Below are 61,143 nucleotides of genomic sequence, written 5' to 3' on the forward strand. Positions count from 1 at the left end.
ATAGTATCTCACCTCATCCCATATCATGTAATCATTCCATTTCTCTCCATTCTTTCCTCCCTCAAAAGAACCACCCATGGTTTCCTCATAACAATCCTGTGAGCCAAGTTAGGCTAGGAGACTGTGAATGACTCAAGGTCACCCCGCTGGCTTCATTTGAACTTGGGTCCCCCTTATCTTAGTCCAGAACTTGAACCATTGCACCATGCTGGCTTTTTACAACATTTCCTACTACCTGAGGCTGTAATCCTGTTCAAACTTACCTGGGAGGAAGTCCCGTTGAACTCAGCATGACTTACTTCTGAGTAGACATGCAGAAGGCTGTGCTCCCCATTCTTCTCCAACTCATTGGCACCTCCTGTCTCAAGAATTTCCCATGGCAACCACCACATATTCCTGTGGTCTGTATGTTGTTCCAGGCAACAATATACAGGGAGCATTTTCCCATGAGGAGAGCAAACTGGGGAATTGTGTTTTTTGCTTTTGAAATGTTAGCCAATTTTCAGGTTCGGCACATGAGGAGCAAGTAGGCACACAAGTGACTGTTGCTAATCCCAAAAACAACACAAGAGTGTTTGTCTCATTGGGTTAAAAAGAAAGGTGAAAGACTATTTTTAGCTTCTCTGATTTATATATATCCCCCCAAATGATCTTCCCCTATAAGATTCTGTATAATGTCATGCAAACGAATGGGAATCTTATCTGCCAATAACTGTGCCAACAGAACATTGGATTTATAATTAAGTGACATTTTATGTGATTGTGGGGGTTTTGATGCACCTCTTTAAAAGAGATATTTGTATTTCTGAGGTATAACTTAGTAGAATAAGTAATGTCAAACCTAAGCACAGAGAAGCAAATAGGCCAAATTCTTAATAATTAATCAAAAGGCCATTTCATCTCAGCAGAGGAGAGAAGATAAGTGAATAAAAGACATCCCTGGTTTCTTGCTCCAAAATGCATTACGCATCATTAGCAGGATAGCCATTTACTCTGTTTTTCTTGTGGTATCACTTAAAGAGATGTCGAAGGGTCAAAGTGTCCTTGTTTTGACTGCAGAAACTTTTGTCGCTCTACATTGATTTTAGATGGGATTGATAAAACCCCCATAGTAAAATCCTTGACTTTTTGCTAAGGACTAGAATTTTTTGTCAAATGGGTTTAACATAATTCTAGAGTGACTGGGTTGAGGTTATTGTGATGTTTTTTAAAAACTATAATCCTCTTGGTTTAAAAATGTGGTTTGAAATTATAGAACAAGATGCGAGAACAAGATGCAAAATCGGGATCTTTTCATGTTCTTGCATCTTGTTTTATAATTTCAAACCACATTTTTAAACCCTGCTTTGCATTAACCTCAACCCAGTCCCTCTAGAAGTTTGTTAAACCCATTTGACAAAAAATTCTTGTATAGTCAGGATTAAGATTGCTGAAGAACGTAAATGCAACTTTCAGGATCAGGTTCAACATTCTCTGCAAGAATACCAGCAATCAGCCAGACCACAAAAAGCTCTGTGGTCCATCAGTGAACCACAAGTTACCTTCCAGGTTCCCCACTCACTACCATCACTCACTACTGGAATAAAGAAAGAAAGGTATCTCCAGCTGGAAGTATGCAGAAGAAGTGAGAAGTACACCTGAAAGATCCCCAAAATTAAAATGATCTTAAGAGCACACACACATATATATGACTGGATATTTGAAACTTACCTAGGAGAAATATTATTTTAAAAAAACTGGGAAGGCAGAAATTCCATAGCCTCTCTACGCAATTTAAATTAGGACTAGAGTTTTCAGGACCAGGTTCATAACAGTAAGGACAGTGCCAAGGGGAAAGTGTGTGATATTCTTTCTTACAAGTTTTGAATATAATTTTGGATAGATGCTTAAGATAAAACTACCTTGTTTTAAAGTCAGAAGAGGGATGTTTGAATCCACTTTTGCCTCCTAGATTAAAGCTTCTTGTTTAAACCTATCCCTGTTGCTAAAGAACCATTCCCATCTTATTTTGTGAGGCTGTGTGATCCACTGGATGTGAAGCAAACTTGATATTTATTTAAAACAAACCATTTTGAAAAATGTCAACCCTTGTCCCAGTCATTGACCAAGGAAACTTTGTCATATTTTTTTTTTTGTTTAAACTGGAGGTTGGGTTGAGCTCAAAATGTTCCATATACTGCAATCCTGGAAAAGATGGCAGCTACATTCACTCCAGTGCAGAAATAGAAATTCAGAGCCAAATAAGATGTGGTCTTCATTTTGAGGAGGGGGCAGGGAGAAGAGCTCTGTGAACATCTGTTTCTCAAAGTTCAAACATTCTCTCAAGGGGCCTGGTTCTAAACTGAGATGGAGGTTTCTGTTATTTGCTTCTTCCTATATTTTTAGAACCATATTAAGAATACCTTGGGAAATGCTCAATTCATTCAAGCAGGCTACTAAACAAAATGTTATAAGAGCCCTTGGCCATTTTCAGAGGAATTTCCTACTAGGTTAAATCACCTATGTGGGAATAAACATACATAATTTGATTTTTATATCCTGAACTACACTTTTTTTGAACCATGTGTGTGTTTTTTTACAGTGAAATGGTGCATTTCTGGGTTTTCAACCTAAGATACCAAATATCATCATTCTATGAGATTATAAAATACTTCCTTCAAACAGATAAAGCCATCATAGAAAGCTTAGTGCTTTTGATAGCAGCTTTGCTAATATTTCAACCCTATATTACCCATAACAATAATTTGTGAGATGACTTTGATGAATACCCCATATTTCATGTCTGGGTAAGCCAATAAACTTCTTCCAGCTCCCAACATTTCGTAAGGATGGGGGGGGGACCAAACTATGGTGGCAGGACATTTGGATGAGTGGCAGAAGTGCCTTCAAGGATCCACATGTTTCGGTTTTTTTTCAACAGAGTCCACCAATAAGTAGCTCTTAAACATGAAGTGCTCATATAAACCCATGGAGTTCCTTGTATGGACTGGGGTTAGCATCACCTTTGGATCCCACATTATGAAATGTTGCTAAAGATGAGCAGCTACCTACTCGCTAAGAAAGCAGACAATGAACGATGTATTTTATGTCACTATGAGTGAGAGGGAAAGTTATGAATGCAGAACAGCGGAAATTCCACACAACGTTTTACAGCCACTGATACTTTTTTGTGGGACATGATTAATCTCATAGCACAGAGGTAAAAATATATATATATATATTATTGAAAACTGCATTACTCATCCATACAGGATGGAATAATTGAAAAGAGTTCTCGGCTATATGTAAAGATGCCCTTCACCTGAATGTGTTTTTTTCTTCCTTCCTCTTTTCAGTGTTGATTCATAGCTGGGTTTGTCATTCCACTCAGCTGTGAACTTGTGTCCTACAAGTGCGTTGGGACACAGGATTTGAGTGATTCAGTCCTGTAGATATACGGTATTTCTATCCTACTGAACAAAGTCATTCATTTTCATTTAGGGTTCACGGTTGATACTCCTGAAAGCCATAATGTCATCTCACCGGAATGTTCTTCTGGTATTGTCATCATAAGGCAGTGTTTTCCAGAATGAGGATCATTCATGAGAGGTTTTAGAAAACATTCTTGGGACTAAAGGGTATAGCAACACAGTTTTCTCTAAAGGGCTGGCGAGAATGCACCACGGCAATGCCCAAAGCAAGCAGATGCCGGACATGACCACGGCACTGAGCAATACACAGTGATTCATATCACCCTTATTACAACAAGGGAAAGTGCACTGTGGAAATCAAAGGGCTGACAGAACATCTGGTTTGCTCTATCCCAAGGTTTGATCTCTGGCATCTCAAGATAGGGCTGAGATGGATCCCTGTCTGTGTAGATAACATGGAGCAAAATCATGAGTAGTCTTTCAAATGTTATTGCACTGCAACTCCCATCAACTCCAGTCAGCATGGGCAATGGTCAGGGTTAAAGGGAGCTGTGGTCCAGCAACATCTGAAGGGCCACAGATTTCCCACCCCCGATCTAGATGACCCAATGGTCTGACTTGGTATAAAACAGCTTTCTTTGTCCCTATACTTCCTAAAGCGATTTCCCACTTCCAGTCAGTACATAGAAAAGGTTTCTACTATGTTTTTCCTGGACACTGGAAAGTTGGCAGGTGAACTGAAGGATGGAGGGACATATTTTGTGGGATAACCAGTCTCATATAACCAACATGCTTAAGTCTAATTAACACATGAAGGGGTTAAGACCATAGAGTAAGCTGTCCTACCAGGCTTAGCTAGGTCACTCCCCCCTCACCTTGAGAGGAAGGTAATCAAGCCTATTGTTCTCTCCTAGTCTACCTTAGAAGCTCAGTGTGCAAAGAAGTCTCAGCTGGTTGTTCCAGCCTCTCTTGAGTTCCTATCCCAAACATTTAGGAACTTTCACCACTGCAATTAAGCCAGGTTTTACTGCCTGTGTTTTCTGAATGATGTAGGAAAAGCACATGAACTTGACCTTTGAAGAGTTTGTAAGTAAACCAATTATTAACTTACTAAATGTGTGGTCTTCTATGCTAGTGGAAAAGGGGGACTTTGGAAGGAACTTAAAATGGCATATTTTAAAGGTCTAACAGTCTATATTTCCACACTTTGCTGCATATTTTGTGATTTTAAATCTCTCCTGGGATTATCTCACCAATCTGGATCTTTGCATCCAGGAAATTCCCCATTATAAAATTCCCATTCAAAAACATATTTTCCTGGGCTACCGGGCTGAATGGGATGTGATGGGTTTCATATACAGAAACACAAATTTTCCTAAATCCTCAGTGTTCTACAAAGCCTCATTTCAGTTTGTTTATTAAAGGCCTAAGGAAACTCAGTGGATGGTGGAGAGAAAAAATGTTTTCTTGTTCCTTTACATAATTGCTTTCTGAAAGCCACTAAGAGGATCATTTTACACCACAATGTCTTTCAAACCAACATCAGGAAGTCTGACAGGGAATGTTTCAAAGGTTTCAGAACTTTCAAAGTCTGAAAAAACATTTCCTTGAAATTTTATTTATCATTTTATCCATTCATTCTATGTCAGCATCAGTGGGAAGGTGAAAAGGTTAAGATAAGGTGCTTTCTGGAAAATAAATACATTTCAGTTCCAAGAAATCAGCCATCATGCCATCCATGGAAGCCGTTGTCTGGTCTTCTAATAATGCAGGGTCCATGTTCATGGCAGAAAGTGAAGTCTCAATTTGTTAAAGAGCAAGTTTAATGAAGACCCATTCATGTTGAATTACACCAAATACATTAATGCAAATGGATATATTTTAATGCAAACATGTTTCCATGCAGAGCATACTTTGGCATGTTTTGTTTAACTTACCATATTTTTATATATACATATTTTAATATATGCACAAATGTTTGTGTTGAAATGAAACTAAATTTAAATACAGTTGGTGCAGGTGTCAGAGCTCAACTGTAGGCACCTGTTATTCGGAAACCAGAAACCAGACCTAAGTTCAGACCCAGAGCCTATACAGTAAATACTCTATAACTGCCTAGATAAAGTTCCACCCTGAACAGGAATGGTATCCCTTACCAATGAGGAGAATGAATGGCCATTCTGAGCAAGTAAAGTCACTCCTGCCACCAGAAACCTTTACTACCTAGGGCAGGAGTGGGAAACTCATAGCCCTGCAAATGTTGTTGGACTCCAGTTCCCATCAGCCCCAGTTAGCATGGCCAATGGCCAGAGATAAGGGGAGTTCTAGTCAAGCAACATCTGAAGGGTTATAGGTTCCCCAACCATGGCTTAGGCCCTCACTTTTCCAACTAAGCTCAGTGGGCAACTCTAGACCAGACACCCTCCCCCACACTCCCGCTGGTCTGTAGCTCTTACCTGTAACCCTGGTGTCTTATCATACAGAACATCTGAATAGTCATATAGATTACTGGTTCTAGGTCTAGGAGCTCCAGGAATTAAGAGGACATCAAGCACCATTGATTTCAACAGGCAAGGCTTGGGGTATACATACCTTCCAGTGAAGCCAATAGACCTTAACATTATTTTTAGCTGGGCTGGATCATCTTGGCAGACAATGGCAAAATCCCTATTCTCAAGGAATAGGCACAGATGACATGTCAGATGGAGGTGGTTTTATTTTTCAAAGCACCTCTAGCCAGCCTAATTACCTGTGCATCAAGGAGCAAGACTAAACCAAAGAGAGCACCCATCAAACATTGCTCTATTAAAGAAAGTATGATCCTGCCTAGATCAACTGGACTGCACACTATCATCACATCTGATTTATGTGTGCTCCGATTCAGTTCTTTGCTTACCTTTGCTGCTCCTGTTTTTTAGTTCGAGCCCTTCCATCTCCTCCCCACCCCCAAAAAGATGCATATTTTGTGGAGATTTCTGCAGTAAGAGTAATGTAAGGTTACCAGATGTCCCCGTTTCCAGGGGACAGTCTCTGGATTTACAAATCAGTCCCCTGACAAAAATCCATTGAAGTTGAAAAGTGTCCCTAGATTCATTGGGAAAAAATCTGGTAACCTTATAGTAATGTGAAAGTCTGCAGTAGCTTTTTAACATGGGAAAATAGTCCATTGTATTATGTTCCCATGTAGCACCAATTGGTGGCGTTCATTCCCCTACACCAAGGTCCATAAAAATACCATGCATGAAGCAACTCTGAAAAGCTAGCTCAGGCAAGGTCCTCTAGCCCTTTTCAATAGCTTTCTACAAAATCATTTGTAACCAGCATTCTTACAAAGCACAGCCCACCAAGAAGTTGACTTGAACAAGCCTCATGGGAACAAACAGGAAATGTGTGAGGCAGTTGCATCTACTTTATCAAGGTTGTCTCCAGGGTTGAGGATGCCTAGGGTAAAATTATATCTACTGGGGCCCCACAGGGCTTAGCTGTGGCAGCAGAACTTTGAGTTCCCCTACAAGTAGCACCAGGTGACTGAGTCAAGACGCCATCTTAATTTCCCACAATGCTTCAGAGTGATCCTACCTTGAGATTTAATATGGCAACTGGACCTATGTAGCCATCCAGTGCTGCTTAAAGCACACGATCCCACTCATTTGCTTCAGTGGGCTTCTTCAATATACGTCTTCAACAGTTTGGGATTGTCTTGCAATTCCTCCTACCTTTGGATTTGGCTACAGTGTGTTGAAAAAATTGCTATAGGGTCTTCTTTGGGCATTTAGTACTTTGCATAGGAAGCAACCAATTTTTACTTGGATCTAGGAGGCTACTAGTCTGATGAATGAATGTGTTGCATGCATGGATAAATGAATGAATGGTCCCATCAGATCTTTCAGTTGTAACAGAATTAAAAACTTAGGTAACCTTTAACACAGAACATTTTCCCCAAGTACCAAAATTGTTATTCACCAAGCAATGGTGCCTTTTCCTTTTCTCTGCCCCCCCCTCACTAGACAGACTGTGAAAGTAATTTGTGGCCTTTTACATCTTTAATGCAAGACAGGGCTTAGTCATTTCACAAGGAGATAGATGAGTTCAGTGTGGGTCAGTACCTCCAGGGCAATTTGTTAATTAGGAATCCACACAGCTGTGTTCAGGTATAGCATTCTGGAAAATGCAGTGATGAATGGTGGATTCCAGCACAGAAGACTCTTGCTTTTGGATCCTAGTGTTGCAGCTGACATTCAAGAGTAGTGGTGTTGTGTAATACCCCAAACAGCTGCATTTCCCCTCTGCTCCCCACAATACGCTCAGACATCACTGAAAAGGTAGAAGGAAGATCGAAAATAAAAACATTTATCACTCTCCTCAACAAATTTGTTTAACTCTTGTCAAATATATAGGCTGACTTCAACATCCGAAGTTGCATCTACCTTGGAGATTAATCTTCCTGCCGTTTGAGTTTGCCTGTTGCAGTGATAGGAAGATACCAAGTAGCCTTTATTGAACTAGACAGAAGTACACAGAAAAGCATGCTATTTCCAGTTTTCATATCCAGTACATAATGAAGGCTCAGGGGAATCCTGATAGACGTAAAGGTCACAGTTTTACTTTCTGTGTTAAATAGTTGTGTTGGAATTTCAAGATGTTCTCCTGTCTCCTTCCCTGCAAGTGTCATTTGGTAACAACAATATCCAAAATGCCTGCCATGTTAATCTGTTGCAGGGAGAAAGGGAGTGGGGGATGACAAACAAATTTGCATAAAATGCCAGGTTTAATTGGCATTAATTCTCACATACATTACATCAGCGGACACTCTCTGCCCAGTTCTAGTAAAGTTGTCCATCTCAATGCAGATTTCCTGGAACTGGAGGAGAGAAAGTTGGAGGAGGTAGACTTGAGGTCTTTTAAGTTTAGCAAGATATCTCAGTCATGTTCAAGTTAGGGCAGATCTACACCAAACATTTAAAGCGCATCCAACTCACATTCAAAGCACATGACTTCCCCAAAGAATGCTGGGAAATATAGTTTGCTAAGGGTACTGTGAATTGTAGCCCTGTTAGTGGGAACTACAGTTCCCAGAAACTGTTGTAAAATAGAAATGGGTGCATTCAGTAATGTTTTAACCTTTGGAAAGCATTTTCATTTTATTTATCTGTAACCATATGGGTATAGCCTAGCCTTAGGTCAACCATTTAATGGGATTTTTTTTCTCCTCCTAGAAAGGTTGCTATAAAATTGCCCACCTAACTTTTCTTCATGCATATGGAAGAAAAGATACCTAAAGGTTTTATAACCCAGAAGTCATAAAAGACTCTGGAAGTTGAATCAACTTGGTAAAGCACTGATGAGCAATGCTGAATCCATCACAGTCCTAAATAAAGTCTTCAGGGAGATGTAAAGTTTCAATGTATTTAATACAGAACAGAAGTAGAATTTCTCAGATGAAAAAAGTGCTTTGTGCATTCATTCGCTTCCAGTTGTAAATCACTCTCTCCTTTTTCACAATATCTATTTGTCTTCCTTTTTTCACAGCAATAAAAAGTAGTAATTTTTTTTTGCCCAGTTTTAATCACCATTCAATGAACTCATTCCGAGCATGGGAAAAGAAAGCCACAAGATTGGATAGTATGTCCAAAGCTCAACTGTTATTTATAGAACAAAGAACGTATGGCAAATATTCCCCACATTTGCTTCTCAGTGATTATCGAGGCTCCAGGAAGGAAAATGGCACTTCTGGTAAGGTTTCTTTGTGATATACCTCTTCAGTTCTGTGATACAACAGTTCATAAGGAGAATATATGGACTTCCAAAGCAGTACATGCATAATAGTAAGAACTTTAGTTTATCTCTAGTTTAGTTTTACATACCATAACAAATAATGGTGGGAAGCTATTAGGTATGGGGGAGAATTTTGGTCCTAATTCATACTTCCAAAAACATTGCACAAACCTTTTGACAATTTGCACTTCTCCCAATTTTGCAATGCAGTTTGCCAACCCAAAACTTTGCTAAAAAGAAATAAATAAAATAAAAGCATTTTGTTGCACGCCACCCCAATCTCCGAGCAGAGATTCCAGAGGTTTCAGTTCCATCTTTCCTTTTGGGAATGAGGTCTAGTGGAGACTTTGGTGTCTTTATGATATATGGTTTGTTTATTTATACATATACACCACCTGAACCTACTATGGAAGGGTTCACTTCACAACAAGAAGGTCTTGTTTATCCCATAGCTGTATCCTTGGATTCAAGCAGAAAACAGCCATGGCTCTCTCTGTGTGTGTCTTTCAAGCCTGTAGCATTTTTCTCTAGGTCACATCACAGCCAACTCTGCCCTCAACACTCAGGCTTTGTACTTCTAACTATCTGAGTTAGAGGAGGGGCACCACCCATTTGCCATCAGGCATGATGGCTCCTCTCCTTTGCTCTCTTAATGGCCCAAAGCCTTTCCTTTGTTCTTTTTAATGGCTCATCACCTTTCATAAATGAAGTTAACAACAGCAACATAGATGAGGATCAACTGGCAGATCTCTTGGTGATTTGCAGTAGGTCGTTAATGATTTCTGACTCCCAATCATTTAACAATGGCAACAAAAAACAACTCTCCCCCAAATTAACCTGCTGAAATGAAGAAAGGTGGCAGATGAGGGAAAGGATAACCAAGGCTGACCTACTCAGAACAAAATCCTGAACTTGCTATTATTTAATTATATGTTTTTTGCACCTAGACTTTGTGTGGCGGATCTGAGGTTTTAGTAACAGAAATGGATTATACCCTGCAAGCCTGAAGTCTGTTCACCCCTGCTCTAAAAAAGACACGTCTGGTTTTTCAATGAGCAGCTTTTGTTCTGTTAGACAAATGCTGATATGCAGAGCAACTCCTAATATAAATTCTGTTTGCCTACTGCTCATAAACTTTAACAAGGATGAAAGCAAGGGTCAGCATCTCTCCTACCACTGAAGATTATTGGCTCAGTTACCTACAAGGCATTGAGAAGGAACTCCACTTTACATAAGAAGCAGTGGGTGGTTCAAGCAGTACAGGCATATAGCAGATGCATAATATTTCCAATTCCGTGTATGTGTGTGTGTGTGCACAATGGACTAAATGCAGAAGAGTGGTGGAAGGCACCAGCTGGGGAACTCCCTAGGTAACCCCCAGGAGAAGAAGACTCAGAGCCAGAGGATTGGTGGTGGGATGGCGTTGAGTGGTCAGAGGGAGAAGAGAGAGCAGACTGGGAGGAGGTGTTGCAAGCTGAAGACATACAGTAATAGGGTTTAGGTGAGCAGGAAGAGGCTGGGGCAGAGAGCAGTCCAGAATCAGAGGCAGAAGCAGAAGCTGGAGAGGAGGGGGGCCAAGAGGCAGAGATGAGGCAGGCTGCTGAAGAGGCCAGGGAGTCTTCCAATTCTGCTGTGACCAGCTCCCCTCCCTCCGGTCTCTCAGAACATGAAGAGGAACCAAGAGGGAGCACAGAGAGACAAGACAAAGGAGGTTCAGATTGCTGGGAAAGGGCCTGGGGGAGGAGTTTTAGAGAGTGGTGGGAAGGCAGGAAACATCATTCCTTACAACTGCCTCACTAGGGCAAGACCTACTGGGAAGAGTTGCTGTGCTCACTAGACCTGTGTGGTTTTGGTTTCTTTGAGTAAAGAGTTAAATTCACTGGGGTCTTGTGAGTTATTGCTGACCTGCCCCAGACTGCCACTCCTGACAATACATTGCCTGATTCACATATTGCTTCTTTTGTTTAGTCCTTGGTATATTGGCCAATTTACCAATATATAAACCCACCAAGTACCTTTTCGCCTAGATATTAGTAGGGATAATTCACTCACCTGTTCCTTTCAGACAACTCTGCAGTGCCTATTGATCCAGTAATTAGAATATTAAAGATTCATTAATATCACTTCTCTTCATCCAAGTGCATGAATCACACTGGCAGAGTTCTATGTCTAAAACTGCCAAACCGAAAATAACCTTTCCCATCAAAGATACATTTCATTGTTATTCCTTTCCAATTTAAGAATGACTCTGAGAAAAGGAAATGGGAAGTCAGACATCTTGTTTCCTGAAACTGAATAACTTTAGGCTAGGGTGTCTTTTTTTTCTTGTAAGAAGAATTGTGTGGGGGAAGGTATTATTCCCAGGGGTAGCATAATACCAGCTCATTCCCTACCTTCCACAAGCTGTCTATGCAAATCTTCATCTCATTTTAGGTAATGACATGTGGGTAGAAAAGAATAGATTTCCTATGGGAAGGTTCTATATCAGATGTGGTATTTAGTTTATGAAAACAGCAAATAGATCTGTAGGGGTCAAACCTATCGAAACCTTATTTGATCTTACTGGAAATTAGTCCCTCAGCAGCCACTGCTGAAGGTGAAATGCCACTATCCAAGTGACTTTTCAGTATGTGCATAATACAAGATTGCTCCCACTCCGTCGAGTTCAGGTTCTGACATTTCTTCTATTCCGCCCCCCCCCCAATATTTATAAGCAAGCAGTACTAATGATGATCCTAACGAGGAGCTTGTGAAGTTGCATTAAATCAGGAGCGGTGCATGCACAGTCTTTTGCACATACAAAAGTTAGTACTGTATGTTCTATTCTGCCTAATTGACAGTTTCCTTAATTCTGGGGTCCTTTCAATAGTGTGCTGACTTTGAGAAAGAGTAGCAGGAAGAAGAAAGGACTGACTGAAAATGGAGGTACTGTGTCAAGCATTTGCGGGAGTCCCAAAGTTGGTAAAGAAGCCACAGGCCCAACAGTGTCACCATTCCCATGGTGTACAGATTAGCTAAGAAGATGTATTCTTTTGCCTACCTTGACCCTTCCAGGTTTCCTCTAGATGTTGTTAGACTACAGTTCATATAGTCCCTAAACATTGGTCTTGTTGTCTGGGGTTGATGGGAGATGAAGTCCAACAACATGTGGGGACAGGCCCGGCTCTAGGTAGATCCCCGGTGGCGCAGGGCACCATGGCGCCGGCCCGCCAGAAAGGCGCCGCGAGCTGCGCCCGCCCGCTGGCCGGCCGATCCGCCGGTCCGCCGCGCAGCTGTGCCCACCCGCCCACCGGGCTGGGAAACGGGGCGGGAGGGCGCCAGAGAGATTGCGCTGTGCCTGCCCGCCCACCCGCCGCTGCGCCCACCCGCCCACCGCGCACCACAGCGGCAGGGGCGTTTAAGACAGCCCTGTGTGGGGAACCACTGGTTTCCCATCTTTGCCTTCAGCCATTGCAGCTGCCACCAATCATGTCTGCCACCACTACCCTGTTCATGAATGGGACAACTTGAGCAAGACTGCCACTACCCAATCAGACTTGCTACTAGTTACTACCCAACCCATGCCAGCAACCGCCACAGCAGCTGGGACTCAGGAGCACCAGTGCTAGTGATAAGGTGGGTTATGCTCAGCAGTCCAGGGGACATGCAAAAGCCAGCAAGGGATCCCTTCATTCCCACATGGTCCCCCTTTGGGTTAACCTTCTCAGGTGGGAACTTGGAAGAGAAGTCTTGGCCTGGTGAGGCTGAGCCCAGAACTTTCTTCTACATTCCTAGGATCTGGCACTGATTCTTGAGAGAGGCTGCTTCTGAAAGGAGACAACTCGGCTCTTTTGAAAGTTATGCACACGCCACTGCAAATGCGAACAAAACACACAAACCAGTTTCTCAACTGCTTCCCCTTACCCAGGATACATGTGGGCACTCAGAGGTGACACAAGAGGTTTGGCTGCCTGAGGCAAAGGACAAGACAGCATCTTCTCTCATTGCGGAGAGGATTTCCAACACTGGTGATGGGTCAGCGTCTTCCACTGAACCTGAGGTTAGCAAGCTAACTTAGCCAGCACTAACGAAGCTGTGTGGCTGTCTTCCAACATCCATCACAGTTCCTTGGCATCTGCTGCCTGAAGCATTTGCCTCACCCTGTCTAGTATTAGGGCCAGCCTTACCTGTGCAACACAAGGCTGTGCAAAATAAACTAATTTCCTAAATAATAAATAAACCATGAGGTGGGAGACAGAACTGGAGTCTAGGGGGAAAACGTGGCTTTTCCTTTTTTTGAACCCAGACTCAGACAGTCCAAGGAGTGGTCAGGTTAACCAAAAGCTCTGATAGATTGGCAATCTTTAACTCTACTTGCGGCAGGAGTTCATAGAGCTGATTCAGCATACAGGACTTAGTGCCCAGGTTCAAGTTGTGGTGCAAGAGAACAGAATGCTCTTTTGTTGTGGTGCCAGGAACTGACCCCAACAAAGGTACATGCACAAAAGTCACCACCATCCACACACTATTACACCTGCATTCTTTCCTTTTCCATGGAGAATACAGCTGCATAAGAAGATTCTTTCAAGGAAGAAAGGTTGGGTTTAGCAATTAGGCATTTATCGTCTCTAGAAGTGGAATCACTGATGAAACTATATGTGAAAGCATCTCTATAATAAAGGGACAACCCTTATGAGATAGCAATATAATGTCTGTACTCACTTACTTTTTATAAGCCACTGCTTTAGTTGCTATGATACAAATGTCCAGTGTTACAGCTAAATCCAAACCACAGGATCATTAGACAGGCAGGCTGTGGCTGTGTGCCCAATGCACCAGTCTACCTCTGCAAAACTCCTTCTCAGAAGGATGAATGCATCTCAGCTCGCTTATTTCCAGGCTGCTGGAATCATATTCTGGTCTGATAGGCAACAAATTACACTTTCTCTCAGTGATTCATAATGAATCATGTCTGGGGCCCAGAAGGATTGAAATTATCACTCTGAACACAAGATGGCACTTGGAACCTACGTATTTTAACAAAACCTGTGATGCACTTTGGACAATTTTGGGGTGAAATTGCTATCCTTTAAAGAAAGATGTATAGCATCAAAATTCACAGCCACATGAATTCGTGAAATTGACAATTTTTGTATCTATTATCCCATAATTTTTTGAAGGAAGTAAAAACTCTCACTTGTTTATATCCATACTGAAGTCAGATGTCTATTACCATAAAACCACTCCCAGACCTATAAAGCAATCACTTGTTTGATGTGGCAGAGGTCTATAAGCAGCCAGTGATACTGAGCAGCAATCAGATTTTTTCACAAATAGTTTTTTTTTTTAAATGTAAAATTGAGTTGGAGGAGGGGGTTGTTAGGGGAGGGCAGGAAGGAGGAGGTTTCCAATGCCTTCCTGCTTGTTTCCAAGGAAACACATTCACTTCTGGATGCACTGTGGGGGAGGGGCTGGATGCATATGCACTGTTGAAAATAGGAGAGGTGAGTCTAAGGGTGGACACAGGGGCAGAGAGATGAAAAACCAAAATAAGCAAGTTTGCAATGTATGGTCCTTGAAACTCTGGACTGGAAAACCGGCATGATTTGTATACAAAGTGGTCACATATGGAACCATGGAGGGCAAGAGAGGACAAATAGAATAGGGGAAACAGGAATTTTCAGTTGCGGTGTACGTGGTCCCTCATACACACAGCACAGATCACACTGCACACATACACTCCACATATTCACAGCCACACATTCATCTCTCCCTCTGTCACACAGGCAGACAACACACACACCTGTCTACCCCCCCCCCATATGCATCTCTCATTCTCTCTCAGACCACGCAAACAGACACGTTTCCCCATCTGCCCCACTCTCAGACACCAGCCTGGCACATGAAGGTCACCAACCTGGGACGTACAGGAGCCAGTTTGGCAATCCCTGATGTAGACAATCACATTGTTACTATAATTATTTAGCCTCCATGTGTCTTTCCTCATAAACCACAGAGGACCTTTGACTTTGACTGTGCTCTGTTTAAAACAACCCAAAGTCTGTTAAAACTGGCATTTTATAGAGTCCTACAAGAATAAACCAATAAATCATTTGCTGTGTGGACACTGGCCAATTACAGTAATACTAGGAATCTGGAAGTGGATGGATGCACAGGGAGAGGGTGCCAGCTGGCAAGCAGGAATGAAGGCTCTACAAACTATAAATTGACTTTTAAATAAAAGATTGAAAAATCAGGTAAGAAGAGAAAAAAAGATAGAGGCCAGTACATTTTATTTTTACAATTAGGAGAAATGTGGATTTTACTCCTTTCCCCTGTCTTTTGAGATAATAAACCACTTAGTCCCCTTGTATAATCTCAACTCAAAGATCCTGTGTAATGCCCAGCACAATTGTTTTACCTCAGGCCCCTACTTGGTACTCTCTTTCAATAATACACAAAAGGTTAACTCAATATCCCAAAATGCCATTTGAGCTACTTGTGTAAAATCATTTGAAAAGGGCTGTTCAAATGGCATGCGGTGATTAGATTTTTCTACTCAGCATTGTCAAATTAATCGTTATGAGCAAGTTAAAGTGTACGCACAGAGACACAGAGAGAGAGAGAGAGCACAAAAGTAAGAACAAGCAAGTACGCACACACATACTGTATACCAACGTTTTATTCTTTTTGAATATCACCACTGTGTCTGTATAGTCTCCTTAAAAAGAGTGGGCTGTGTACACACCAGACATTTAAAGCACATTTAAACTGTGTTCTTCCCGCCTCGCCCAGTGCAATGTATGTTATTATCAACTAAGTATCTCTAGCACACTGACCCTTTGAGAAACAACTGGAGAGATCTCCTGGAGAGCTGACTCAAAACTGGCTGTAGAAGTTTGCCACTACCAGTACTTTAGGCAGGCTCCCAGGCCTCTTTAGAAATAATGTTGGTTTTGGTTAACCATTAACTCAGCTTGTCGAGAGTTTCTGCATCAACTGTTGAAAAGAACATATGGTGTCAGAAGTTTTCTGGGACATGCTTTAAACACAGAGCAATACAATAAGTATGCCATCCATGGATTTTGAAACTAGAAGCACAGCAGAGAACTGGACTTGATGAAAAGAGTTGATGGATCTGCTGTTTTCAGAACCAGAAGCAGCTGGATCCCTTTTGGTCTGAAGTCCCAAAGCTGCTCATTTTCTAATATGTTTTATATATTTGACAAAGTGTATATACTACTTGATTGTAGTAAAACCTCTAAGTGATTTGCAAAAATATTAATGCTATCTAGAAAAAACAGTTTAAAACATTTTAAAATAATTAAAATTAATAGTTTTTTTTAAAAAAGATTAAAGCACTTACTAAAGCATACCATGTTTACTCGAGTCTAATGTGCCATTGAATCTAATGTGCACCTTAATTTTCACAATGTAATTTGGCCAAAAAAGGTGAGCATTAGATTTGAGTAAATGCAGTATATGTATTTACAGTATATGCCTAAACAAAAACATTTTAAGCAGGTGCCAAAAAGAGGACAGCAGAGGCACCTAGAGTGCAGAGATGCATTGGGCAAAAGGGCAGGTACATCTGTAGTGCTTGGCTCGCTAGTGGCAAGTTTACAGAAGAAGGAAAAACAGACCCAAAAAGGATGTTTGAACCTTTTGAGATAGACTGCAATGCAAGGGGAAGGGGAAGCAAATCTGTTCAATCTATTTTAGCCCTCTGCCACAAAAGACACTGGACAGTTTGTCGTTCTCCTCCACCTCCTTCCCTACTTTCAGTGGGTTTGACCGTCAACACTCCTGAAAGAAGTTCCTCCAGCACCATCTGGTCCAGACTAGCTTGTTAACCAACTGGGACAAGAGCACAAGTCAGCCATCATTAGGCACCAAAGACTCACCCATTATTCTGTCTGCATGCTTGCTCTGAGTCATATGCTTCCTTTCAGAAGTGATTAATGAGTCCTAACAGCTGCTGTAAAAGAATAATTATATATCTAATGCACAGGTCATTGAATGGAAGGATAAAATGATCTGTCTATTTACTGTTCAAACATCTTTGGGTTCTCAGAAAAACCTTGGCTTTCTCATAAGATCATCCAAGAAGTATATTAGTGAAAGATTTTTTTTACAGAAAAATATTTTGAGTCATTTTCTCTAAGAACACCAGCATTTGTCCTGAGAAATGAGACCAGGAATTTAAGACCTTCAGATCAATACACATTTTTAGAGTTGTATGTCTGCAGGTTATACAGTGGTACCTTGGTTCTCAAACACCTTGGTTCCCAAATGCTGAAAACCCTGAAGTAAGTGTTCCGGTTTTTGAACGTTTTTCAGAAGCCGAACGTCCAATGTGGTTGCCGGCTATTGTTTCCAGGATGCCTGCACCAATCAGAAGCTGTGCTTTGGTTTTCGAACATTTCGGAAGTCAGATGGACTTCCGGAATGGATTACCGTAAGTTTGGCGCTTTTGTTTTTGCTATCTATTTTGCTATTTATTTTTTGAGGCTTTTGGGTTAATTTGTTTTTGTGACTCTGTGGAACCCATTCCAGTTACTGATTGATTGATTGATAGTGTGACTGCGGAAATGTATAAAAGCCTCCCATCCAAACAATGACTATCAATGACTATCCTGCTGTGAGTGCCCACAGGCCCTGTCCCTGCCTCCTTCCACCTGGTCTAGGGCGGGGCCTGGAGGGCCTCATAAGGACTGCCGCTGCTGCTCTGCTGCTGGTGCTGCCCAGGGGAACTTAAAACAGCACAGAGTTCTTTTTAAAATGCTTTTAAAGAATTTTTTATGTTTTTATTTTCTTTGGGGTGGTAGGTGGGAGGGATTTTTAGTTGGGTGTGGGAATCTGTTAAATTTTGGTGTATTGTAATTTTTATCGTTTTTGGTTTTATTGTGTTTTTCTTTTGTTTCGTTCTTTGCTGTTTTTTACAGAGGTTTTATTTTGTTTTTAAGGGGAGGGGTCAGGGCTGCCCAGGAGGGGGTCCCAGCAAGCAAAATGGCTGGGGCAGATTCCACAGGGGGGGGGGATGCACTGGGACAACCGATCTCAGTGGTCACGTGTAGGAGGAGGAATTACGCTAAGACCAGACCATGTCACTACCGAGGAGGCAGACTTAGTCGTTGTTTGAGGACTATCCCTGCCTCCGGGTCTGGTCCTGACCGGACGGATACTGGAAACAGCAAGGGATACCCACATGACCTGAAGGTGCTGCTGTGCAATGCCAGGTCGATGATGAATAAGACCACTGCCATTCACGACCTGATTGTGGATGGAGGATTTGACCTGGCATGTGTGACAGAGACCTGGTTGGATGAAGCCGATGGGCCCGTTCTTGGCGCTGCTTGTCCACCAGGTTTCTCTTATGCACAGCAACCCAGGCCATCTGGGCGGGGGGGGGGGGTTGCAGTGATTTTTAGGAAGTCATTAGTGTGCACCAGGCGTCCTATTGGTAAGACTGAGTTTTCTGAGTGCATGTTCTGGAAGTTGGGCAATAGGGGCAGTACAGGATTCCTTTTGGTGTACCGACCTCCCCGCTGCACCAAGGATTCCCTGCCCAAGCTGCTTCAGGTCGTGTCGGATATGCTCCTGGAGACACCTAGCTTGGTTGTCTTAGGGAATTTTAACATCCATGCCGGCACGACCTTACAAGGAGCCGCTCGGGACTTCGTGGAAAGCATGGCCACCATGGGGCTGTCCCTGAATAAGTCTGGCCCAACTCATAGCCGCGGACATGCCTTGGACTTGGTGTTTACCTCTATGGATGTTGGTGATCTGACATTAAGTAAAAGCGAAACAAAAGAAGTGCCATGGTCAGATCACTTTCTGGTGCAACTGGACTTCTCCGCAACCCTTCCCCTCTGCAGGGAGGTGGGACCGATTCGGATGGTCCGCCCCCGCTACTTAATGGATCCAATTGGCTTCCAGAGAGTGGTAGGGGATGTTTTATCCCATGTCAATGGCCTTTCAGCTGATTCCCTGGTGGCCCGCTGGAATGCGGAGTTAACCAGCGCTATTGACTGTCTGGCTCCGAAGCGCCCTCTCAGATTGCATGGAGCCCGAACAGCCCCGTGGTTTTCCCCGGCGCTGAGGGTGATGAAACAGTCATTGAGACGGCTAGAGCGCCGGTGGCGGAAAATTCATTTTGAATCAGACCGGACACGGGCTAGAGCTCAACTTCGAGCCTACCAAGTGGCAATGGCGACGGCGAAGAGGACCTTCTTCACCGTCTCCATCGCATCTGCAGAAAACAGCAGCAGGAGACTCTTCCAGGTGGTTCGCAATTTACCGGAACCACCTGCTCCATCCGGGCCCAGTATGGGCCACATGATCTCCTGCAATGATTTTGCAAAGTTTTTTGCAGATAAAGTCGCTCAGATTCGGGAAGAGGTAGACTCCACCGTGGGAGCAGGGCCAGGGCGGAGGAGTGCTAGAGTCCTGTCTAGTCAAGTTTTGTGGGATCAATTTCAATCTGTTACCTCCGAGGATGTGGACAGGCTGCTTGGACGAGTGAAACCAACCACCTGTCTCCTTGATCCTTGCCCATCCTGGCTTATAAAAGCTAGCCAGGAAGGGCTGGGTGATGGGCTTCGCGGGTTGGTAAATGCTTCTCTCCATGAGGGAGCCTTCCCAGACCCGCTGAAAGAGGCGGTTATTAAACTGCTTCTTAAAAAACCATCTTTAGATCCGGCCAATATGGCCAACTATCGCCCAGTCTTAAATCTTCCATTCTTGGGCAAGGTGATTGAGCGAGTGGTTGCTGAACAACTCCAGGCACGCCTGGAAGAAGCGGACCATTTGGATCCCTTCCAGTCAGGATTCAGGCCTCATCATGGGACTGAAACTGCCTTGGTCGCACTGGTCGATGATCTCCGGCGGGCTAGGGACAAAGGTGAAAGCTGTTTCCTTGTTCTGCTGGATCTCTCAGCGGCTTTTGACACCATCGACCATAACATCCTTCTGGACCGTCTAGAGGGCTTGGGAGCTGGGGGCACTGTCATGCAGTGGTTCCGCTCCTTCCTCCTGGGCCGTGTTCAGAAAGTGGTGGTGGGGGATGAGTGTTCCGACCCCTGGGCTCTCACTTGTTGGGTGCCTCAGGGTTCTGTCCTCTCCCCCATGCTTTTTAACATCTATATGCAGCCGCTGGGAGAGATCATCAGGGGGTTTGGGCTGGGTGTCCATCAGTATGCTGATGATACCCAGCTCTACCTCTCTTTTAAATCAGAACCAGTGAAGGCGGTGAAGGTCCTGTGTGAGTGTCTGGAGGCGGTTGGAGGATGGATGGCGGCTAACAGATTGAGATTGAATCCCGACAAGACAGAAGTACTGTTTGTGGGGGACAGGAGGCGGGCGGGTGTGGCGGACTCCCTGGTCCTGAATGGGGTAACTGTGCCCCTGAAAGACCAGGTGCGCAGCCTGGGAGTCATTTTAGACTCACAGCTGTCCATGGAGGCACAGGTCAACTCTGTGTCCAGGGCAGCTGTTTATCAGCTCCATCTGGTACGCAGGCTGAGTCCCTACCTGCCCACTGACTGTCTTTCCAGAGTGGTGCATGCTCTAGTTATCTCTCGCTTGGACTACTGCAATGCGCTCTAGGTGACCCGGAAACTACAACTAATCCAGAATGCGGCAGCTAGAGTGGTGACTAGGAGCGGCCGCCGAGACCACATAACACCGGTCCTGAAAGACCTACATTGGCTCCCAGTACGTTTCCGAGCACAATTCAAAGTGTTGGTGTTGACCGTTAAAGCCCTAAACGGCCTTGGTCCGGTATACCTGAAGGAGCGTCTCCACCCCCATTGTTCTGCCCGTACACTGAGGTCCAGCTCCGAGGGCCTTCTGGCGGTTCCCTCACTATGAGAAGCCAAGTTACAGGAAACCAGGCAGAGGGCCTTCTCGGTAGTGGCACCCACCCTGTGGAATGCCCTCCCACTAGAGGTCAAAGAGAACAACAATTACCAGACCTTTAGAAGGCATCTCAAGGCAGCCCTGTTTAGGGAAGCTTTTAATGTTTGATGGATTTCTGTATTTTAGAGTTTTGTTGGAAGCCGCCCAGAGTGGCTGGGGGAACCCGGCCAGATGGGCGGGGTATAAATAAATAAATTATTATTATTATTATTATTATTATTATTATTATTATTATTATTAGTGCAGGTAAGAAAATAATAATATTTTAATTTTTATAATCTACAATACAGTCTTATTTATTTCATAGAACAGTACATTGATTATTGCTTTCATTTTATGGATAGGTGGTCTCATTAGATAGTAAAATTCGTGTTAAATTGCTGTTTTACAGGTTGTTTTTAAAAGTCTGGAACGGATTAATCCATTTTGCATTACTTTCTATTGGAAAGCACACCTTGGTTTTGGAACGCTTTGGTTTTGGAACGGACTTCCGGAATGGATTAAGTTTGAGAACCAAGGTACCACTGTATTTCTATATGCTTATGTAGGTAGGTACTGTCAGGGTGTGTTGGGGATGCACGTCAGGTGGTCATATCTCCAGATCCAGATGGCTCCCAGTAGTTCTGGTCGGGGGGGGGGGGAGAGAAGAGTCGCACGGGGAAAGACAGGCAAATTCTAAAACTGGCAACTGAAGATCAGATGGACCAGGAACAATAGCACTATCCAAGGCAGGTTGCCAAGACAGACAAGTGGCTCTTCCATTGTAAGCTTACTTTGAAAATTGCCGCTGATTTCCCACAGTATCAGGAGCATCATGGTTTTTCTTTGTGTATATCCTTCAGAGTTCCATCCACATCAGAGGGCACAATGAGCTGCTGTGGTTGGCCCATTTGAAGCTCAGTACTTATCCACTATAATCCTTATGGTGGACAGCATTTCATCAGAGTTTTTTTTTTAATCAGTCTTTTACATATTGCTAGAATAATGGATCTAAAACGCTTTTCTGGTGCTTTTGTTTTTTTTAAAGTGAAAAAGAAATCTAGAGTGATGACACCTCAGTATTCATTCCTGTGTCCAACCCTCCACACATCTTCTTCACTGATACCTTTTTTTCCTTGAAAATATTTCAGTAACCGCCTCCACCGAAATAACCAAGTTCTTCTAGCAGTATTTGCTGATACAGAGAGAAACTGAAGTCATTCTGGGAAATCTTTGTCCCTGTGCTACATGACCAGGTTGGTTGTCCTCAGACTCAACATCACTAACCTGCTCATAGAAGCACATTGAAGTTGAAAGTGCCATTCCAATGTATTGCACTGAGGGGTATGTTTTGTATGAATTGACCTAATGTGGTAGTAACTATAGGAGTCAAGGGATTGAGCTAATGTGGCTATGTTTCAGCCTTCCGAATGCATAAGCACTGACTCAAAAAAAACCTGAACTACGATATGAGGCGCTGGAACAAAACTGCCAGGTTTGATCAAGAAGAGCTTTGTACATGTGGAAATCCCTGAACAGGAAATGTAATTTCTCCATTCAGAGTTCTTACTTGCACATGTTTACACGTGTGTGAGAGAGAGAGTGTGTAGAGAGAGATAGTTATGATAGACAGAGTATGACCTCAATCAAAAACTGAAAAATACCGTATGTTTTCTACGTAGAACAGGCTAACTAATAAATGGGCATGAATCTGACATCAGAAACTGCAACATCCAAAAACTGGTGTGGGAACATTTCAGCACCCCATGACATCCTGTAGCTGACCTTAAGATGATCATTTTTGAACAAAGAAGCCCCAGACACAGGCTGCAATATGAAACTGCTAAATTGCAATTCATAAAGAGGTTCAATGCCATCATGTATACCAGGCATGTCCAAGAGGTAGATTATGATCTACCGGTAGATTATTGGCCGTCTGTGGATCACTGGCTCCCCCCAAATAAGCTCAACAACTTTGGCTCCCCTAAAAAAAGCTCAGCAACTTTGCCCTGCACCCCCCAAAAAGGGGGTAGATCACTGCCACTTTTTAACTCTGTAAATAGATTGCAGACTCTTGGGAGTTTGCAAGCCCTGATGTATACTGAATCAGGATAAATTTCAGTTGTGCTACATGAGTTCATTGCCTTCCAATGCCAGAATATCAGCATTACTAACATTTTGTATGAATGGCCACTGTTAAGAACATAATTAGCACCAATTTTCCTTCTCACCTTGCTGTGTGTAATTCATTGCCGCCGCCATGTGTTTCTATGCCTGCAACTAATGACAACACTTCAAACTTCTGATGAAGTGGATGGTAGCCCACAGAGCTTATACCATAATCAATTTGTTAATATTTAAGAGGCACAACACTGTTGTTTTTGCTGCAACAGAGTAACATGGCTACTCATCTGGAAATTAACAATTAGGTCATACTTGAGTTTAATTTCAGCTTCAGTTCAGCAGATGGTGCTATGCCCCTGCTAGTTTTAAGGACCACAAAATCTTTTAAAATGCTATTATAAATTATTTGCTTGTTAAATTTCTATTGTAAAGAATAGTCATAGTGATTTCTTTTATTTTAAAAAAATCATGTATGTTTTTATAGATTATAAAAAGGCATTTTCTCTTTTGCTTGTTTAGCTGATGTTCTAGACTAGGCATAGGCAAACTCGGCCCTCCAGATGTTTTGGAACTACAACTCCCATCATCCCTAGCTAACAGGACCAGTGGTCAGGGATGATGGGAGTTGTAGTCCCAAAAATATCTGGAGGGCTGAGTTTGCCTATGCCTGTTCTAGAGATACCCTTAATTAAAATGAGTTTGGAACTATGCTAGTGAATGTCAAACCATGTGCACAGGGCCGTCTTAAGCATGTTGGGCGCCCTGGTGCAGAGATCGCTCTAGCGCCCACGCCCCGCTTCTTGCCCTGGCTGGTGGGCGGGCGCAGCACGCAGCCCCCCTAGCAGCCCCGCGCCACCCAGCCTTCCCCTAGAGCCGGCCCTGCATGTGCATCCTTTAATATTGCCGCCCTATACATGTAAAACTCACAAGCAGTTCTACAGAGTTACAGGCCTTATTGCCAAGTAAGTACACTTAGGATTGAAGCTTACAACATCTTGTATCTACTCAAACAAAAGTTCTAGTGAGTTCTTTCCTTATGGAGTACAGGATTCCAAAATGTAAAAGCAAGCAGTCACCTTTAATTTAAAAGATTTCTTATCTAATGAGAGAGCTAGCATAACAAATTAAGTAGATTTAAATCATATGCATGTTTATGTTTATTTTGTTAATTAAGAGATAACTCCTGTCATCTATTTAAAATTCAAGAGTAACCCAGTTTCCTTGTTCCGAATCATTGCACTGGTTATACAAGTTCCTCACATGAATGGGAATTGTTCCCATCCATTAAATATTGGAAGCTCAGCATTAACATGAAACTGAAATGCCTGGCCAGAGTTACAAACTATTTTTATTTAATATTTTCATTCTTCTTTTTGTAAATCTTGTTTTTGAAAAACTGTAAAATTCTACTTGTTTCATAGGACACATAATCTGACTAAAAAGCAATAGAACCACATAAATTTCAAGTGTTTTATTTAAACATTTAAAAGGTTTAAGAACACATTTCAATTGAAAAAATATTGCAGACTGACAATGGATAACAAGCAAAGAATCAAAGTGTGAGATACACAATGCCCTGGAGAGGTGAACAAGGAAGTGGTTATTTTAAGCAGCCATAAGCAACACTCATGTGTCAACAAACGGAGACAGGATATAAAGAGATAAAGATTAGCGAACGCCGAACAGCAATACGGTTTGCTTTATATAATGTAATCTGGTTTGTCTGCTGTAACTGTTTCTGACACAAACATTTCTGAACAGCAAAGACCTAGAATTGTTAATACGATGTTTGCAAATGCTTTTCAGTAGTGAACAATTTGGGTCACTCAAAAAGTAGTCTATTTTTTATTTTTTAAACACGAGTTTTCCTAGAAACAAAATGAAAATGCAATCCTCACCAAGCCCAGATGTAGGCTTTGTTTACCTCATGGAGCAAGTACACAGTCAACAGATGCTTAAGGAAAGTGTATTTATTAATCTGTTGTTTCTCCTACAGATTACTAGAGCAGCCATTAAATATATTATCTGTTTATTTATGAACCTCCATTTATATACATGTCTCAGAGTAATTTACAGAAACTTCAAAAAAATCAGCTTAATAAGAGTTAAAACAGCTACTGTTAGAAATGTAGAACTCTCATTTTAAATAGAGCTCTAAAAAGTGACTATGGGCACATTTCAAATAAGTCCAATGATGATCACTAGGACTTCTTTATAAGTGAACTGTAGTTTGTTAAGGATGCTGGTATTTGTAGCTCTTTGAGAGGAAAGCTACAATTCCCAGGTTCCTTGGGTATGTACTTTAAATGTGCATTGGATGTGCTTTAAATGTTTGGTGTTGATCTGCCTATTGTCACAAATGTGATCTTACACTAGTTTTGAGTTCATGTGCTGCAATCACAGTCAAACTGATATGTTTGAAAAAGGATTTACCATCTAGGTGGTAGACTCCAGTGTGATTTGCTCTTTATTAATTAGAACTGCTTGCCTACAGCTAATAAGTTATATAATTTGCAGTTTTCACATTTGCAGGTACCGGTAATAGGTCAGCAATTGCTAACATGCTTTCCCTCCCTTGTGTTTCCAAAATGCACTATCTACCTTGGCACCTTCTGTTAACTACATATGCAAGAAGTTCACCTAGGTAGCAGTGCATATGAAAGCATGACTATGGCCAGGCAAGTACTTAGAAAACCTTTTCAAAAATAATTTTTGTTTTGTAAAATTCCTGGAGACCCAGTTCCCAAAGTTCAGAAGTCTCATGCAACTATATGCAATTGGCTGTGCTAACTGTTGCTTGTTTCTGCATATCAACGTTCATTTTTCTCTTCTGCTTCCAGGCTTGTCATGTAGTCACTTTCCTTTGCCTAATTTATTATACATCCTTAGTGTAACAGGAGGTATTTTGGTTGCTATGCAACTTTTCTAATTGCTAGGATGTGATGCCTAGTATCTCCTTGTTGATCAGTATTAAGGGTTAAGGATTAAGTACTAAGAGTTGGACACGACTAAATGACTCAACAACAACAACAACAACAACAAGGATTTTCAATGATGAAAATAACACTGGGCAAAGATTAGTCTATGACTGCTGATATAACAGAGGTACCAAACCTGTATGGTCCAAGTACCTTTCTGTGCCTTCCTTTCCTATCATTTCCATTACAATTAACAAGGGGAAGGTATTCATGGGCCTTTTACCTGGTGAAATGTTGACCAAAATACATTGTATCCCTGTGTATGAGACAAGCAAACACTGTTGGTAGTTTTGTGTGTATTAAATAAAATGTTTCCAATGAAAATACATTGATTTCTAGTTGTGGTTATTTTATACACTCCTGGACAATTTACAGTGGAACCTCGGTTTATGAACACCTCGGTTTATGAATTTTCGGTTTATGAACACCGTGGACCCATCTGGAACGGATTAATTCATTTTCCATTACTTTCAATGGGAAAGTTCGCTTCAGTTTATGAATGCTTCAGTTTATGAACAGACTTCCGGAACCAATTACACCCATGCTTCAGTTTATGAACATTTCAGTTTAAGTACTCTGCGGACCCATCTGGAACGGATTAATCCACTTTCCATTACTTTCAATGGGAAAGTTTGCTTCAGTTTATGAACGCTTCAGTTTAAGTACTCCGCGGACTGTCTGGAACGGATTAATCCACTTTCCATTACTTTCAATGGGAAAGTTCGCTTCAGTTTATGAACGCTTCAGTTTATGAACAGACTTCCGGAACCAATTGTGTTCATAAACCGAGGTACCACTGTATTATATATTTTTGTCATTTCCCCCCCTTTTTGGTATTGTTACCTCAGATTTTATGTCAGTAATTTACATAAAACAGTATAACTTATATAATTTACAATATAATTTTAAGGGAAAGTTGATTTTACTGATTGACATATATATAACCTCAAATGATACCAAGAAGCAAGCATGCTTGTTCTGTTCTGTTTCTGCATTGCAAATAACTACACACACACACACACACACACGTAGAAAGTTTGGTTTCTTAAGCTCTACTTTTAGTAAGAATATACTTTTAGTAAGAATAAAAATTCATACAGGGTATTCAGTATGAATAGACTAAATATGGACTAATGTTAAACCTTCACATAGCTCAGCTGAAGTAAAAGTCAAGTACTGAATTTTAGAACTTGAGCGCAGAACTTCAATTTGGGAAATGTTTCTTCATTCAGGACTTTAAAGACTAAGTTGCAACAGAAGCATTATACAGTACTGACACACTGCAATAAGTTTCGAAATGCATTATCAGTTGCTTGTTTTAGTACTTGGCTGTTTCACAAACAGAATTCAACACACACATTTTTATAAAACATTCGTTTTTAGTGATAGAGCATTATATTTTCCTGGACCATTGCTAAGCAGATCAGCTCTTGCAAGCTTAAGGCACTCTTGCAGCGCTCAAGAGCAATTATTATAAAAGCCTTCCAATGCATCCAGAACTAATTTGGACCCTTGCGCTGCAAGGTCAAACCTGGAGCATTTTCTAGGGTTGTTATACCAATGGTTCACTTAAACCGTTTTAATTTGCTGTATACTCTCTAAGGACTTTTAAAAATTCAGTAGCTGAAGCCACGACTCTGAGCACAATATAACAACCTCAAGTCTTCTTAAATGGAAGCCAATTCTGCTGACAGAAACCACCCTCTGCCGCGTTAACTGCTTTTTGAGGAAGCACCCCCGGTTTATTTCCTGACGCGGCGCAAACACGGATTGGCCACGGGACACATCGGCACGTCGTGAGGATGGACGGTAGCGCTCTGCACGATGAAAGTTCCCTATATTAACATTGCATTCATAACACCGCCGTCGTCATTATGGAATAAACTTGCGAAACAAGCCCTCCGCGATCCCTGCCCCACCCTAGGATCCCTCCCCTCTCCGGAGTCCCGCTCCCAAAGCTTCCCTTCCCGCCGCCGCCTCCCTTCTCCCGGAGGCACCACGAGCCCAGGATTCCCAGGGAGCGGCCTGGGCCTGGCGGCGCCAAGCGAAAGAGGCTCAGCAGGAGAGTCAGGGGGCGCTGTCGGAGAGCCCGCCGCCTTCCGTCGAGGGAGCCCGACTTCCCCCTCCTCAGCAACAGCTGCTGCTCCCTGCTGCAGCCCCTTTCCTCCTCCCTCGCCGGGTCTCCGCCGGCCGCCATGTTAGGTCGGGATGGTGAACTCGGGCTTTGCTGAGGGGGACCCGGCGCCTCCTCCTCCGCCTCCGCCTCCTCCCTGGTGCGCGTGGAAGGAGAGCGAGAGAGCAGGCGAGGGCCCCTGCTTCCCGGCTCCTCCCTCTCCCCACGGCCTGGGCTCCCGTGCCGACGCCGCCTCGCCAAGCGACTGCCCAGATATCGCTCTCAGCCCGGGGAACCCTAGGCCGGGGCTGATGCCGAGGGGCTGAAGGCTCCGGGCGGCACCTGCGCGGTGGGGGCGTCGCGTCGGGCGCCCCCTTCCTGCCTCCTTCTCGCTCTCCTGCTCCCCTTTACTCGACGGGCCGGAGGTCCCTCCTGCTCTGAGGCGGAAGCGAGGGCGCCCTCACGCCCTCCGCCCGAGAGGAGGACTCGGCGCAGAGGGCGGCCGGCGCGGCGCGGCGCGGCGCTTTCTCCCGGAGCGGGCCCAGGAAAAAGCAGGTGAGCGTCCCGAGCGCTTCCTTCGCCTTCCCTGCTCCCTCGCTGGAGGCGGAGGCGCCCGCAGAGCGCTAGGCCCCGCGTGCTGCTCCTCACCCGTCCTCCCCACCGACCCCTTTACTTCCCCGGGCGAGAGTGCTCGGCTTCTTATGGTAGCGGGGGGTGTCGGATCTTCCTTCTTTGCTCCCCACTTGCAGAGTTTTTAAGCAACTCCTCCTGCCTTTCCCCTCTTTCGTTTAGGAGAGTTGGCGCCTGTCAATCACGCAACAGAGTGGGAATATTTCAAAAACGCTCCCTTTAAAAGTTTCATTTCCAGGGGGTGGGGGGTGTTTAGATGTCCCCCCCTCCCTTTCTCCTTCCCCGCTCCCTCCCCTTCTCGTGTGTAGAGGTGGCAGCCTGGCAGAAGACGCGCCTTCTGCTTGTGTTTGCTCCTAAAAGCCAGATAACAACTGTTCCGAACAGAAGGGGTCCTCTTCGCCCTCGTTTGGTTTGATTGACTATCCCAACAAGTTTCATGGTTAGGCTTTGTTTGTTTTGGAAAGGGGAGGAGAGGAAATGGGAGAGGAAACTCCAAGTATCAAGTTATGCTTCCCAACCTGCACAAACGCCCTTTCCAGTCTTTTCAACTTTTAAACTCCTTGAATATGTTTCGAAGTGAATAGATGAAGTCTCTCTTTGTACTCCCCTCAAGCATATATGCTGTATGTTGCTAATAAAGTAAGCCGGGACTATTTGTTCTCTTGAGTGTCAACATTGTTTAAAGGATTTAGCACAGTTCTTAGTTTTAAATGTAGTCAATTTCTCAGCCACAAAAACTGCAACTGTGTTGTTGTGGGTCAGAACGAATTCAGAAACTAAAAGCTGATTCCTGATCTGCACTTTGTCCCAATATATGTACTGTATATTGTTTTCCAAACAATGATACCAGAGAGATCATGACTCTTAAGAATCATTAAGCTTTTATTACAGAACAAAATACAACTGTGGTTTCCTTCAAGCATTTGGGATTTTTTTCCCCACTGGGGGGAAGTAACTTCCTTTAGAAACTTCATGACATGAAGACATAATGAACTTGCTTAAGTTAACAAGGCAGTATACAAAATGTATAGGATAATGGGACATTTCAGTTAGTATATCTATATATCCATAGGCTACATCATTTTGAAGTGTAATTAGTATTTGCTTGAATTTACGATCAAAACAATTTATTAAATGTTAGGTCCTAAACAAGACATTTTTCTCTTTGAAATGAATATCTTCACACTACATGTACAGTACTAAATGCACTGAGCATGTTTAAACCTTAAATTAATCATGAGCAGTTTTAACAGTTAATATAATATTTACTGTGAGTCCACCCATCACATTTTATGATACTATGTTATGTAATTTTTAAAGTACACTGTATGCTGATTAGGGAGGGACTGTAATCAGTACTTGGGGAATATTAAAGTTGCATTGTCAAATAAAAACCATTTCAAGTTCAGATATTAACTGAAGTGTCTTGGAGTAAAACAGTCTGAAACTACTTTGCAGCAGATTAGCATTTTGTTTTAAATTTTATTTTGAAAACCAGTAGAGTAAATGATACCTGCCAATAAGTATCAATGAACTCAGTAGCCTTTACATCTAAGAACAAGCATAGGATTGTGCAGGCTGTTTGTGTGTAAAATACTTGGAAAGCAAGAAGCGTATGTTTTAGATACCATACACTTACCATAGCAGGCATTTCTTCCTACATGTGAGAAAAGATGGAATGCCTCTTTTAAGATGATGCTTGCCATATGAAATTTTTATAGGTAAATCTGTGTTGTTGTTGTTTTAAAAAAGCTGTTGTAGGTTAGTCAGAGGCACATTTTTAGTTGACTATTTTTTTCCTCTGTTAAGCAGTGAAACCATTGTATGTCTGACTGGAAGAAAAAAAGCCCACCCCCACCCCCAGGTGAAATGCACAATGCCAAGCAGATCTCGTCCGCTTAACAAGGTCAAGTGTTAAGACAATATTTGCAATAAAGGCAAAGCATAGTGTTGCAGATAAAATATAATCCATAGTCTTAAAAGAGCAAGTGATATCTGATAATGTTTCATGGTTTTCATATGTTAGTTTTTAATCAAACTGCTTGATGTATGTCAGACTTGCATTAATTGTTACAACAGTTGGGTTTTGCCCAAGGTCTTTCTGTACTATCCAAATTACAGTTTTACCCTAGTGAGTGAAAACCTGAGGTTTTGAATTTATAACCTAATCCTTTGCACAGACTTTTAATGGAACTTAGTCCCAAGTAAGTAGGTAAAGTGGGGGGGGGCTAACCCATGGGCTGGATCATCTCCCCCCCCAAAAAAAAACCTGATTCCCAAAGACCCCCAACAAGGTTAGCCCCACCACCAGTCTATAGGTAGCACCAGTCTGTACAATTGCATCACCATGTAGCAGTGCAAAATAGCTTTGGGGGTCAAATATCGATGGTGGAGATGCAGAGTCAAGGGGATGTGCACAGTGCAACTTCCAGTTTCCAAAAGCTGTGTAAGGTTGTCACCAACTAGCTTTTCCCCCATTCTTCAGAAGATTGGAAAACTAGAATTATGTACAGCCTCCAGTGCAGTGCTAAAAACTATGGTGTGGGTGAGTCTTGGAATGTATAAAGGATGTAGGAGATATTGTCTAAGCCTAAAGGCTTTTTGGGATCCCAGCTGTTGTAGTGTTGATAAGATTGCTAGGTGAAAGTGTCAAGTTACAAGATTGCTTTTAAGCTGATGTAGTACTTACAATGAATATATTGATAGATTTAAATAAATAGTTCTATATTTAAGCAATAACTATTTATTATCTTACAGATGCATGAATATGCCACACCTAAAAAGTCTTCTCACAAGGTTACTTGAAAAAATCTATAAAAAGCAATCACATATATCTTTTTTTAAAAAAATCATGCCTCCCTGAATGAAGATGTTTTCAGTGTGCATTGGGTTTCAAAAGTGCAAAGAAATTGGCTTGTTGTATTTCTCCAGGGAGGGATTTCCATAATTCTTTTACCACTAAAGAAAAGGGCCTGTCTGCAGTACCCTTCAAATGAGTCTGATTTTAATGAATACCAAAGAGCTGATCATGATGGGATACTCTTAAATGTTTGATTCATGCAAAAGCAAAGGCAGTTCTGTAGATCACTTTTCCACAACCTAATGTCTTCCAGATATTTTAGAAAACAACTGCCATCAGACCATCAGTGGTCAGGGATGATTGAACCTGTAGTCCTAAATATATGGAGCACACCAGGTAGAGCAAGGCTGTTTTAGATAAACAGCCCTCAGGCTGTTTAAAGATTTGGACCAGCACCTTAAATTTAACTTGAAAACAAATTGGAAAGTAAGCTGGTGTAACCTGTGCATAATAGGTGGGGTATTTATTTTATTTGAAAATTTATAATCCACTCTTTCATAAAATTTGACAAGTCAGCTTACAACATATGATGTGCAATAAAATCAGTCTATAAATATCTATAAAACATAATTAAAAGCATCAATATGATCTGATTGTTGTGCTTCTACATGCATGTTTGTTGACAGCTGCATTTTTTGTGTGCAGTCTTTAAGGAATCTTCCTAGGGAGACTATTGGAGTAGTTCTGTCACACTCAGTTCCCAGACCTTAGATTCAAAACCTCTGTTGTATGCCTTGAAATCCCTACTGCTGGCAAGCAAGCAGTGGAGAATGTTTTTTTGCCATAATGATGTGCTTTTTGGGTTTCTCAGAGGCATTTAAGCTACTGTATAAGACAACTGGGCGTATAAGACGACCCCCAACTTTTCCAGTTAAAATATAGTGTTTGGGATATACCGTACTCGCCGTATAAGAAATACGACCTGGCGTATAAGACGACCCCCGACTTTTGAGAAGATTTTCCTGGGTTAAAAAGTAGTCTTATACACAGGAATATGCAGTATCTACTTTGGGAAAGAAGATCAGGGCTGAAGCTAGGGGTTGCTGAGGTGGGCCCCTGCCAGGGGTGCAGGCGATGGGGGAGGAGGCTCAATATCGGCTAAAAATATGTCCATAAATATAAATATTGATTATTGCCTCATAAGAAATGGTTTTAAATAGAAGGTGAATTGAATGGGTGGAGGGAGCAGGGTTGGAGGAGAGGCAGAAAGAAGAGCCAATTTGTCCGTGACTAGGGGGTGCAATCTGGATGGTTCTGCCAGGGGCGCATGTTCACCTACCTACAGCTCTGAAGAAGATTCACTTTCATCCAAGACCGTTCTTGTACATTTTGGGGGGTTTCTGATAAAAGCCAGCTAAGAAAAAGAGCTGAGAGAGCTGAGATCATTGTTTTCCTAGAGAAATAAGTTTGTTGCTTAGAAATTATTGGCAACACAAGTATCTTAGTACAGGATTCTTAGAAAAAGTACTATTATGGGATGGAACAACATTACACCACCTAACTAATTTTGCTTGAAAGGAATTCCATTTATGTCAGCGAAATATCTTAAGTAAATATTTTCAGGAACGGGATTATATCACCATATATCCTCCATGCCCATATGCTCTTCTTTCCACCTTAAATCCACAAGACAACTGTTGCATTATTGTATACAGTATGTCTTATGAAAATCTAGCTCTTGGGATACGTTGTTTAACCTATGCACATTTAGCTGACAGAAATACTTTTAGGTTACCACAATTCTTTGCTAAAAGGTTGTTGTCTTGGAAACACTGCCTCTGCTTCGTATTCATTGTCTCTGAGAATACAGATGATGATATTCTGATACTGATGTTTCTGGAGGTATATAGACAACTAGTCCCCCTTGATGGTATTCTACTTGAAAACAGCTGAACATAAAATGGTCAGGCATTTAAAATTATTTTTAAAATCTGCTTGATCTTGGGTAATAAAGCAAATACCTCACCCCTACAGCATCCCAGAATTGCCCTAGATATAGTTCTTTTTTTCTCTTCCTTCCTTTTGGTGCTCCTCTCTATTCCAAGATAGGCCTGTCACTATCTCAAATGGAGATGACTTCTGTTAACTTATGGATTCTATGATAAGGAGGGGATCTGCAGATAGGCCACCTTCTGTCCCAAGAACACATCCCAGTCAGGGGCATTCCTTCTGCTCTGCATTTAAAAGCAATTGGCCTCATAGTATCTGTGATGGAGGATACACTTACTGGTACCTATATGAAGCCCATTTTCTTCCCCCGTAGGGAGCCATTGCTTTCCTTTCTCCCAGGACCGGAAAGTGAATGTCTGTTTGTACCTGTGCGCTGTCTCTGAGTTAAGATGGTTTGGAGGATTGCACAAGGGAAGTGGGGAAGTGGGGTTCAAAAGTGTAGGGCATTTTTACTCCTAGAGGTTCCTTTGTTGGTGGAGATTAATCTTTTCCTCCCCTCCCCAACCAGTCTGGGGAACCAGCATATTTGCAGTTGCGTCACCCACTTTTCTAATACAGTACTGTATGTAGAATAAAATAGTGTGCATTCACAAGTAGAATTCTTTGGCTGTATTTCTTGATGCAGATTTGAATACATTTCTATATAATGTGGAGAACTTTAAAAAATGCATGGGACTGATGAAAAAATAATTTATGTCCTTTCAGAGAGAGAGTGAGAGAGAGAGAGAAATGTCTTACCACATGCCCAGAATGCCATTAGAGTTCTGTAGTTCTTATCTTTAACGTTTAGGTTCACCGTAGAATAAACGGTCAGACCATGCAGATTGTCAGAACAAAGGTTTACTTATTGTATTGCTACATAGTGTTATGGGATATAATTGGAGAATGGAGAAGCTGCAATAACCACAAAAACCTCAAACAAGTATCTAGTTTTCTGTTCTTGTTCTTGTAGTATGTGACAAAGGAAATTAAGTAACATTATTCTTCCTGTCATGACTTTGTTTCTGTTGCTCCCTAGAGGTGAAAATGCTTTGCTGAGATTTTGTTATGATGTTACTACGGTATATTATTTGTTGCTGCATGTTTCAAAAGCCATATACAGTTTAATAAACTGTTAACAAATAAATGAGCACATTTTGAATGCTTCATAAAACTTTTGCAATTAAATATAAAAATATGTCAAGCTGATAGAAGTTAGCTCTTGAGAACAAAACATCTGGTATGTAAAATTATATCCCCTGAATCAAAGAACAAATTATTCATTGTCCAGAATTAAGAATTCCATAACATCCTTTATCTGTCACTTCTGCTGCAGCAATGAGCTTACTCTTTTATAGACTTAGCAGGCAATCCTATTGACCTGCAATGTCAGACACCTACTTTGGCCAGCATAGGTAGCCTTGATGCAACTTAATCAGGATCATAAATTTACACAGTAAAAAGTTGAAAGGGCAAAGAAGAATAGCACAAAAGCAGGATGCAGAAGTTATAACAGTTGTGGCCCCATTGGTGAGAGTCAGCAGTATTTCACAGACAATCATTGTGCATCATGCCATTGACACCTCTGTCAGTTAGGCATAGATGAAACCAATCTGTACACAGTATAGAAGCACATGACATTTTACACCTCCACTGCACACATGTAAAGCACAGCCTGATATACGGGCACCCAAAAGCAATCTCCACTGTGATGGAAACAAGATCCCTGCAACTGTGAACCATCAGAAATCATTGCACATGGGAGATTTCGGTATTTTTATGCCACTTCGATAACAGTAACAACTCCTTAGACTGCACAACATAAATTGGAGGAAAGAGGGCAGCATCTCACAGCACCCATGGCTCTATACCTACTGAAGGGGAGAAGGAGCTTTCTGCCTTCATGGGAAGGGAGGAACTAGGACTGGCAATAAGGGCAGCCATACCTGCACCCTCACAGGAGTATGTCCATAATCTAGGGCATAATACTGGGAAACAAGAAATGTAAATTCAGGCCCCACCTCGGTGAATGGCAGGAACAAGGCCCAGCTCACCATTTGCATTCCTGGCGAACAAAGCATGAGCCATCCCTGAGTCTGCATTATGCACAGCTCTCTTGAGAGTATGTTGCTAAACTGTGATTCCTAATTGACCACCCCTCTTGGAACAGTATATGCAGCCTGAGGAAACTTGTTTGCTGCTCAAAGTTCCTCAGTTCCAATCTTTGCAATCTTTCAGTTTGTTTTTCAACAACACATTGTTGCTTCAGTAATACCATCTCCACCACTTGTCACTTTCATTTGCTTGCTTGGTTTACATGGGCAGAGCCACCTCCAGAATGGCATATGCAGTTGTAACTGAAACATTAATCTCATAATAGTTATGCTGATAGTGTTCTGAGACATAGGACCATGTGGGAGCAGCATTCATCCACAAGCATCAAATGGTAACACAAAAACTCCACGTTGAATAATTATGTTTATTGTGGGACTATTGAGGTTCATTTGAAATCAAGTTAAAATCCTGGGTTTGGGCAACTCTGTATTATACTTCAGTCATGAAAGTTCATTGTTGGCCTTGAATTGCTTTGAGTTCATCTTCCCTTCTTTCTTTCATCTTCTCTAAGCTGAACTTCATTCCCTGGTCTATCATGTTGTTTATTATTAGACTTCTAGGCTTGTTGGTCCTAAAGGCAGTGAACTGACTGTCCAATGATACTATGGCAGGAACTGTGTGGTGGCTGGAACAATAAGCTCTTTGAATTCAGAATAATACTTTGTTTATGATGGAATGCCGTTCTTGCAAATTTCAAGAAGAAAATTGTTCTAGATTGGGCATGGTACATACACACCAGCACCTGCTGAAGGGGAAAGTCCTACCTTGCACATTTCTTCTCATTGTTAAATGTGTTGCATGAGTGTCCACATTTTCTGTACAGCAACTGATTTTTGTTTCTGCAAAACTAGCCATCTGATTTGCTTTATGTCAGCCGTTTAACAAGTGTCTCACCAACCAACAGCACCTAAGACTTAAACATTCCATTTCTTGGCTCTCATTCAAGCTTTTCATTACTCCATGCACTTACTCAGAACATAATTTGAGAAGGAGTTCAGCGTCAGCAATACAGTATGATCACAATACACACACACATACACACACATTTTATTTGCACAAAATTTAATTATACATGTGAAACTCAGGAAATTAGAATATCTTTGAAAAGTGCATTTATTTCAGTAATGAAACTTAAAAGGTGAAACCAATATATGAGATAGATGCATGACATGCAAAGCAAGATATGTCAAGCCTTTATTTGTTGTAATTGTAATTATTTGTCATTAGGTGGGTAATTAATTAATGAAATGTAATAGCAATGTTTATTTTTGTTTATTTTTGTATTATTGTAACTATTTGTTTTATTACTGTGGAATTTCCAAAAGAAAGCATTTGTAAAAATTAAAAGAAAAAATAAAAATAAAAAGTTGGTTTACTGAAATAAATACATTACTTTTCAAATATATTCTAATTTTCTGAGTTTCACCTGTATGCGCTTGGTCTGAGGGCAGCAGTGACCTTCTCCCTGATGTAGGAGGAAACTCTGAAACAAGTGGTGAAACAGAGGTAGCTGGGGGAAGAAGAAATATGGGCTTCTGGAAAGGCCAACAGACCAAAACAAAATAGCTAGAATGGAGCTACAGCTTCTGCCTGGCTCTCTCCTGTCTGCCTTTCTGTCTTCCAGGTTTCTTCTTCCTCTTTCTGCCAACACTACTTCCCCACTCACCTTGCAACCTAGGGAGCCAGCGGAGACAGGAAGGTCTTCCACACAGGGCTTCAGATAGCTTTTTGCTATGCATGATTTTGCGTATGAATTGTGATCGAACTGTATACTTATTCACTCCAAATATCCTGATGACCTTTTCCAGTGGTTTCACATAAATGTTAAACAATATCGGAAATGATTGAATCTTGTGGAATTCCACAGCAAAAATACCACGGGGCAGAGCAACTGTCTCCCAACACCACATTCTGGAACTGATCAATCAGGTAGGAGTGGAACCAACAAAATGCAGTGCTTCCAATTCCTACCCCAGATGGTTGATAATCAGAAGGATAATATGGTCACTGAAAGCTGTTGAGAGAATGAGCAGAGTTGCAACTCATCTGTCAATCATCAGGGTAACCGGGGCAGTTTAATTTCCGAAACCAGGTTGGAAGCCAAAGTGAAATGGGTTAATATGTTTCATCTATGACTTGTCTGGAGTATGGGAGTAAACACCCACTCAGACTCTGTCCAAGAAGACAATGTTGGCCTTTAGTTAATAATTATACAGAATTTTGAGGTTTAGAGATACCTTTTTTAAGGGGTCTCATAACTGCCTTTTTTGAGGAAATATATTTAATTTACATGAGTATATTTTTAAATAAATCAAATACATATTTTGTGTTGTTTTTCTTAATGTGGTTTAAGTCAGAAGGCCACAGAACTTTCAGTCTCTCCTGGAAACATTCTTTATTTGTATGCTCTTCAGCTAGCTTCATTTATTGAGAGACCCAGTGTGATTTTTAGAAAAACTTGCTGCAGTTTCATTGTGACTGAAGCACATTGTCAGTCTGCTCAGTCTTCTCCATGTCAGCCAACTGTCCCTTAATGAAGCAATTCAACTCAGTGAATAGGACTCATACTTTAAGGAGACAATTGGCCATCAGAGAGAGTTCCAAATTGATTTAACTTTGCACAAGTGTGAAAGAGTTTAGTAAAAAGACACTGTCAGTTAATGTTGGCATAAGTTCTTACTATATGAAAACTCTAAATTGATAAGTACCCTATTTAATTAAATATGAATATAATAATTTACAACACACTGTTTGTTAAATCTTTCTAAACAGTTTGAAAAAAACAACATATTTTTCTGATCTCAGTTGCCCACATGCAGATGTGGAAGGCTACATATGGGTGGCCTCCACATGGATCTCCTACCTTACTTGAAATCATTCTGATTTGCCAATTTTGCACACAAAAAGCTAAAATCCTAAACAAAGCTTAAACAGTATCTAACCTGCAAGTAAAAGGTATGAATAATGTAATGCTTAATACACAAATCAATATATTTACTCATCAGCATTCATGTAACATCATATAGCTGATCATGTCTATATTTCAGAAACCTGGAAGGATAAACAATAATAACATACCTTGTTAAAATTGCTTATCTCAGTTGGATCATTGTAAAGTCCTTGCCATTTCTACAGAGGCAATGGAATTAAACACCTTGTGTAACTTAAGTAACAGAGCAATCCTATATTGATATTACATCATGGGTAGCCAAACTAAGGCCCAGGGGCTGGATCCGGCCCAGTTGCCTTCTAAATCTGGCCCACAGACGGCCCAGGAATCAGCATGTTTTTACATGAGTAGAATGTGTCCTTTTATTTAAAATGCATCTTCGGGTTATTTGTGGGGCATAGGAATTCGTTCATCCCCCCCAAAAAAAATAGTCCGCCCCCCCCCAAGGTTTGAGGGACAGTGGACCGGCCCACTGCTGAAAAAGTTTGCTGACCCATGTATTAGATCAAAGAAGAGCTGCACCAGTGCTACTTTGGCAAAACAGTAGCCGTATTCTACAGGTGCTTAGCTGGGGTGGGAAGAAAACCACAAAAAATAGATAAAAAACCATGTGCACCTAGCATATCCTAGAAACATGGCCAGGCTGTACCAACAACAATGCCCAGGATTCATCTACTTCAGTTTCTCTATTTTTATCAAATTAATTAGCATTAACTTCATAGAACTTCGCATTAACTTCATACTGTCGTACTGTTTATCAGTACTGAGAACTTTTTTCTTCAGCAGGTTTTGAACTCAATTACCTCTGTAAAAATGGCAAGTAGAAGCCACTTATACAACTGAGATGTTAAATTTAAAGATGTGAAATTACTAGTGTGGATTTGTTTATTGTTTTTATTTATTATTATTATTATTATTTAATGTTTAGATAATAAAATTGCAAGTGTGGTTATTAAAATAGTCCAGCTTTGATGCCTTAAAATGAAATGTTATTTTTTTTTGTATTCTTTTTATAACAGTTTTTAACTTAAAGGACTGCTAAATATTTCACCATGTGGCTATGTACTTAAGAACATAAGTAGAGCCTGCTGGATCAGGCCAATGGCCTATCTAGACTATCATCCTGTTCTCACAGGGATCAGCCAGTGCATTGGTGAACTATGCATTGGTGTGAGTCCAATAGCTTGAAAATAACATGTCAGAGATTGAAAGGTCTTTATTAGTTTAATAAGGCCGTACAATTGCAACCAGGCTCAAAATTATGAACTCTGTTGTTGACAAATTCACCTTTTTATTCACTAGGAAGGCCATTCAGCTTCAGAATTTAGAATTGTCTAAGCCTCAGACACTTAGATCTCCAATTTGTTCTAAATACTTATCTAATGATTTAAGAAAGAATAACTTATTTAAATATTGACATATCAAAGTGATACTATCTTTCTCTCTACAGAAAAGACCATGGGGTGTATTAAAAGTAAGGAAGATAAAAGTCCTACAATGAAATATAGGACTGAGAATGCTCCAGAACCCATTACTTCCCATGCCAGCCATTATGGAACAGATCCAACCCAAGCAAACCAATCACCTGCAATAAAGGGATCATCAGTTAATTTTAACAGCCATTCCGTGACTCCTTTTGGTGGGCCATCTGGTATGACACCGTTTGGAGGAGCATCTTCCTCATTTTCATCTGTGCCATGTCCATATCCTAGCGGTTTAACAGGTGAGCATCATTTCAAAACTAACTCCAGATTCCAGCCGAGTCCCTTAGGAGTGAATTAACTAAACCCAAAAGCTGCATGTGATTTGGTCTATAATGTGTCTACCCATTCATTTTCTAATCTCTGCCATGGTCTCTGGTCAAAAAGGTATTGTATTTTTTGGAAATTAAAGCAATGTAGGGGAAAGCTTAAACTAATTCTGACCAGTGAAATCAGCTGTACTTTATGCAGGTGTATCCTAGTGATTTAGCAGATGGGCATTACTTCAGAAATAATTTTGACTTAACTATGAGTTTGTACTTTAAAATATATTGATGACAGGAGGAACATGTTATTGAAAGCATGCCTTGGAAGTAAAAACATGACTTGAAGACAGTAGAGCTGGAATAGGAAACCAGTGGATCTGCAGGTGTTGTATGACTGCAAGTCAAATCATTGGAAATAAAACATCTAATGCTACTTTTTAAATGAAAATGTCATATATTTATTTAATCTCTCTGCAGAATTCAGAATTGTTTGGTGGGCTAGAGTTGCTTTGGCATGGGCTAGAGTTGAGTGGTTGAGACCTGCACAGCTTTTAAGGGTCTTAGGAAAAGATAGGGACTTGAATTGAATGAAGAAACCATATGGAAACCCTTCTGTTTTTAAGATTGTGCACATATAATAACTTTCCAGCGACGTGGAGACAGTAGAGCTGAGACAGGGACCAACTTGGGCATGAGCTGCTTTGGCTCAGAAATGAAGCCTTGTATCGCCTTGGAAAATCCAATACTTCATATGGCCCTATTCATTATAACAAAAATATCAACAAATGGCTGTTTTGGCTGTATTTTATTTTTATTTTTTTACTATTTGACAGCAGTGGATGGAACTTGCAGGCATAATAGCACTTTCTAAGTGGATGAAGCCCATCAAATTTTAGAGAGAGGCTTTGGGGCTTTTGCACTAGGTGCAATTAAAATTTGCTGTTTTATTTAAGAGGATGCATATACTTTTTTATTTCTTTACAGAAATGGATGGAATTTTATGTTGGGTTGTTTCTTCCAAAAGGATGACCTCCTCTCCCCCCCCCCCCCATTTCAGACAGATAGGTGCAGGGGAGGTTGTGCAAGGGATGTCTTTAAAAGGGGAATAGAACAGACTTGCATATCCCTCCTGTGGTTTTTCTGAAGAATTTCTCTGAAAATGGCATTGTCAAAAGATGCCAAAATAATATGTAGAATTTCATAAGGATAGGCACGGGGTGTGTGTACAAGAGGATGGGCAGTTATTAAAGTGTATGGCGGAAAGGAACTAACTCATCCTTCTGGGTTTTTTCCGTCAGTATGTAGAAAACAGCACGTAGTGTAGAAGGAGAGGTGTGGGGAGGTGTGATAGATGAAAAACAGTTTGTGGCTTTTCTTTTTGATTTCTGCTTAGTTAACACTTACCTCCCTCACAGAAGCACCATGATGGGAAGTAAAAAAGAAGAGCCCTGGGGAAGCTATTTTCCAGTTAGTCAGTCACAAAACTGCACCCTCTACTCTCCCTGCCCTCTGTCCTTTTTGGAGATCTTGAGGAAATGTAATGATTTTAAGGAGGCAGTTCTAAGTTCCCTGGGACCTCTGAAGCTTCAAAGCAGCCATGAGGCTTCACTGACTTTGTTTAGGATGCCTCAGAGGACCCCTGCTTCACCTTAAACAGCACTGAACCTGTCCATGGCAGCCCAGTTAGGCTTGGGATATGTCTGAACCAAACCCTGCTGAAGATTTAGGGCATGTGTTTGTGTGCTAAATGAGCATCCATGGGATAGTCACTTGAAAAAAGGTGACAACTTAGAAATGGCTCTTTTGACTGGTGGTGCATCCATTCCTTATGCTATTGATTATATGGACCACTTCACTTTTAGAAATGGGGAAACTTCTATGAAAAATAAATGAGAAAATTTTCAACCTCACATCACTGCTTCTACACTATCCAGAAAACAGAAGTGTATAGATATTTTATATATATTTCTAGACATGCTGATTACTAGAAAAGTCTGAAAATTAGACCTTTTTGCACACAACAATCACATTTACCTCATAATGAGGCCAACATTCCAGTACAGAGCAGCGGAAGCCACACATGGAATGGAATGTGTGGAGACTAGAGTTCCACTTTCTCTTCAAACTTGGATTTATGGGTACTTCCTGTATGCATATTTGCTTGCAGAATGCATGCTTCATTCATTCATTATTTTGCAAATATATGTCACGTTCCAACATTTTTTTAAAAAAAATATCCAAACTGAATAGCCCCCAAAGGGTTTTTTATTTTAAAAAATCTGCTGAAATTTTCCCCACCCTCACACATTATGTTTGGACAGTTATGTTAGTTTTGCTGGATCAAGGGGATAATATGGTTGCAGTTACAGGAAATCACTGTACAACAATGATCATCTGTACTCAATGTAAGTCTTTAGGAGGAAATGCATATGTGTGCACAATGGTTTTCCTTAGACCACTGAGGGGTAAAAAAACCCCAGTTCTCTCTTAAACTAAATTGAGATTTAGTATTTACAGTGGTACCTTGGTTCCTGAATGGCTTAGTTGTCGAACAAATCCGCTCCTGAACGCAGCAAACCCAGAAGTAAGTATTCCCGTTTGTGGATGTTTTTTGGAAGCTGAATGCGGCTTCCAGTTGAGTGCAGGAAGCTCCTGCAGCCAGTTGGAAGCTGCACCTTGGTTTTTGAACAGTTTCGGGAGTCAAACAGACTCCCGGAATGGATTAAGTTTGAGAACCAAGGAACCACTGTACTTTGAGTGCTCTGTGAAAACTGCAACCATAAAGATTCAAAAATCTAAGAAGTTTATCCATATCGTGTGCTGAACTTCAGAAAGTTTCTTAAATAAACCCAGCAAAATTGAAGAGGTGGCTTGTTTTTAGTGAAGGGATGTATGTGGGCAGAGTTTGCAGCCTGTATTTTCTGTTGAACTGATACTTGCTTCTTCTTGAAATGTGATCCATACAAAATGCCAGCTTGAGGCCTTTCCTGAAATGAGCTGTGGTAGAGTCTTAAAATAAAGCATACTGCAGTAAATGTATCTGCAGTATTAAAATATGTACATTTGAAAGCATTGTGCCAAAGCAGTGAATTCAATGAGAGAATATATAGCTACCATCTGTAGAAAAATCAATTAAATTGTTCTTTACAATCCATTATAGTGATCACAGCACTCTTTTGTTCTTGTCATCTTTTATTGAAAGTTGCAATTCACACTGGAAGTTTAGTTCTGGCATCTTGTGTACTCTGGAAAAATATGGGCTCTGTGTGTGCTGAGCTTAGTTGCCTATGGGGAGAAAGGAAAACATGGAGCTGAATAATGGAAAACAGATACGTCTGCTGGTTGGAGTTGCTGAGTGAGAAAGGGTGCCATCATCTGTGTCACTTGCATTCCTTATTCTTCAAACTTATTTGCTACTCTCCAATTGGCAGTTGGAGTAAGACATAGTCATTGAAAGACATTACACAGATTGTATGTATGTACAGTATGTATGTATGTACCAGTATGTATATGGAGTTCCTACAAAGCTTGACTGTGATACTTTGGTTTTTCTTCTTCCTGAAGTGTTTGAAGGACATTTGAGGGTCTGAACACACATGGTAAACCTACAGCTGGAACCCTTGCCCAGTCATTTATTGTAGAGCCGTATTTGTTGAGTTTTTAAACATGCAATGTGGTCAGCCTGTAGTAGAACCATAATGTGAAATTCAGCTCTTGAGTATTAAAGCAGTAGGAGCTAACCAGAATTCTGAAAACAAATAAGTTGAAATTGGGCAATGTTCTCATTGGAAAACACATACAGACATTGCATTAGATCCAGATCAAGAAAATTGCTTTTAGTTTCCATCGCAATCAGTGGAACTTACTGTATTGGCCTGAATATAAGCCTCACTTTTTTCCCAAATTCTGACCGTGAAAAGTTAAAGTGCGGCTTAAATTCGTGACCTTACAAAAATTGGCTTTTACGATATCACTACAGAAACAGACATATGGTAAAACAGAATGGGTGTGCATGCCTGTGGAATTTTAAGGGGGCTTGTACTTGGGTATTGTATTTTTTTCTCCTCCCCCCCCCCATGAATTTTAAAGGTGTGGCTTATATTTGGGCCAATATGGTGTATCATGACTAACATTTAGCATGGATTTCAGTTGAACATAGGTGCAACGAAGCTCATCTGTATGCAGCCCATTCTTCCCATTCAAATTACCTTCAAGATGAAATTGAAAGGACACTTTTATATGCCTCCTGTTTAGCAAAAGACCTGATTTTCATATTTTTTATTTCCCTAAGGTGGTGTTACTATTTTTGTGGCCTTATATGACTATGAAGCCAGAACTACAGATGACCTTTCATTCAAGAAGGGTGAACGGTTCCAGATAATCAATAACACGTAAGTATTTTCATCTTCCTGTGGACCTGACTGCACATGTTAGGCATGTGTAGCTGTCCAGGTGGCTACTGACAGGGAAAGCTGTCAGCTGGGATACTGACATCTGGGATAGCTCAGTTGGTAGAGCATGAGACTCTTAATCTCAAGGTTGTTGTTTTGAGCCCCACATTGGGCAAAAGATTCCTGCATTGCAGGCGGTTAGATTAGATGACCCTTGTGGTCCTATGGTTCTGTGGTCAATGGTAGGAACTACTTCTATGCAGACCATGCATGCAGGAGAGGTTGGATGCAAAGGGAAACTGGATTGCACCCTTTTCTCATTTTAGGGGTCAGGATTATCTCCAAAACAAGACCATCATCTTGTTAGCTGCACCGCCGTCAGAAGTATGGAGAGCGGCAGCCTGGAAGAGGGCATTTTTCTGTGGCAGCCCCTAAATTGTGCAACTCCCTTCATTGCATAGTTTATGCCATATGCGGAAGTGTTGCACTTCTTTGCTCTGTGCCCTTTAACAGTTAAGGTTTCTTATTTTGTGGGACCCAAGTCTTGCTGAATTCATATTGTTCTAATCCATTTGGAATAGTTTTATGTGCTTTATAATTGTAACAGTTGTATTTGTTTTTATAAGGGTATAATCTTATCTTTGTAACTCATACTGTGACCTTATAGTGAAGAGTGGGTAAGAAATAAAAAATAAAGGGTAATTACACACACACATATATACACACACACATATATATATATATATAAATGAAAGTTTTTGCCAAATTGAAACTTGCTGTAAGACTGAAACTGCTTTTTGACATTCAGAAGATGATCATATTTTATTCCCTAATTGAAGAGTTATTTCTAAAAGCCACTTTCCATTATTTTCCAGAGTTGAGAGGACATTCTGTCTCCTTCAGGGCTTCCTAACCTTGGGAAACCAGAGCCTTTCAGGATCCATTTTCTAGATTTATCCTTTCCAGTGATTGGTCAGAGGTTTACTAGAGGCAAGGTGGAAATTGACCTTTCTACTGTATACAATTGCCCCTAAACAGGGGAAGATTTACTTGCTTCTAGTGCAACCTAGTTGAGATTCCGTTTTCCTAAATTTCAATAAGGCCATATTAGCGAATCCAGGACTGAAGATCAGTTTGTGTATTCATGTCATTTCACTTTGCAAAGTGACTTATTGTTCATGTATATTCAGTGTAATACCTTTTTTTCCCCAGGGAAGGAGACTGGTGGGAAGCACGATCAATTGCAACAGGAAAGAGTGGCTACATTCCTAGCAATTATGTAGCTCCTGCAGACTCCATTCAAGCAGAAGAGTAAGGCATTGTTGTGTCCTTGGTCAGTCATTTCACCCATAACCTTTCAACAGAAATATAGGCAGAAGACTTATAGGCAGACGAAAGATTGCCCCAGTCCAAGTGCCTTGAGGGACTAAATGAAACCAATCTCTTAATAAATGTTTTTTTACCGTATTTTAGCTTATACAGTATTTACATAACATATACCAGAGTTTTGGGAACAGTCTTTGCATGTGTAGCTGCTGATACAATTATTGGCCCATCACAGCCTGCAGATATTGGGTAAGGGACAAGCTAAGTTATTAATACATACCATTTACAACAGCTTTGGGGCCAAATTCAACTACTCTCTCTCCTGCTCACCCGCTACCCATGAGATGGCTCCAAGGTTTTGATTATTTGTGATGTTCATATGTACATGCAACCCTTGGAACTGAAGCCCTGTGTAATATGAAGGATTATTGCACAAGCTTAATCTAATGCTGATAGAAGAATGCTCTGCAATGCTTGTGTTGTTCAACAGATTTTTATATTTACCAATATTTTTTACATTCTATCCTAGTTGCTAAGGGCAACAGGGTCATGGAACACAGCTAGATGGCTACACCTCCACTGGGAAAGTGCTGGAGTACTACTTGTAGATTATGAAAGTAACCTTCCATTAACTTGCTGTGGGTGGAATTGAATAATAGTGGTTGATGACTCATGCAGTAGCAAGTCCTTTGACATAGATACTCCCAAGAATTTATCTTGCAGTGTTTGTTGCTATGAACCATACTTTGTTATCTAAATCTTGGGTGAAAGCAGTTATCTCTCTCTGTATTGCTGCATTTTTAAGTGCTTTTTTAAAAAAGCCTTTGCGTACTAGACAACCAATTTTTGTCTCACCACCAATCCACTCTCTTAAGTCCTCTGCCATGCATAGTGATCTTCGGAATAGGTGAAACTGCATCTTATGATGGTGGTGAAATTATCCTCACCCAGGCTTTGATGCAAACTTAAGGAACTTGTTAAAAACCACATCAGATGAGAACTCCCAAATTCTTATCTGGCTCAGGTCACGATCAAATTTGGAGAAGAATTAATGGCTTTCCCCTTAACGCAATTCCATTTTTCATTTGCAAGGAGGCAGCAGGAGCACTGAGCATTCATAGGGCAAAGGAGATAATTAAGCAGGAAGGCTTTGTTCCTTCTGTCCTTCTGTTTTCCTGACATGACAGTAAGCCTGGGGAAATATGAGACAGGTAAAGTCTCCTGTGGGTGCTGCAGTTGCAGCAACCTTTGGGAGAACTAAATTGCACATGACCACTCTGCCTTTGTACCCAGCGCATTGTTAATGAAAGAAGGAGAAAAGAGATGCCCCTCTCTTCTTCTCCCTCTCTACAACTTCCACTGCTGCTACCAGATTTCTGGGTAAATGTAGGGAAGAGGAGTTGTCTGAGTGTAGTGGACTGACAGGACCATTGAAGGCTGGCACTAATTTTTTTTATTGGACCTTTGGTTTGACTTGGAAAAATATTTTCAGTTTTTTGTTTTTTTCCCCAGGAGAACTTGGATAATATCTAAATTAATCTGGGGACAATTTTAGAAAGCTTTCCCATTTACAGTCTTATCTCATTTCCACCTGGGTTATGGGGAAAGCTAGAACCAGCAGAAGACTCCTTTTGCATACCATGTCTATGGTTTATTTTTTAATCTATAAATATTCAATTGCATAAGTTTAATTTTGTTGCTTGCTTAATGTTTGTTTCTATGCAAGTCAGGAGTGTTTAAGATATGATAGGATACAAAATGATATGTCACACATAACATAATATGTTTTCAAATTAATAAATAATTATAAATATTGCCTCACTTTAAAATACTGTTTGATATGCTTGACATTTAAAAAATACCACAAAACTACAATGAAACACTATTAAGACTGAATTTTTAATGAAAAAATGTAGAGGAACAACAAAATTACAATCCAAAGGCTACCTCAGCAAAACAAATGATTGCATTAGTCCAGTGGAATTTTTAACTACAGTGGTACCTCGACTTATGAAGATGATCTGTTCCGCGGCCGTCTTCGTAAGTCGAGGTTTTTGGGTGTCGAAGCGCCGCTTGTGTGCATGCGCAGACCGCGTGCACCGGGTGCGCGCGGCGAAAAGACTTCCAGGGGTTGTCGACTTCGGAAGTCGAAACCTTCGGATGTCAAGATATGACTGTATTTTAATTGAGCAGTTAACCCCCATGTCATTCCACAACTGTGGGCCACAAAAGAGTTTGCCATGGGATGTGAGAGAGTGGCTAGAGTTCAAGAATAAGAATAAAGACAGACTATTATTGGGCCGTTGGAACAATTTCAAGGTTCTTAAACCATAGCCCATAAAGAAGGAAACCATACTTCCTGTTCAAAAATAAAATATTGCAGGTTCATTTTATGGTAGGATCAGTGTGGAAAGCCATATTCTTATCACTTGAGATGCAATTGACTTTTTTTGTAAACTGTTATCTTTACACTGCAATATTATCCAGACTGTTGCAAGAGAATCCTTGTTTAACCATATATTTTTTCCTTTGAATTATCTAGATGGTATTTTGGTAAGATGGGCAGGAAAGATGCAGAGAGATTACTTTTAAATCCTGGAAACCAACGTGGTATTTTCTTAGTCCGAGAGAGTGAAACCACGAAAGGTATATCTTTAATTTTGTTATTTCATAGGGCAAACAACTATTGTTGTTTATAAATACATTGACAAAAGCAAAACTTTACTTTTTTACCTTTTTTTAAGGTGCTTATTCCCTTTCTATACGTGACTGGGATGAGGTTAGAGGTGACAATGTGAAACACTACAAAATTAGAAAACTTGATAATGGTGGATATTACATAACAACTAGAGCACAATTTGAATCTTTGCAAAAGCTGGTCAAGCACTATACAGGTAAGTCTTAAATCCTCCAGCTTCATATATAGAATCAGATCTTAATATTATTAAAAGATGTATAAAGAGCACTTTTCGTCTGATGAAAGAACTTCTGGAAATGACTTTTTGTTGTTGAAAAATGTGACTATTTGGGATTTCTTCTTCTTCTAATCATCAGATCATGCTGATGGCCTGTGTCATAAATTAACAACTGTGTGCCCAACTGTGAAACCTCAGACACAAGGTTTAGCAAAAGATGCCTGGGAAATTCCTAGAGAGTCTTTGCGGCTAGAGGTTAAGCTGGGTCAAGGATGCTTTGGCGAAGTATGGATGGGTAAGCATTGCACAGGGAAGGGACATAGTTAAGTGGTGGAGCCTAGGCTCTACATGCAGAAGAAACCAGGTTCAGTCTGGCTCCTCCCATTTCCAAAGGATCCCTGGAAGGAGGGCTAAGAGGACTTCTGCCTTAAGGCCTTAGAGAGCAACTGCTAGTCAATGTAGACAACCCTGGACAAGGTTGATCTAATTCAGAGTAACGCTGCTCATCGGTTCATGAAGAATGAATAAAAGGATTTTAATATGATTCTGAATATAGTTTTCAATGTAAAAAAAAGAGAAAGCAGTTATATTATAGGTAACTGATTATTATAATGCAATTTATTTATGAGATGTTGAAAATCTCTCTCTGCTGTAACTGACAGTATAATGCACTGCTTCCATAGGAACATGGAATGGAACTACAAAAGTAGCAATCAAAACACTAAAACCTGGTACAATGATGCCAGAAGCTTTCCTACAAGAAGCTCAAATAATGAAGAAATTAAGGCATGATAAACTTGTTCCACTTTATGCTGTTGTTTCTGAGGAGCCAATCTACATAGTCACTGAATTCATGACAAAAGGTACTTGTTTCTTCTTAGATGGATACAAAAGAGATTGAAATGGTAATATTTTGTAAATTCTGTTTGGTTTACTGGGTCTCCCTTGCAAATAATTTGCTGGTCTTTTTTCTTTCTTACATTGTCACAGTTTTAACTGCTTAACCGTTTGGTGTTCCATTCGGGAAAATTTTTGGGAACCTATATATGAATGGCATCAATATTTTGCTTCAATCCTATTGCTACATAAAATAAAGATTCATTTAAAACTATTTCAGATAAGAATTTCTAAAACAGGGTCTGCTTTGTATGTAATGCTAAACAATAGTACAGTGTTACATGCACTAGTCTCAGGTTCACACATCCCCCTGTCCTTTCTTATCTGGTTGTGACTACCATGAGGCAATTGGAAGCATTTGCTTCCATTTTCAACTAACCACTGTTTGTCATTATGTCTTAACAGTCTTAATGCTTCCAATATCCCCCTTGTAGCTAAGCAGAAGGGAAAGTGAGGGAGAAGACACAAGTACAAAGCTCATGAACATAACATTAAACTGTGGTTTAGTGCTTTGTGCAAACTCAGCCTAATTTGCATCTGAAACAAAATGATAATTCTTGTACTGCAGACATGGGGAGATGCTGATCTGTTTCCAATTTAGCACTTGGTGCATCAGCTGAAATTAGGCCAAGGCTCCTGTGCTCCCTCCCCTTCAGTCTCCTCCATGTGGCCCAGAAGAGGATTTTGGCAACATTTAGTTATATTTTCACAGAATCCCAGCTTCTTGTTGCATATGAACTAGTTTAAAAGGCTAGTTTCATAATGCAGAGTTTAAAGTTATAGAAAGTTATAAACCACAATCTTTGATTTTTAAACAACAATATGCTAGTGACATGGGAGAAAAAGATGGGGCGCATGAATCTCATTCCAGCTTCTCCATGCAGTGCTCAACCATGATTTAGCTTAGTGTCGTGTGCGAACACAACCATTGCCAATTAATGTTGCCTTCTGTATGTGAATGCATATGAGTGAATGAAAACTTTTGCACTCAGGTGCATAGTAGTAGTAGATGAAATTTGAACTGGCTTCAGTTCCATTGTTTTCCTAACTACTTGCTGTAAATGTAGAAACTGTTGTTGTACAGATTCTAGTAATCCAGTTACTTTGCAAGAGGGAGAGCTCTACTTGAACGCTGCCTGTGACTAATAGATAAATCAATACTATATTTGCATCCATTTCCACAGGTCACTTGTTTGTTTGTGCATATGTGATGTAAAATTGGTGCCTCACAAAGTTATGGAGGTGGTTTCTTTTTGTGGAGCCTCATGTTTAACCAATAAATTTTAAATGGCTCTGAATTAACAGCATTGAGCCTCTCATCTGGATAAACCCAAGAAATTAGCAGCAGTAGCAGCACTGCAGTCCCTTATATCTATTTCCTTCATTTTGATTCTGTCAGTGTTAGGTTTGTGCAATATGCTTGAGACAACCCTATTTTGAACTGAGTCCCTTGCAAAATTATGTGAAATGATTGTGTTTTGGACACTACTGTGTTTTGCAAAGAATATTATCTATGCTAACAGATTCCATAGCTGAGAAAAGAGCCTAGAACTGTTCCCTGTAAATTACTTTAATAATGTCTCATATAAGTTACCAGCTGCACCTAAATTAATGCACTAATGTCTTTCTGCAGGTAGCTTGCTAGACTTTCTTAAGGAAGGAGATGGGAAATATTTAAAGCTTCCGCAGTTGGTGGATATGGCTGCTCAGGTACTTGTTTAAATCAAGAGAGGTCATTTTGCTAGATTATTATCTTGTTACAACATGGAAGTATTGTTTTCATGTTAGATTTTCTAACATGTAGAAAAGGTTGAACACAACAGTCTGCTTTAACTAGTGTATAGCTTTTTCAGTTTATGAAGAACTTTTAATTCTGTTGCAAAATAATAATTACTACAAGCTTAAATAGAATATATGCATAGTTAAGTCTAAAAATCTTAAATCTAAAAATGGTAAAGATCTAGTAGTATCAGTGTTATGTTTGTAAAATGTAACTTAGGCAGCTAAACAAGAGCAAACATGTTTATTAGTTTATGTTAAGTATTTGGGAGGCTATGAACTGTTTTGTTAATATACAGTTTTTTAAAGATTGCAGATGGCATGGCCTACATTGAAAGAATGAACTACATTCATAGAGACCTTCGGGCAGCTAACATCCTTGTAGGAGACAACCTGGTGTGCAAGATTGCAGACTTTGGCTTAGCAAGGTTAATAGAGGACAATGAGTATACTGCCAGACAAGGTATATCTGTTATTTTGTTATATTTCTTATTAACCAACATAATTAATTTGAGAGATTTAAAATCTAGAACCACATCTGGATTCATGATCAGCAAGACCTAAGCATAACTGTTTGGGGCCCAATACACACTTGTAACATGGGCTTCTCTCACACACATATTACAGTTGCATACCATCCTTGCAGTCTCATGAACCATGAAAAAAAATCTATTTCAATTCTGAAATTGCATTTTCTATATTTCTGAAATTATACCATGTCCCACATTGGGGCTTTTCTATATTACCTGTTACCCCTATGGAGTCAATCTTACAAGTTCACACCAAAACTATTTTTTATACTTTTCTCCACTTTTAGGGGCCAAATTCCCAATTAAGTGGACAGCACCTGAGGCTGCATTATATGGTCGGTTTACAATTAAATCTGATGTCTGGTCATTTGGAATTTTGCTGACAGAGCTTGTGACAAAGGGTCGTGTGCCATATCCAGGTAAAAAAAAGAAAGAATAAGAATATTGTTGTTTGCTTATATGGTATCTTGAATGTGTGAGCCAACTCACTGTTCAATTTCTTCCTGTGTGTTTTTTGCTTAAAAATTCATGCAGTGCAAGATAGCCTCTTTTATTCAGTAGTATTCAAAACTGGTTTGTGTCCAGCATTGTTTTCACATGTGAACAAGAGTTCACCACTAAACTAAAAGTACTGAAGATTAATTTGTTAGTTTAGTTAGGTGGTTCTGCTTTATGAAAGGACTGGAGCCTACAAATTATACTATTAATGATTTTGGTCACCTCATAAAATTAATTCTCTAGACAATGTACATACCAATACGTGAAACAAGATTACACCACCACAATAATACAATAAATTCAATGCTAAAAGCTGTTCCAGCATGAAATAAAACAAATGTCCGCCACAGTAAAAAGAACCTTTCACAAATAAAAGAGCTAAAACCCAAGCTATCAGCAAAGACTAATATGAAAACGATATCAATAGGCCTGGGGGTATATAAAAGTTGTTGCAAAGAGAGAAGTTGAAGGAGCCTCAGGTTGTTGGGGAAGAACCCAGGAGAGGAGAGCCGTGGGAAGGTGAGGACCCTCAGTCCTTGCAACTGCCTCATTGGGGCAAGACCTACCGGTAAAGTTGCTCTGATCACTAGGCCTTAGCTGTTCTGGTTTCTTTGGAGTTAACTTCACTGACACTGGTTGTTTTATTGCTGACCTGACCCTGACTCCAGCTCCTGACATTAACTATAGACAAAACTGAAAACTGTAGTTAACAAGACAGTGTCTATTCATTTCAGATCTCGGTTTGTCACCCCCAAACAAACCAAGACTTATGACTGACTTCAAGTTTGAAAACTAAGACAATCATAGATAGCTTAGTGACACAAACCATGGGTTTGCATTACATCTGAACCCAGCCAATATCTTGTTTCAGATACATCCGTCATTCATAGATATGCAAAAGGCCAGAAAAACACTGGCAAACCCTTAAAAGCTCTTCCATGTTCCTGACTATAAACTTCAATCCATATTGTATAATTTTAGGCATGGTAAACCGGGAAGTTTTGGAACAAGTGGAACGTGGCTATAGAATGCCTTGTCCTCAAGGATGCCCAGAATCTCTCCATGAGTTAATGAAACTGTGTTGGAAGAAAGATCCTGATGAAAGACCAACATTTGAGTATATTCAATCTTTCTTAGAAGACTATTTTACTGCAACAGAACCACAGTACCAGCCTGGAGATAATTTATAAGTCTTTGGCCTACATTCATTGCACAAATCTGCCAAATATAAAATACTTCCAAAAAAAATCATTGCTGATTGGAAGGACTCAGAGGAAAGCAAATTGCCATTTGCATGCTCTTGATGGCTAGCAAACTGGAATTCCATAATACAATTGCACAAAACCACTTTTTAAAGTGTTATACCCAAATGTACCAATGATGTGATATTTTCCTTCCTTATTCTGTCAGGGTCCAGAAGAAGTATACCTTACAATTTGGTGGTGAAATGAGCATTACCATTACAGTTTATAAGAGTGGCACAGCTAATCAGTTTCTTTTTCTCTTGTCTTATCTGTACTGCAAAGGGAACACCAGCAATTAGATAAACTTCTGAATGGAAATGTTCTGGGAATAAGAAAGGAGGTGTACGGGACCAAACAATTCAGTTCCAATTTTATAAAATGTCCTGTGTCCAAAATTTGAGATAGCACTACAATTGTGATCTTGAGACCCATTTTACATTGATTAAATTAGGATAGGAAAGTATTCTTTTAAAAACCAGACAATTTATGATAAACTTGATTAAATTGTAGACCTCAGTAGTGGAGGTGAAGAGCATCAATGCACTGTAGAGATACTTTTATGTTAATGTAACTGGAAATTAGTATATGCAAGTTGATCTCCCCCCCCCTCCCACTCCTGCTATACTTTAATTATAAATGATAAAGGTAACTACAAGTTGAATTAATGCAATCAGGGGGAAAGAGAAAGTCTCGTCATTCTTTCAAGAGGTAGCCTTTCAGAGAGAAATGCCCCGTGAAACATGCCTCAATTTTGTGAGCTCCTTTCAGGAGAGGGAGGGAGAGGTGGTCAGTAGTTACAGATGCTTCCTATAAAACATTGCTAGTTCAGGGATTCACAAAATTGCACTTCTGCTTTTCTTAAAAAGATACTCTTATGTATCATTAACAAAGTATTTATGGAAAAGAGTGTGAAAAGTTGAGGGGCCCAATATATTTAGTATTAGATGATTGACAGCAAATTATTGATGGTTAGTTGGCCCAGCTCTTGCATACTATATTCGAGCTTCAAGCCAACAGAGCATGCGTACAGAGCAGGGTTTAGAAAAGCCAAATTTCCACCAATAAGTGGCTGTATGTGGAAGGAGGAGTGGTTGGTAGGATTTACCATTCCCTCCCCATATTCACCCCACTAGATTCAGCTAGTGGCAAGAGTGGAGCCTTCTCCACGTCCTTAGTTATATTTGGAAGAATTGCAGTTTCCATAACCTCTGACATATCAAACAATAATGTGCCGTTGGCATTGTTAGAATTTGCCAATTTTACTTTAAAAAAAAAAATTCTGCACAACGAACCTTTTCTGTGAAAATTATGATCAACATCATTGTCATATCAGACAAATCATGTGGATTTAGTTCTTAATGGTTACATTTGTTGCATCAGGAGTTCTGAATTCTGCTCCTACAAGATTTTTTTAAAAAACGGTGCAATTATGTTGCATTTTCTCTTATCATTTATGCATCCCTAACTATGAAATTTTCTAAGGATTTTATGTAGAAAATAAATTGGGGGGTTGTGATTTTACCTGTATGTTAGAATGGGTAATGCAATTACATTTATGTAATGATGCAACATATCAGTAAATTATTCTGATATTGATTGGATGTTAATTAACAAATGGAACAATTCATTGTAACAACATTTGTATAGTGAGGAAATAAAAAACACTTAACTTTCTGAGCCAGTTCATGAAAAACGATTATGTATTTTAAAAAGAATGCCCTCAATATCTACAACTTTCTTTGTGATAAGTCTTTTACCTCAAATCTTTGATGTAATTAAGCTGTTTTGGCAAATAAGAACTTGACACTGACACATTATTTTAATTAAAAGTAATACAATGCACTAAAAAAATTGATTATTTTTTATAAAGTATGTTCTTAATTTTGTTTAACAGGATTGATTTTAAATTAAATTCACCCAAATTATAGCAGCTTATCTTTTTAAAAAAGAAAAGAAAAACCCTGATAGGTTCAGGAGCTGCTTTCTTAAGCCCGTATGACATAGGGGTTAGAATGCCAGGGAGAGCAGGGTGCAAATCCCCACTTGGGATTCATGCTTCCTGGGGGTCCTTAGGCCAAGCACTGCCTCTCAGCCTAGCCTACCTCACAGGGTTGTTGTGGGGATCAGGGAGGCCTATAAATGCAATAAATAAATAAATAAATAAATAAATAATTTGAACATCGCTTTAGAACTCTAGAGCAGTGTTTCCCAACCTTGTGCCTCCAGATGTTTTGGGACTACAACTCCCATCATTCCTGACCACTGGTCTTGCTAGCTAGGGATGATGGGAGTTGTAGTCCCAAAACATCTGGAGGCACACTGGTTGAGAAACACTGCTCTAGAGGATTGTAATAATCACTATTCATGTTGGTGTTTCATTTTGCATTCTTCTAAACATTTTCCCTCAGCAGTCCATAGACTATATTTTGCAGGTGTCAGGGTTTACTTAATTTCTCTCCCCTAGAATAACAATTATTTTTCATGAATAATGTTGTCGGTCCTGTTTCCGTATCAGTGAGCAAGTGCATCCTTCTAAGATACACTCTGAACTGTTTTCCCTTACCAGCTAACAATAAGAAAACACTAACGGCTACTTTGCTACTTGTGGATGAGGCGTCTTATGATACTGTATTATGAATGTTTGTTATTAATTTGTAAACTTTGCATTGGTTCCTGGGCTACGGTCCCAGGATTGCAGCAGTATTTGTGGATATTCCCTGTTCCAGTACTTCGCCAAATAGATCAGAGACTGAACTGTACCTCCCCTACCAAGAAAAGGGTGGGGAGAGGGCACCATGAATTGAATAGTATCATTGCTATGTGTGCGTGTGGATCTCAGGATTCTCTCCCCTCCACTTCCTTCCACATATGTGAGCTGCATTGGTAGATGTTGGGGAGTTTGCACCCCACAGCAGCCTCTTGCATGAGTGGTGTGTGTGTGTGTGTGTGTGTGTGTGTGTGTGTGTGTGTGTGTGTGTGTAGTTGTGGTTTTCTCCTCAGTGGACTGGGAGTAATAAACACAATTAACTAAGAAAATTATGCAGAAACCCAGCTGAAAAGAATGGATGCCACCATATCCTTGTGTTGCTCCTATTCATTTCAAAGGGATCCGTGCTGGGAAAGTTCCCAACAGATTGTGCTGTTGGTTGTAATTTCTCAGACACTACTTCCATGCCATCTCAGCTCGTTTTTAATGCAAACGACACAAAAGCTTAGTTTTGTGCATTGTTTCCCATGTCTTCTTCCGCAACCTCATTCTTCATTCAGTATTGTACAGCCAATCCCACATCTCCAGTGTACAGAAGTGCCACTGTATATTATGACTGTAGAAATCCTAGTATACTGTTTTCTAAACAAAACAAACAATGATGCAAACTTTTTACATGTTTTCAACTACTACATTTATTGTATTTTCAGCACTTGTGCTACTGTAATCAATCATTTAAGAATGATTTTGATATTTTAATGGAAACAGTTATGTAACATTTCTGATCAAAACTGTATTTCAAACCTTGCCCATCTGTTTTGTTGAAGCTACATTGTGTGGTAACTTTTCATTTTTAAATTTTGGTTTGGTTTTCCTATCATGCTGTGTACACAAGCTTAAATATTTTAAATATTTTATTACTTTTGCATAATTAAACTTCCTAAAGTATAATCATTGTGTAGTGGATACTGTTTACAAAAACAAACAAACCATGGTTTAACATCTGTGGAAATCTAAGCATAACTCATCATTCCTCTATTCAGCAGTGGTACATATTTATATTACAGTCTACAATATTTGTTAAATGTCATATTTTGCTAGATGTATGTCAATTCGAAACCATAGTCCTTTCCTCCAAAAGGTATGATATGAAAGTTCAAAAAATAACAAATTGTTGGAGCAAAGTGTTTAATACCTGTGACATTGACAATTGGTATTTTCAGACAGTATCCAGGGCACTCTTCCCCATTCAAGTTTCCTGGATTAAATCAATTTTTACCCAGACTTATTGAAAGTGGCCACATATTTGCCTCTGAATCTTATTGAAGTAGGCCATAGCAATTTGGTAATTTGTAGCAGCAGTCCATATTCCTATGTAATTATATCAAAACATATTGCATATACTGTATATCCAAAAAGTCCCCACTTAACAACTCCCTACTATTTTGGAAGGTGCTCATTCCTGAAACTTGCTACTTCCACTGATATTCCCAAACGTCTCTTAACCCTCGTTTTGCTGCCCTCTTGGCCAGCTGTTGCTTTTGTTCTAGGCCAGTCATTTGTCTCTGATGAAGAGCAAGTGAAATACTGTCAAGGGTAAAAACATCCTTAGAAAAAAAGAAGTTTCCTTGTAGAGAACACCCAGGCTTGGGAAAATCTCAGGATAACGGTGCTACAACCAGTTACTAGAAATTGGAGAGAGATGCAGGGATGATTTTTCTCTACTCTCACCCCTTAATTTCAGAAGTACAGTAGACAAACTTCCACACAGCTCAAGGCAAAGACACACAGCTTTGCTTCCTGCAAGTCGAGCAGCACTATGTGCAGTTTCAGCAGAGACAAATATCCATGGGATTGTTCCTATGTCTCTTATTTATACCATCTATTTGCAGTCTCTCTTTCTCTCTGTCCGTGTGTGTGTGAGAGAGAGGGAGATAGCAAGTGTATGAAATCCGCTTGAGGCCTATTTTGAGTGTGAAAATGCACACAGCCTTTCACATCAATAACAAACAACATACATTACAAGGTGTGATATTATCAGTTCCTATTTCTCTGATATGTTTTGTGACCTGGTTCTACTGTGCTTTTATTAGCAATTTATGCATTTTCCTCCATTAATCCATTTTCTACCTGTCATCCTCTTCTGACTTGCCAATTACGTCTCCTTACTGATTTGTTTCTCTATCCCGATAATCGACATAAGGTATTTTTTTTAAAAAAAATTGGCCTACATAAACTGGTGTGAAGCCCAGATACCCAAACTTAATAATTTTTGCTGTTTTTGAAATGACCAGTGAATTTCTCTCAAAACCACAGGCTTGCAAGTACAATACAGTAAATTTTGAGCAGGGCAACTGGACTGTGGCCACAATTAGCATGTTCTAAAAATTCTAAGGTTGGCATCCAGCTAAGTCACTGAGTCACTGATCTCAATCGACTATTTCAGAGAAGTAGGAACTTTTCATAAAACACTACCTTTACAAAGTACTCAGTCCAGATTTCAATGAATGCTCTCAGTATGACTTGGATACTACCCCAGATGCTTAGAAAGTTAAGATAGTTTTAATCTGTTTTAGCATTTTAACTTTGTATGTTTGAATTTTTTTCTTGATTTTATTGTTTACCCACTTTGAGGGTTGTTTTTTTTTACAATAAAGCAGTGTATAAATTTTATGAAATAATAAGTAAATAAAATAAACCTCTGTCATTTCCAACTGCTAGATCTCTACGCCCTCCCATTTAAATGGTGCAATGATCATGTTGCTTTTCTATCCATTGGTACTCCTTTCAGAAGCAACACACAAGTATTATACTTCTCAAAGGCTTATATGTGTGTACTGAGCTGTTCTACAGAGTCTGGTGACGATACCGATAAAGCGTTTTAGGGATCCAAAACATTACAGTGGAGGCAGCTTCAAACACAGTATCATAGGAGCTCTGCAGTTTCATGGGGCCTGTTGCCTCTTTAGGAAAACATGTTAAATAATGATAATACCACTTATTTCAGTCTTTTTTTTAAATATAAGTATCGTGTAACCCTTCTCAAAATGGCCCTATTCATAGCTGCCAAGTTCTCCCCTTTTTTAAGGGAAATTCCCTTATGCTGAATAGGCTTCCTCGCAAGAAAAGGGAAAACTTGGCAGCTATGGCCCTATTTCATCCCAGGCCAAAAGCTGTTCCATCAGTGATGGTGGTAAATAAGGGCTTAGCAAAAGTTTGAAACTTCTGTCACCACATACAGTTCATTCCCACTGAAACAGGGAATGTTGAGGGCTGAAGACAGTTTACAAGAGCTGGGAAGAGACCAGCACAGGAACTGCAGGAAGACCAAGGAGAAGGCACCAGAAGGCATACCAGGAATACCAGATAATCGCAAAGGCCCAACTGATATACTGATTAGCCTTTCAAATGCTCTTTCAACATAACTAGTTGTGGGGTTTTCCCCCCAGGATGTGTTCTAATGTTGGATTGACTTAACAGCCTGTCATTTTAATACCTGCCTCACCTGCTCTTGCACCTGTAGCAGGAGCTTGGGGTGCAAGAATTAGCAAGTGAAGTTTTCATTGGTATAGAGAGAAACATGATCACCTGCTAATTGGTGCAGATCAAAGGGGTTGTTCAGGCTCAGCTAAAGGTTCCAGTTCAAAAGGCAACAAATGGTACAGTAGCTCTCTGGATTAGTCTGTTTTTGATATTTTTGGCCTGGACTGTTTGTTTTAGATATTAAAGCATTAACGTTCACTTTGATTTAAAGCCTGTTTTGTTAGGGTGATCATTAAGGGCCATGCATCTGACTGGACCATCACCTGCTTGGCACACATTTAACATTAGGTGCACGCTGGAAAAAGTTTCAGCTGCTAAATCTTCAGAACTTGTGCCAGATCTCAGCAGTAATGCCTGCTTCAGTGCCAGGGGCTCAACAATGGAATAGATATGGGGTAGGGAATCTGTGGTTCTCCAGCTGCTGTTATATAACCACTCCCACCATACCTGGCCATTGAGCATGCTGGCAAGGGCTTATGGCAGTTTGGGAGTCCAACGATATCTGAAATGCTTGCCCACTCCTGGAATATATAGATTAAAGTGCACCATAACTATGGAGAATCCCTATCCTCATCAAGGATTGAAGAAAGAACTTCCTAGTCAAAGAGGATGTGTCCATAAATGCTCAAGTCCCAAGTCTTCGATGTGTTACTTTGTTGCAGGAGGGGATGGTGGACCAAGAGTTAAGGCTTCAATCAATCCTGTTCACCTGGGAGTAAGCAACATTGACATCAATGGGGCTTCTAAGTAGACAATTGTTATGTAAGTGTAAGACCTTTATTGTGGTATAAACTCCTAAGTCCAC

The 61,143-nt window shown here is 40.5% G+C and overlaps 1 protein-coding gene across 1 annotated transcript; it reads left to right on the forward strand.

Moving 5' to 3' along the window:
- The first annotated feature begins 28,084 nt into the window (after window positions 1–28,084).
- YES1 (YES proto-oncogene 1, Src family tyrosine kinase) lies at window positions 28,085–57,746 on the forward strand. Its single transcript, XM_035124564.3, has 12 exons — window positions 28,085–28,832; window positions 40,212–40,484; window positions 44,800–44,899; window positions 46,112–46,210; window positions 48,768–48,871; window positions 48,970–49,119; window positions 49,280–49,435; window positions 49,824–50,003; window positions 51,671–51,747; window positions 52,126–52,279; window positions 52,634–52,765; window positions 53,826–57,746. The coding sequence occupies exons 2-12, from the start codon at window positions 40,220–40,222 to the stop codon at window positions 54,032–54,034; spliced, it is 1,626 nt and encodes a 541-aa protein (XP_034980455.1). The 5' UTR covers window positions 28,085–28,832; window positions 40,212–40,219; the 3' UTR covers window positions 54,035–57,746.
- The last annotated feature ends 3,397 nt before the right edge of the window (window positions 57,747–61,143 follow it).

This window comes from Zootoca vivipara, chromosome 8 (genome assembly GCF_965207765.1).
Source record: "Zootoca vivipara chromosome 8, rZooViv2.hap1.1, whole genome shotgun sequence".
Classification (NCBI taxonomy): Eukaryota; Metazoa; Chordata; class Lepidosauria; order Squamata; family Lacertidae; genus Zootoca; species Zootoca vivipara.

Coding starts and splice junctions, on each gene's coding strand:
- YES1 (XM_035124564.3), top strand. CDS start 40,220: ATGGGGTGTATTAAAAGTAAGGAAGATAAAAGTCCTACAATGAAATAT. Junction 50,004..51,670: donor CACTGAATTCATGACAAAAG/GTACTTGTTTCT, acceptor GTCTTTCTGCAG/GTAGCTTGCTAGACTTTCTT. Junction 52,280..52,633: donor TGAGTATACTGCCAGACAAG/GTATATCTGTTA, acceptor CTCCACTTTTAG/GGGCCAAATTCCCAATTAAG.